The following is a 72,089-nucleotide window of genomic DNA, read 5'->3' on the forward strand; positions in this document are numbered from 1 at the left end:
AGAAATAGACATCATAAATTGTCAACAAATACATGTGATTTGTTCTCTAATTACAAATGTATTTGGACATAATCTAAAATGTAGCTCCCATGTGGATTGTCACCTTAAATCACATTGATTCTAAATTTTGTGGCTTAAAAGTGATTTGATTGGTGCTTTCAAATTAAATGCAAAATATCTCAAATTTTCAAAAAGCTATACATATTATGTTTAAGTTTAAATAAATGATACAATGTTAATAAAAATTCAAATAATGTAAATAATTTATCATTGTATCAATGATTAGCTCACCCATTAATTGCTACTTATAAATAATAATTAAAGGTGCTTTAGAATATTAATGAAGGAGTCCAACCTACAAAATAATGCATATACATAATGGAAGTTTATAAATTTTCCATAAATGTTAATTCACTTAATTACAAAACAATGTGCACAAAATAATTCTTCAAAGACAACAAACCATATGAGAAATAAATTATACAAACCCCCAAATCAAAACAAGAGAAAACCAATCATTTTTTAATTTAAATATATTATTTTAATGATTTTTAATTTTAGTAAATAATTTAAATATTTTTAAAAATTTAGAAAATTAATTAGATGATGATGTGTCATCCACATATATGTCATATCTTTAAAATTAAAAAAATAATTTTTTTTGTAAAGTTTTAGATGATTTGAAAAAAAATATAAATTTTAAAATTAAAAAAAATAAAAAGCTGAAATAACTTTTGGGACAAAAAAAGATGGGTATGCATAATTTAAATATAACATTCCAGTTCGTGTGGTGTTAGGGTTACGGTTGCTTTGAATCAATAATTGATTAATCAATATTGCCAACTCAATGTGCATTTTTTAAAAAACCCTACCAACATTGAAACTTCCTTCCTTCTTTTGATTAATTATTAATTAATATTTTTGGGAGGTGAGTAGCAGATTTGTTTTTTTATCACTATTTTTAAGAATAAATTGATTTACGTCTCTTTGAATATTTTTATGTTGGGTTAGCTACATTACAAAATCTAAATAATAATAATAATAATTCATTGTGACGGTGGAGTGTGGATAAAATAAGCATTATAGAAGGGCACGTAAAATATTTAGAAGTATTAAATCCTAAAAACTTTTCTACTTTGCTTCTAATCTTTTGTTTTACTTTGTGGTAGTGTTTCTGAGCTAATTATCGCCCGCTTTTTTTTTTTCTCTTACTAATTTTTTTCTTTCTTTCTTCTTTTTATTTATTCTACGTGTCTTCTTTCTTTTTCAGTTTACAATTTGTCGTTTACTAAAACTCCACCGGTAGTTTTTTCTTGGAAAGTGGGTGACTCTTTGTTAGCTTCTTAATCTGTTTCTTTTTTGAGAATATTTCAGAATAATAAATGATCTCATGAGTCTATTTGGACCTGTATTGTCTTAAGTTTTATATGTTTTTTTTATTTGTTTTTCCATTATTTAATAAATCTTTGATTTTAGAAGTTTTTGTTTGCTCTTGTAGCATGATTTTTAGTCTTGCTTATGCATGTAATCTTAGTTTTACAATTAATTTTAGGGATGGTTTTGTTGTCGTCCTATATAGTTTAGTAAATGCTCGATTCTTTTGTCGATTTTTGCTCACCGTTTTTGGACCATCTAGGACTGAATAATTTCCTGATCGTGTTAAGTGCTTGCAATCACTCCAGATATGTCGTGTTTGAGTTGTGACAAAGCCAATTATCAACATGTCATAATATTCTATTGATGCTGAGGCTAAAACCTTTATTATGTTAATGGAGCTTGTCATTCCTCATCTACGACGAATATTTATTATTTTTTTCTCCTAGATTGTACATTATCATTCATTAAATGAATTAATGAATTCACCTTTTAAAAAATATATTTAGAAGTTTTTATTGCTATAACTAAAATAGAAAATTATTATTATTTTCATATTATAGGATTAATAATTTAAATCAAGTAAAGCAGATAAAAATGTTAATAAAAGATTATTATCTAAGCACACTATTAATTTAAAATAAAAATTCTAAGTTAAAATGATGGTTGAGATAAAAAAATAAGTTAAGTGACTTCGAACCAATATCAAATGTAGAATAATTAAATTAATCAATTTGATAATATCCAAACTAATTACCCTTTTAATTATAATACATAGATTGTGTAAATACTTGAACTCACAATAAAATATTTTCTTAATAAAATATGGGCACAAGGATTTATTGTTAATAAAATTGAAATTGAAATTATTTTAAAAATGTAAAAATGTGTAAATATTAAAGTTTTTTATCATTATCTTTGAGTGGCCGGTCCATAATCGAGTCTAGTCATATCCCACAATATGGTACAATAAAACTTTTGTATTTGCATAATTAGCATCTACCCAATAATATTTCAGTTTATAATCCAAATAGTTTATAGTTTTAACTATAAAAACTTATATAAACTTAATTTGGAGCAAGACTTATGCTAATTATATCCCTTTTATAATATGTAAATTAAGTCAATAATAATAAGAAATTTATAATATATAACATTTATAAATAAAGTCTTATAAATTGTCCAATGACTTTCATAACACTTCTTATAACATTTTTTTTATGAATAAGCATATTGTTTTTATGATATATAGCATGGATATATAAATGAGTCATGTCCATACTACATAGACATAAATTTTATAAATAAATATATCATAACACTTTTATAATATGCAATAGCTTCAAAAAAAAAATAGGATTTAAATAATATAATATTTTTTGTTATAATTTTATAAAGTACATAAATTATTTTTATAATATAATTTTTTAGGATTATAATATAATTTTTTTTGTCATAACAATTCCAAACACTCATTGATGCTCATACTTATAATATAATTTTTATAATTTTTACTTGAGTAAAAATACTTTTTTAAGAGTAGACATGGGTGTAATTATGTGCGTAGTTACTCCAATTCTCACCCCCTAAGAATTGAAAAGAGTAATTGAAATGCTTCAATTACACCCGATTCAGTATGACCTACTAATTACAATAGTTTCCCAAACATGTCATCATTGTGTAATTACAAATAATTACACACAAATCCAATTACTAGGACTATGTTTAGTTATGCTTTTTAGAAACACTCTTAACATAAAAAAAAAAACACTTTTGAAACAAAAAGAATGCTAAACAAGCAAGGTTTGAAAGAAATTTTTGATTTTTCAAAAGCACTTATTTTTTATGAAAAGTTAAAATTTTTAATTTTTCTCTCTTAAAAGCACTTTTGATAGCTACATTACACTCTAACATGATACTTTCCCTCTCTACTTAATTACTTAAAAATATTTAAAATTTATTTTTCATATATTAAAACATTAACAACAAATTATAATAAATTATTTTCTATATTCTTATTAAAATATCATAATATTAACTAATTTAAATATTATTTAAATGCTTACTTGTTACTTTATTAACATCATGTCTAAAATAAATATTTTATCTCTCAAAAGTATTTTTGACAGCAATATTAAAAACTTAAATATTAAATTAAACTTAATTTTAAAAATAAGTGGATTAAGTCTGCTTTACTAGCACGTCTCTGTCTGCTCTCTCTGGCAGGTTTAGGGTTTTGTTTTTTAGGTCTTTTGTTTGCTTGACGGCAGTGATAATTCGACAATTTTTCTTTATTCTTTTACCAAATTAATACACACAGTTGAATTTCGATCAACATTATGGAATCAGAATTCGCTGGTCTCACTATCAATGAAGAAGAGGAAGCAATTCTTCAAGTGCAAATCGAACTGAATCTAGAAAAGGAAGTGGATGGCTAGCATTATACACTTTCCAGCAATGAAGAGTGCCATGGCGAATTTATGGCACCTAGTAAGAGGGGATCAAGTCCGAGATCTGGGGGAAAAAAGGTATCTATTTCAATTTTATCACGTTATGGATATGGAGAGGGTTATAAAAGGGTCACCATGGACATTTAATAATCATTTATTGTTGTTACATAAACTGCAATGGGGGGAGGACCCATCCAAAGTTTCATGAATTTATACCCAGAAATTTATGCCCCTTTCTGGGTATAAATTCATGCTGTTCCTGTGGGGTTTTTTTTTTTTGAAAATCTGGCAATACAATTGAGAAACTTTATAGGTGCTTACATGGAATATGATGGCTCTAATCTAGGGAAGGAAAACAGGAATTCTATGAGAGTTAGAGTCCAAATTAATGTACGACATCCTTTGAAAAGGAAGAAACAGATTATGTTTTACGGGAGCTGTTCATTTGTGAGATTCAAATACGAGAGATTATCATTGTTTTGCTTTTACTGTGGTCGATTAAGTCAGTGATTCTTTTTGTGAAGCAAAAATGGCTCTCGGGGTTGAATTTGGTGAGATGGGATGGGATTTATCATTACGAACACAATCTCGTAGAGCTCTAACGATGACTAGTGTTTGGCTCCGAGAAGAAGGAGAGGGAGAATGGGGTGACAACAGGGTGGGAAGACAAATTCTAAGACATAAACGAAAGCTAGATCCAATACTGGGTGTTAATTTGGAAGGAAGATTATCTACTGCATGGAAAGGAGGGGGAAATTCAAGTGCTGGTCAATTCCATACTTTAATGGAACATGATCTTGAAGATAACGTGTTAATAGGGGAGGAAGAAAAAAAGAGAGGTAGGGAGAGGTTGAAGATTTATCGGCTAAGGAAGAGTTTAATACCTTGGCGGTAAGAAATAGAAGAGGTGGGGAAATTAATCACTTAATATCGGCGAATGTCTGTGGCTTGAGGAATCCATGGACAATTCGTAGACTTCGGCACTCGCTGAAGTTATATAATCCCCAAATGGTCTTCTTTATGGAGACAAAACTCAGTAGGTGTCAAATGGAACGAGCTCAAAGAAGCTGTGGTTTTTTTAATGGTATTGAAGTTGATTCAAATGGATCTAGAGGTGGATTAGGTTTGGCTTGGAGGGGGGACAGTAACGTTAGGCTGCAAAGTTTCTCAAAAAGACATATTGATGTGATAATAGAAGATGAAGGCGAAAGAATCAAATAGAGGTTTACGGGTTTTTATGGAAATCCTTATTCAGAAGGTAGAGATGAAGCATGGAACCTTTTGCGGCAATTAAGCAATGATGGAGAGATCTCATGGGTGGTGTGTGGAGATTTTAATGAAATAATGTATGGTTTTGAAAAGAAATGAGGTATGCCACGAGAGGAGGGGAGAATGAAAGCTTTTCGTACAGTGTTGGAGGATTGCAATTTGATGGATTTGGGATTCACTGGAAATTGGTTTACTTGGGAGAGAGGAAACTTACCAGAAACGAATATCCAAGAATGTTTGGATCGGGGAGTAGCAAATACAAATTGGTTTTCTTTGTTCCCTAATTTTCAAGTCCAGCATCTTCCTCACTCTTTCTCAGACCATTGTCTACTACTCATTACCACGAAAAGAGATGTTATGCAGTGCACTCAAAATCATTTCAAATTTGAAGCATGGTGGGTTTTAAAAGAATCTTTTTTTACTGAAGTTAGAAATATCTGGGAGATGTCTGAAGGTGATTTATTAAATAAACTAGATAGAGTTAAAGCAGGTCTCAAGAGATGGGCTGACCAGATTCGGAATAGCAGAAACAGAAAGGAGGAGGAGTTAAATGCCAAACTGGCTAAACTAATGGAATCCGAGAGAAACGATGAAATATTGGAGGAGTTCATCGATACAAAAATTCATCTTAATCTGGAGATTGAAAAAGACGAGCGATATTGAAAACAAAGGGCACGAGTGAATTGGTTGAAATTGGGGGATAAGAATACAGCTTTCTTCTACAAACAGGCAACACAGAGAAGGCAGATGTATTTTATTCAGAAAATACAGTATGAGGATGGGAGGGAAAGGGACGATTTAGAAAGCATGGAATGGATAGCCAGATTATATTTTCAACAATTATCCTCAGCAGGTAGAAGGGGTAATTATGATTATATTTTATCAGGAATTGATCGTTGCATTTTCGGCGAGGATAATTTTAAGCTTAAAACGAGATACATAGAAGAGGTGATCCGCAAAGCTTTAGCAGAAATGGGCCTTACAAAAGCCCCAGGAGAAGATAGTTTTCCAGCATTATTTTACCAAAAATGTTGGCCAATTATTGGTGCAGATATTACATCTTTTTGCCTTAGCCAACTGAATGGAGGTATGAACGTTAGCTTTATCAACAAAACTAATATTGTGCTAATACTGAAAATATCAAACCCCTCGAATATTTCTCAATTTAGGCCAATCAATTTGTGCAATGTGCTTTATAAAGTAATGGCTAAAGCTATTGCTAACCGTCTACGAACTGTGATGGATAAATGTATTAATTTGGCGCAAAGTGTTTTTGTACCCGAGAGATTAATTTCTGATAATGTGTTGCTAGCCTATGAGCTTCTCCATACTTTAAAGTATAAGAGGGCGAGAAAGAAGGGGTTTATGGCGGTGAAACTTAATATGAGCAAAGCGTATGATAGGGTTGAGTGGTCCTTTTTGGAAGAGGTAATGAAAAAACTGGGATTTGATTCAGATTGGGTTGCTTCGCTAATGAAATGTGTCAAAACAGTATCATACTCGGTGGGATTAAATGGTTATATCGGTGAAAATTTTTTCCCATCAAGAGGACTACGCCAAGGAGACCCTCTAAGCCCTTATCTATTTTTGTTTTGTGGGGAGGGTTTATCAAGTCTTATGAAGCTGGCAATGCAAAGAAATCTTATTAGAGGAGTCAAGGCAAGTAAGAGTGGTCCGCAGATTTCTCATCTACTGTTTGTTGACGACTGCATTTTATTTGGGAAGCTACTAAAAGAGGCGCAGGATCATTAAAGCAAATTTTACATGAATATGAAAAGTGCTCAGGGCAAAATATCAATTATTCAAAATCAACTATTTTTTCAGCACGAATACACAGGAGGAGATCAAAAGAGTAGTAACTAGAGTGCTCGGAGTACGCAGTTCAACTGATCCGAAAGGGTATCTAGGTCTACCTAATTTAGTGGGTAGAAATAAAAAAGCGTCTTTTCAAAATTTGAAAGATAGACTACATTAACGGATTGATAATTAAAGCATAAAGCATCTTTCTCAAGGTGGCAAAGAAGTTTTTATCAAAGCAGTTCTACAGTCTATTCCTACTTACTCAATGGCATGTTTCTTGCTTCCTAAGTCGTTATGTGCCGATTTGGAGGGCATAATTACGAAATTTTGGTGGAGGAAAAATAAAGATAGAAAGGGTATACACTGGTGTGCATGGAAGGATTTGTGTTCGTTAAAAGAAGATGGAGGTCTCGGCTTCAGAAAACTTGATAAGTTTAATATCGCATTACTAGCTAAACAGGGTTGGCGTCTTGTTAATTATCCTAATTCTTTGTTAGCCCACGTTTTGAAAGCTAAATATTATGCGCAGTCAAGTTTTTTAAAAGCTCGTTTAGGGAACTCACCTTCACTTACCTGGAAGAGCATCTAGTCAGCTAAATGATTGCTAGAAAATGGCTTATGTTGGAGAGTTGGCAAGGTGGATAGTATCTTGGTTTGGTCAGATCTCTAAGTACCGGGTAGCAATGAAGATAGAATACAAAATATAAACAACAACGAAAATATAGTGTTAGTTTCAGACTTAATTGATGGTGAAAATAGAAGATGGAAGACTGAATTAATTGCTAATACCTTCCAAGAGAATATTGCTAGAAGGATTATGAGGATCCCCTTGGCAAAGTCAGCCCTCGACGATTTTCAAGTTTGGAGGGGAGAACCATTAGGTAACTTCTCAGTGAGAAGTGCCTATCTACTCTTAATCTTAGTAATCATATACAGGCCGATACTAAAGCTTTTTTACAGGAAACTGTGGATCATGAACATGCCATCGAAAATAAAAATTACAGTGTGGAAGATTTCTTGGGATTTTATTCCCAATTTTTCGAATCTCAAGCTGAAAAGAGTTACTGTTGAAGATCTATGTCTGAGGTGTCAGCAAAATGGGGAGAACATCAGCCACATTTTCCAACAGTGCCCTACATTGATAGAAGTATGGAGATGTTTAAATTCTGTATGGATGCTCAATAATGATTTTCAAAATGTATGGGAGTGGCTTACTTGGGTGTTTAGTCAAGGTACAAATGAGCAGTGTCGGCTCTTCTGCTACGGGTTGTGGTTAATCTGGACAAACCGAAACAAGTTAATATATGAAAGGAAAATCACAACAAGCAGAGACATATCAAAGCAAATCTTCAGTTTTATCTCAGAGTTAAAGGGAGTAGAGGAAAAAGAGCTTATCTTGGAAGAAGGCAGGAGACCCGAATATCATGACTAGAGGATATCCGTGGCTATTTACTTTGATGCAGATTTTGATCAACAATCTTTCTGTTCGGTGTCAGGGCTAGTAGTACGAGATGTGGTGGCCAACATTTTGGCATCCAAGTCTGTGCTTCATTCCGATGTGGCGTCTCCGTTTGCAGCAGAAGCACATGCAGGTTTTCAAGCAAGGGATCGACATGGGTTTACAGGTTCTTGAAGTAGTAGGAGATTCAAGATCAGTGATTATAAAATGTCAAAGTGCAAAACAAGACAAATCAATGATCGGGGCTTTCATAAGAGATATTCAGAGTACAAAAAACCATTTTCAAGATCTTCGATTTCGTTTTATTCCAAAGATAGGAAACTATTTTGCCCATTTCATAGCCAAGGAAGCATTAAAGAGGGGTGAAGGTCAATACCTGGAAAGAGACATCCCAAGTTCCGTGCTGATCGCAATGGAGAAGGAGCGTTTGAGAATCGCAAAGTGAAAGGCTTGCAGCGTCTATGTATGAGTTCAAGGATTTTTCAAAAGAAAATGCTGAAGAGTTGCCTCTCTGATAGTGTAGTAGAAAAGTAAAAGATTGGAAATGATTTGCGACAGAGTAACAGCTAGGTCGGTAATGTGAAAAGTCTCTATTGGTTACAAGAATCGATAGAAAGTAATGGTTACCAGTTGTTTCTGACGACTAGTTTTTGAGTTAAGTGTCCTTTTTTGCTTTTATTTACTTTATTATTAAGTCCGATTTTGGACCGTTCTAATTAAGGCCTGGTTCTTTTATTTTCTTTTTAGGATTGTAGTGTTGGTGTCAACCCAACTCAACAAACAGATTTTTGTATTCTGTTTTTATTTTTTTAATCCAGTCGAGCCATTCAAAAAAAATATTAAATTAAATTTTTAAAATGTGATATTCTAAACACTAACTTAGCAAATATATTTAAGAGGGGATTTATAATTTTTTTTTCGAATCTAAAAGGTAAGTATACCTTCCAAACATGCTAATAACTTTTTGATCGAATGACAAAAATATTATATTATTAATACGAGAGTTGGATTAGATTCTAAATAATACTATTTCTTTCCCCAATTATAAAAAAATAAAGATAATTGTGTTTTATATTAAACTTGAGGTAAAATGTTTATTTTACTACAAATTTAAATTGAATTAAAATCGAATCAAATATAAAAAAATACTAGAACTGAACCGAAACGATCCAATCGAAAAGGACCCAAGAAGAATGCCACGTAGAGAGAAGACAATCTGGCATGATTGCCCCCATTGACATCCCTTTATATATTGCCAAGCTTCTATTCCCCTTCCCCCTTCATCTTCACCTTCAAAGGCCTGCAAATTTGCTTTCATTACTCTCTCTTTCTCTCTCGCTATATTGTTCTTCAGACACAGCATCAATTACTCTCCGTTTCATGTTTCCAACAAAACCAAACCAAAGCCTGTCCTTGTTTCGAAAACACCAACACTGACCCTCTGTTTCTTCTCACCAATTTTTCAGCTTTTTGAACCCTTCTTTACAGAACCAAAACAAAAAAAAAAGAAAAAAACATGTTTAGAGTGGAGAAAACACTGATGAGAGAAGAAAGATACAGGCATAAGAGAGATAACCCATCTTTCTCTTCTTCTTTACTCGATCAAATCTGTCGTTCGATCGATGATAATGATGGTATTAGCGACACCAAAAATCAAGGCTTGAAATTCAATAGCAAAAAACAAGAGATTTGGGATCCCCAACGAGATTGTTTGATCGAGAAATGGATGGAAAACAAGGTTTCCGAGAAGAAAATCGCAGGGAAAAAACAGGGTCTCAAAGATTTCAAAAAGAAATCACATCATCATCATCATCATGTGAGTTTGTTTAGCTCAAGTTCTAGCTCATCGGATTCCAGTTCCGGTGGGTTTTTTTCATCATCCGACACTGAATCTTTGTATGGTTCAAAGACAAAAGCTCCATGTTTCGTTCCTCCACCATCACTACCAAAGCCTAAACCTGTCAGGACCAGCGTGTCGGCTCCTCCGGAGAAACTTGATGAAAGGTCGAAATCGAGAGCCATGAAAATCTATGGTAATTTAAAGAAGGTGAAACAACCCATTTCACCTGGTGCCCGTCTCGCCAGTTTCATCAACTCTCTGTTTACAAATTCAAAGAAAACCAAGAATCCAGATGATGATGATGGTGGTGGTGATGACGAATACGATGAGAGAAAATTGAAGTCAAGCCAGGTTTGTTCGTCAACTTCATCTTTTTCGAGATCATGTCTAAGCAAGAACACGCGAGAAAAATCCCGCAATGGGGTGAAAAGAACAGTCAGGTTTTGTCCGGTGAGCGTCATCGTCGACGAAGATAGCAGACCGTGTGGACAAAAACGTGTATACGAACAACAAAAGTCGAGGTTGCTGCCGGTTTCGGTTCCAACGGCGTGGAAAATCGGGAAATCGTCGTCGGAGGTGAAGTTTCAAGTAATGGAGAAGAGTAAGCGAGTGGAAGAAATGGCTAGGGAGATTATAAGAGAATATCATCAAAATCAGAAGAAAAACAGTCATTATGATGATGATGATGATGATGATGCAGGTAGTGAGTCGAGTTCGGATTTGTTCGAGTTGGATCACCTTGTTCTCATGGGAAATGATAGGTATAAAGAAGAGTTACCAGTGTATGAAACTACTCATGTTGAAACAAATCGAGCCATTGCTAATGGCTTCATAATGTAATTAACTTTCAAACAAGATATATAGTGAAGACCAACATTTTCAGCTTTAATTTCCTTCTCAATTACTCAAATCTTTATGGCAAACTTTGGTGTAAATAGGATTAACCCATTTGATTTGGCATTTAAGTGAAATGAAATATGGCAATGCTAGTAAGTTAAGCTAAAATGTGAAAATGGAACTCGAAGGGGGGAAAAAGTAAAAAGGGAACCATGGAAGTTTGGGTTTTTTTTTCTTCTGAAAAGTAAGAACTGAGGAATGGTTTCATTTTTTGATCATGATCTGAACTGAAGAGATACTGACACAATGGGAACTTTCTTTAATATTATAACACAGTGGGAATTGACTGAACAAGTAAAAAGAAAGATTGTAAATCTTAATGGCAAGCAAAATGAGAGGGAGAGAGAGAGGGGAGCTTTTGGTTTCTTTTTCATTATGAGGAATTGCAGTTGGACCCTCTTACTTGAAACATTGCATCCATTCTCCCCGCACCCTTCTCTATTACCAAGGCAAAAAGGGTACTCTTTTGGCTTACTTATCTACAAACTATCCCTCCCACTCAAGCATCTACCTCTTGTATGTGAGTCTTTTAATAATATATATAACCCCATTTTTTGTGACACCTTATACAATGTTCAAAAGAATCAAAATCTTCCCTTTGGATTGCGAGGAATAAACCCTTTAATATAAGCAAAAAGTATTCATGTTTTCTTTTTGAAGAAAAAGAGGGTTAAACTCTAAGTAACATCTTGATTTACATTACGTTCATAAGCAACGCCTGTCTTATTGAATTGAATTATGGAGCACTATTAGAAATTATTTGAATACCATTGATTAGAGAAAAGCTCAGCAGGTGCATTGTTTGATTACGCATGAAGGTTGAAGTGTAGATTTGAGAAGTGGACCATAAAAAGTTGCTTCGTTTTATAAGTCACATTGCTTGTGTAATGTAGTTGTCAATGTTTTGTTAGGCTTGAGTAAATGACATGTACATGGTAGTTTATCTAGTAGTATTGTATTTATTTGACCACAGCATTATGCTTGTGCCATGATGTCTTATATATAATGTATGAATATAAAGCTTGGGACTATGGATGTATGTCTTTAGATACTTGGAAACCTAGGCTTGAGGTCATAGTATATGCATGGTATGGTGGTGAGATCTTGTATGCTATGATCAAATATGCATTTAGTTGAATAATTTTTCCCATTTGATAGTTAGGTAAGTGTTAGAGGCCTTAAAGGTAGGTTAAAGACTTTCCAAGTCATTGGTATTAGTTTCTTGCAAGTAAAGAAACCATAGAATCCTTAACTTAGGATGTACTACACTTAGGTATCAATACCCAAATTAGGCCGGGGTACCGATACCTACAAACATTGAACCTAAAATAATGAATCAAGGGAGACATGTATCGATACATTGTACCCAAGTATAGATACCTCACAAGCCAATCGTCAAAATTGAAAAAAAGAAAATAAAAAAAAGGAGCCTAATACCGATACCCATGCTTTTGGTATTGATATCTCAAGCTAGAATGTATTGATACCTTCCCTAAGGGTATCAGTACCATAGACTTACCATCTAAGGTTAAGGAAGTTTTATGTAATTGAGCTTGAGTTTGTAGTTATTGCTTATAGGTCGAAGGTTTATTAGATAGCAAAATCACTCTAATTGGAAAAAATTCATTGTTTTACCAATAAGGTTACTAAAGATATCTCCCTTCATCGGTTATAACATTGCCTAATTGAAACTGTAGTCAATTTCGGTTAGGAGCATTATAGAACTTTATCATAGAAATGTCATCAACCTCCATTTGATCCTCTTTGTATCTCCCTTAATACTATTCAATAACATATCATTGGATGATGTCCTACCTTCTTTCAGTCAATCAATAGCCATGCCCCTTCACTAGGGAGATCTTCCTCTAGTAAGAGACTTTCTTTGTCATCCTAACACACTCCTTTTTGGATTTAGCGGTTGCCCAACCTTGTCATTCCCATCAATAACAGAAGAGAGTATTTTTGTCACTTTTAATTGAATCCACACAATATAATTAAACTATAAAAAATAGAAATGTAACTCCAACAATATTGATGCACAAAAGAATAAAAAAAGTGAGAATTGGGAATTAAAGATAAAAGAGAAAAAAAGTTTACAACCTTAGATTGCAATTTGATCAAAAGATTTTTCCTTGCACACCTACCCTGTAAAGCACACGAAAGGATAAATATATATTTAATTCAAATGGGAGATAGAAAGCAACCAAAAAGAAAAAGAAATAAAAATAAGAAGTCGGAATTGGGAATTAAAGGAGTTGAAATAATGGATCAAATCAAAAAGAGAAAAAAGATTATGGCCTTAAATTGGAATTTGACCAAAAGATTCTTCCTTAGACACCTGGGTTGGGATCATATCCAATACTTTTTCAATCTCTTACTTCTCAATACACTAATTGTCATCATCATTTTTAAATGATGATTAAAATTGTATTGGATGAAAATGAACGTAAAAATAATGGATGGGAGTCAAACCCTACACACTTACCCTGTAAATCACTGAAAGGATAAAATTTATATTTTTACTATTTAGATAACATTAAAATATATAACGTAAAAATAATGGATGGGAGTCTAGACCTACTTCTTGACTCATTTTACTATTTAGATAACATTAAAATATATTTTACTTAAATTTAAAAATTATCTGCCAACAAAAGAAAAAATTCCACACGTTAGATGACAAGAAATGTCGTCTAAATTATATTTAAAATCCAAATAAATAGATAAATGGAAACATATAAATCATTTTAACTTTACTTTTGAAGTTCTAATTAGATCAACTCAACCTAAAATGAAAAAAAAAAAACAATCCAATTACACACCAGTTAAAAAGGCGAGGTTATTATCTAAGCTTGAAGTCCAGTTTCATGTTTAAGAAGGTTTGGATAAAATTATTAAACCTAAAAATAGAGTTAAATAAAAAAATTAAATTTATTTAAAATATAAGACAATTTGATCTTTAATAATCACCTTTTTTAATATTATAATGTATTATTTTATTTCATTGTATATATTATATAATTTATATTATATAAAAATTAAATATATAATAATATCTAATACTATAATTAATATAAAAATATCTGAAGTTTCCTATTTTAAAATTCCAATAAAAGAACAAGTATGAAATTATTACATATTAAAATTTTAAATTACATAAATTAATTATCTTTTTAAAATATGAGAGGAACTATAATATGATACGATTAGACATTTACAAAAATAAGTAGTCTTTTGACAAGTATAAATTATGTTACTACTATAGAATGATCTAACTTAAAATGATCTAGCCTAAAACGACCTAAATCCATAATAATTCAAACCTAAAATGATCTAAAATAATATAAACAAATAACTAAAAGTGACCTAAACTCAATTAACAAACTCAAATGAATTAACTAAAAATTACTTAATCTTAAAACAAGCTACACTCAAATCACTTAAATTTAAGCTCAAACTAATATAATCTAAAACTAAATTCAGTCTAACTAATTGACATATCTAACCTCAAATCTATTTCAAGATTTGCCAAAAGATATGTATGTATATATATATATATTTTTTGAAAGGGTAATGCGTATTATTTTTCTATTCAAAGTGTGAAGAGGAAATATAAATAATTTTAAGTATTATTTTATATAAAAAATAGATATGATAAAAAATTTATAATAAGATTAATATTAAAAAACATGTAACATTAATTCAATATAAATGCACTCTTTTATTATGGTATTCTTTATTGGGAAAATTGGGGTTGTTTTCATGCAAAATTTAAAGTGTTGAATGGGACCCAAGGAAGTAAGATAGAAGGGAATCTTACAAAAATAGTTATGGACATGATTGAATATGACAACCAATAAAATTTGTTTTGATAATTATGCCATGCTTTTAAACAAAAAAAATACTTAAGAAAGATATCATCATATCAATGTATATGTAGCTTTTAAAACAAAGCATATAGTACTATACTAAGTATCAAAATCATGCTTCACAATGACAATGCACGTTCAATTTCTTATAACAAATATTAAGGTAACTAAAGGATTTTTAAATTAATAATAAAAGATGCCCTAACCGTTACACCAAATTCTTCTTGCCCACCTAAAATAAATAAATAAATAAAAAGACTATTATTTGATATTAAAGATGGTAACACATGTTTTTAAAAAAATTAATTAGATTACAGATTGGATTGTCAAGATGGTACAAAGTGATTTGGAGGATATTAATATACTAACGAAAGCCCCTTCCAACTTAATCGAAAATCTTGCTAATGATAAGTTTAAAGGTTTGTTCGAACGAATCAGTGTAGTTTAATTTCTTAAGCTTTGTTTTTAATTACCAAAAAAAAATAGAGGTTTTTTAATTTTATACGTGGATTTAAGAAATTGTCAGGTTGATATTTTTAAAAAACAAAAACTAAATAAATAAGACACTTGGGGGTTAAGTTCATTGGTGGAGTTGAAAAAATTCTATGTATCAAATAATAGTTTTAGATAAAAACCATGATACGATCTTTTTTACATCATTTTCATTTATATAAGGATTAGGATTTGGTACATTCACAGAAAACTTTTTTTAACTCCACAAAGCATAGTTAAAAAAAGTTCATGGGTCCCTTTTTTTTATATATATTATTAATTATATTATATCTTATAGGACATTTGTCATAATACAATCCTGCTTGTGAAGTTTAAAAACTTCATTCATAGTGTACCAAACATTTTCTCTATATGAATATAAAAGAGTAATTATTTGACTGCCTGTGGAGTTTTTTAGACTTCACAAGTAGGTTAAGGGTGTGATATGTGTCACGCTTATTTATATATATATATAAATTTTATTTTTTACGACACCTTATAATACACTTGTCAAACATTTAACCTACTTGTGAAGTTTAAAATAATCTAACATGAAATCATGATGATTAATAAACATTTAATATAAAAATAGTAGAATAAAAAATACCAAGTATATTAATTTTCGTTACTTTGTTAAAGAATGATTTGTAAGTAACTTTTTAAACAAATTGATGTCAAATTAACTTATGATACTAACTCGTTAACCCCATTGTATATCTTGAGTGGAAATTTTATGTAACAAATATATTTATAAATAATTAATGTAAAAAACAAATGAGACTTTAGTTAAAATGTTGAAAATCATGGTGTTTTAGTTTCAAATCTCATTATGGGTATGTTTCTTTAAGCTTTATATTAAAAGACATAAAATACCCTCGTAGTAATATTTCTTAATTTATAAAAGGAATGGGTGACACCAACTCAATCAAACACTTAAATAATACTAGAAATCATATCACACACATATGCGTGTGGAAACCACAAATTAAGAATACAAATATGTATTTTAAAATAACATATAATAAATAATGAAATGTATGAAATATATACGATATTAAATTTTAAAAAATAGATTAAAGTTTATCATTGTGTTATCATCAATCCTGAGTTAGTGTTGAGTTAACTTATGATACCAACTCAATCAAATATACATTATTAATATATACAATTGATGGAAGCAATAAAGTGTGCATAACAATATTAAAATGTATAAAAATATTAAAATAGAGCTTTAATTGAGTGGTAAATTAAAAGTTTTACTAACCCAATTGGTTTGGGTTTAAATCCTACTATATGTATATTTTAAAGTATCATCGAATCATGTAACTTATTTTAATTATTGAAGGATATTTCTATAATTTCTCTAATAAAATTAGTGGCCCGATTAAAAGTGACACCAACTTAATTAGAAACTTAAACAATACCATATATATTTATTCATTCAAGGCTAGTGAAGCCTTCTTGATGGACTACATTTCTTGACTAAATTTGAATATTCAAATCATTCTAAAAAAAGAATCCAATCATAAATAAAAGAGAGAGACGTTTATACTAACATATAGTTGTTTAAATTTTATTTTTGGCAACCTCCAAAGACTTAGTAAGATGAAATTGAATAATATCATAGATTAGAGATAATGACTCTTTAACCAACTTAAACCTATTCTCATGTTAAACAAAATCATGCTCTTAAGCATATTACAACCATAAAATACATTAATTAATGTAATAGACCTAATAATGGCCTATATTAAGCAAATAAAAACACACCATTCGTACTACGTGACAAGCATGCAAAGAGTTTTCTTTTTCTTTTCTTTTTTAGTGTAAAAAAAGAGAGAAATTTAAATAAAAATGGGGCCTTACTCTCCCACTCATATGATGAAGAATCTCTCTCACTTAGTCAAAATCTAACATGATCATATGATTAGGAACTAATAAACAAGGCGGCAGTGGATTTGTAACTTATTCCAAAGAATTATTATCATGTCCTTAATAGTTTTTTTTTTCTTTTTCATGCTGTACTTTACAACAAAAGCTTTTTGATCCAATAGTTAATCTGTGGAGATTAAGATTTGAATTAAGTTATTTACAATTATGTGAGCTTAGGGTTTTATATATTATTGTGGGGTTATAGCTTCATTTTGTTGGAGAATTGTGTACGCTAAGTGGGGAAGAAGTTGCTGGCAATGATAATGGGGTCTTAAGAGAGATTTAAAGGAATATATAAAAAAATATTATAAGCTAAACCTAGCCATAGTTGAGCTCTTTTTATTTTTGGTACATAACATAACCTAAAACCAAGTTTTGGTTTCTTTTGAGTTAGTTTTCTTAATGCAATCTTGGGTGTGTCTAGTTTTTCTAAAGGTTCATTCATCATCATGTTCTCTCTTCTCGTTAAACTTGACCCACGTACATTTGTATTACTTTTTCGTATTATAATTAGGGGTTTAGGGTTAAAGCTAAAGTTAAAAAAATTTGAAAGGTTAAAGTTAAAAATCTTGTGTTAAATGAATTTAAATTGAATTATTAGATATTGAGTGGCGTCAAAACCACGATTGTCTCATTTAATTAAGACGATTAAGGTTCTACTAATTCCTTGCTTAGTGATGTTTAAATGGTTGGCTCAATTAATAATCAAGTTGAATTATCTTAGTCGACTTTATTAAAAAGCGAATCGAAAATTCAATTAATTTTTAATTAACTTAAATTTCTAGATTTTTTGTTATATTTTAATTTTATTTATTTATTATTATTTTTCTTTGGCCAATAGTCCATTACCAGATACCATATTACCATATGTTACTTGGGTACATTCTATTACGCAAATATTAAATATATTTATTATATTTTGATTATTGAACCGAATTAATTAATAATTAAAATTTAAAAAATAATTAATAATCGAAATTTCAATAACCAATCAATTAAATAAGTTAATCTAAACATAAACAGCAAATACATATACTTGTTTTCTTTTGATTAAATACGTCCAAATCAACCATCCTCAATGAAATTACATTACATTGGGGACGACTTTGACACATCGGTTTAGATAAGTTAAAAGTTAAATTTAATTAGATAAAATGATGAGAGGCCTCATTATGACCTTTTTAAGGCTTAAATTAACTAGCTCTCATCAACCCACCAAATTTTGACTGATTCATGTATTTTGGAGTTAAAAAACAAACAAACCCACTCTTTTCTTGAAAGAATAATCATAGAATATGGTAATTAATAGCTTCAAGTTTCAAGTTTGTCTCCTAGAAAAAGTTAGACAATGGGGGAAATTGGGTGTTTTCCTTTTTGGTCTTTGGAATAGGAGACAAATAGTTACCTTCATGAATCATGATAATGATATAGGGTTAACTCAAACAAATATCCCCACATTATAATTTAATTCTTAAATTGATTTTTAAAATATTAAAATATTTAAATTGAATCTTTAAATTGAAGTATTGTTTTAATGTGGTCTTTTATTAGTCTAAATACAAATTTAATATTAAATATTAGTTTGATTTAACGTGTTTAAAAACTATTTATTAATTTGTACATGTTTAAAATAGGAACCATGCATCATCTAAGCTTTTTTTTTTAACACCATTAAACTAATAAAAAATTGGATTTCAATAAAATATTTTGAATTTTAAAAGGTAAAATTTAAAATTTAACCAATAATTTAGGGATATTGGATGCGGTTAACTCTTTTTATTCAACTTAATAAACAATTTAGAAAGCCTAAATAGTGAACATAATCAATTTAATTACATAATTTAGATTCAATCATAGTATAAGAGATTTAAACTCAACTTCACGCATTCTTATAAGAGTCTTATTCTTATAAAACTATAATAAAAGAATAGTTTAGTACTAACGGCTAAAACTGTAATATAAAAAGATTTAAGATAAATCGTGAATAAGAAATTACTCTCAATAAATGAATTACCTTAAAATAAGGATAAAAGGAGATTGAGATAAATAGTTAGCTCAAAAGGATCAAATCCGATCTTCACAATCAATATCAATTTTTGAAATACAACCCATATTTGTGTTAACAAAAGAAAGTAATATATATATCAGCAAATCATCCATCAATGTAAGACCAGTAATCCTTCATCATCCTCCAAAAACTGACAGATTATTCTTATAAAAGAATAAAAAGCATTTCCATCTCAGCTTTACATAAGAATATGACAAGAAATCCTCGTTTCCTTATTGTTTTTATCTTCAAAATGCAGAGATAAATGGTTAGAAAGATCGACCATTCTTTTGGATCTTTCCTTTTTTGTTAATGACCAAAGATTCATGATTTGCTATCCCCATATGAATTTCCATAAGATATCCTTTATCAGCTTCTTTTTTTTTTCAAGGTACAAAGTGTGAGGGAAGGCCACAGTTGGAGGTCAGAGTGGACCGACTCTCACTCGGCTAAGGTTACACCATATAAGGCCATATATGAAATTGAGGTCCACAGCACCTTTTGAGAGGCCAACTTCTTTTACTTTTGATCCAGTCTTGCCTCTTCATCTCGTTGATGTCTTTCGGGTGATGGATTGGGTTTAGAGACAACATGCGAGATAGGTGAACTGGAGTTGGAGGCTCGAAATTCATGGATGACAAATGTGAAGTAAGGAGTGTTGGAGCTTGGATACTCTCAAATGCTTAAGTCGGGAAATGGTATAGTAGGAGTAAGGAAGCAAGATAGAGTGGGTGATCATCGGTTGGCCGATTGGTTTGCCTGGTTACCTCTTTATTGGTGATGCAACCTTAACAGTTTAAGATGCTTTCATACAAGAATATTGATTTTAGATAATTTACTTGTGGTTCTTGACTCTCTGATCGACAATATCGAGTTATAGCTTTCCTCCTATAACATATTTATTGATTTAAATCAAGTTTAGAACTTTGAATAAATGATTTTTTATTTTATTTTAATTATGAAATAGTAAGTGGGTTATACAGAGTGCACAAAAGAAATGGGCATTGATGAATAGAAGTTTCTCATATACCCAAAATTTATGTCTCTCTTGGGCTTGGCCGCAATTCTGATTTCTTTGTTGTGGGAGTTTTTTTCCTTCTTTTATTCCTACTTTGTAACATCAAAAGCACACTTTCCTTTTCAAAATTATAAAATTTTAATTTTAATTTCGAAATTGTAATTCAATAAAATAATTTAAAATTTTTATACAATTTAAATATGATCTTCTAAAAAAATTTAACTTCAATTTTTTTTTATCTCAAATTCGTATAGTGTGAATAAAAAAAATTAGTACTTCATTTAAGGATGTAATATGACTTGATCCCCTCCCATAAAAAAATGAAGTATATTTTATTGTCAGCCATTGATCTTTTTGGAGAATACTCACGATAAAAGAGATTAGTCAGATGATAAACACTTTAATTTCGAGAAAAAAAAAAAAGACTAGATGTATGGGAAAAGGAAGAATAAGGTTGGGAAGTTTGAAGCAATGGAGAGATGGCAGGCTGAAGGAAGATTCTTTATCAGGTGGAATGGAATCTAAAACCAGGATAGGGGAGTGAAAGAAACACACCACTTCCATTTTGTCTCGTTGCTTCGCTTCCACCTGTACTGTCAAAATAATAAAATAACAGATTTAAATCTTAAAGCTCAAAATTGATTTTTTTTTTAAATATTTAACTCAAAATTCAAAAGTCAAAAATAGTGGTTTTAATTTTAAATTCCTTTTTAAACTATAAACGGAAGATTAAATAAATAGAAGGTTCCATCTCTATGTACAAAAAGAATTATAATTGTTTAATAAATTAAATCAAAGGTTTAATTATCCTCTAAGTACATGTATTCTTCATATATTTAAAATTTAGCCTCCCTATTTTAATTTTAAGAAATTTAATTTCTCTATTTTTAATTTAACAATACAAATCCAATCATTAGTATTTTTAAAAATCTTAGTTAATTAAATTCTTTTTCTTGTTACATGACGCTATCATGTCGGTATTTGTTTATTCTAAAATGACATAAATAATTTTAGCAAAAAGAATTTTAATGATAATAATAATTGGACCTAATTTTTAAATTTGAAAAATAGAAAGATTTAATTCCTAAAAAAAAGACTAAATTACAAATCTATTAAGAATATAAAAACTTGAAACATATCTTAACCTTAAGAGTATAAACCAATCAAACCAATAGTATAGTATAATTAGGGGTGTTCAAATGGTTAACCGATTCGAACTAATATTAACCGAATTTTTTAATCTTTTAACCGTTAATCAAATAAAAGAAAATTCAAGAAAAAATAACAGAGCTGAAATATTTCAAGAAAATTTTCAACCCGACTGAACTAGATCAATTAATCAACTGATTAACTGAATTATATCAATTCGGTCAATTATTTTAATTTTAACTGAAATTTTAACTTCTATTAATATAAAATTTTAATTCACTTGAGATTTCAGTTTTATCTTTGAATATCTTTTTATCTCTCCTCGTATTAAAAAAAATTTCTTGGAAGTCCTCGAATTTTTTAAATTTAAAAATAATCACCGTCCCAAATCGAACCTTAGGAAACTTCAACATTTAAATTTTCTATGTATGCTTGAAAAGTGTCCTCTTTCTGTTTACTAAGATCAATATTTTAAGTTAGTATTAATATATTAATGTATATATAAAGTTGAAAATTAATGTATCTAATATAAAATGGGTAGAGTTTGCTTTAAAATGGTCAAAATTTGCTATTAACCCTTGTATTTTATGAGTTAAATTTATTTGGTTAAATTCTACTATTAATTTTATACTATATATAAAGTTATAGATTTAGTCTACATTCTCTAATTAAATCATTGTTAATCATAATATTTTTAAAATTTAAAATTTTAATCTTGATTTAAGCGAAAATTACTAACCTTATTAATTATATTTTATTAATAATATGCAAAAATAGAAAACTAACCTAACATTTTTTACACAAAAAATGATGATGAGAATATTCACCTCTTCGAAAAGTGTTGCTCAAGATATCCATGCTCGATTTTTTCACAAAAAATTTATCCCCCGACTTGGAAAAAAAAAATAGGAGGGGTTCAGAGAATAGAAATTGTAAGTTTTATAAAACTAAAAAAAGGCAGCCTGAAGGAAGAAAAACAACGGTCTTTCTGTCTTTCTTGTCAGCTAGCTACAGGCAAACTCATCTTCCTTTCATTAATTAAATAGTACTCCTCCATCTACCCACGACAAAAGCTTACTCCATAGTCAGAACATTTTAATCTGAATCTTACTTTCAGAGTGTTCTTCTTTTTTGTTTTACCCTTGGGTGTTTCTTACAATGTCTTTTGGTATCTTGTCATTGCTTTAAGTTGTGTAGCGGAGCTTCTTGTTTTTTACTATTTCTGGGTATCCTGTGGAGACTTTCTTCTTCTTCTTTTTTTTCCTTGAAAACTTTTCAGGTAATGGACTAAAAGCCAAAAGGTCAATGGGTCTTCAGATCTTTTGATTCTCTCTCTATAAGTTTCCATTTCTGCTCTTAAATATAAATCTGATCCTCTGTTTAAATCTCCTACCAGGTGTTTAATGAAAAGCTAAAGACATGGCAGATAAGAAAGAAGAAGTGTTGATTAATGTTTCCAACGAAGAAACTCCCAAAGTGTCGAAAGAATCAGAGGTATTAACCCCTAAACACACTGCAAATAAACCACCAAAAGTCCCAAATGCAGGTAATGAGTCTCATCTTACTCGAAGAAGATCATTTACAAAACCCAAATCAAGATTTGGGGAACAATCTTATCTTATTGAATCTGATCAAATGGAAGAGACTAACTTAGCTACTCAAGAACAACTTGGTTCGCCATATAGACATTCCTTCAATAAGGCCTCCCCTAATATTAGGACAGATTCTAGTGTGTCAAAAACATTTTCAATGACCTCTAATGGAGAAAAAGAATATGAAGAGACCATTAAGAAAGTTAAACTACATAAAGAGAAGCTTAAAGGAGTGAAACCCAAGGTTGTGTTTGAGGTAGTTGTGTTTCTGATCCTACTGGGATGCTTAATAGCTAGTTTAGCTTTAGATAAACTGCAGAAGACACAAATTTGGGGTTTGCATATTTGGAAATGGTGTGTGCTTGTTATGGTTATATTTTGTGGTATGTTGGTTACTAATTGGTTCATGCATTTGGTTGTTTTCTTGATTGAGATCAACTTTTTGTTAAGGAAGAAAGTGTTGTATTTTGTTCATGGTTTGAAGAAGAGTGTTCAAGTGTTTATTTGGTTGAGTTTAGTTCTTCTTACTTGGACTCTATTGTTTCTCGGCATTGAGAGATCGAAGACTGCCACAAAAATCCTCGATAAAATAACATGGACATTAGTTAGTGTTCTTATCGGATCATTTTTGTGGTTGTTGAAGACTTTGTTGTTAAAGCTATTAGCTTCCAATTTCCATATGAACAAGTTCTTTGACAGAATACAAGAATCAGTGTTCCATCATTACATACTTAAGACCCTTTCTGGACCTCCGTTTATGGAGATCGATGGGTTTCAAAGATCACCTACTTGTTTGACTGTTAGCAAAAACAAGAAAGGTAAAGAAGCAAAAGCAAAAAATGTGATCGACATGGGAAAAGTCCATCAATTGAAACGAGAAAAGGTTTCATCTTGGCACATGAAGGTGTTGGTAGATGCTATCACGAATTCAGGGCTTTCAACGATCTCCAATACGTTAGACGAAAGTGTTTACAAAGAAGGTGGTGAACAAGCAGATAAAGAGATCACTAATGAGGAGGAGGCACAGTATGTTGCTCATCAAATTTTCTCGAACGTGGTCTGTCATGAGAGTAATCAAAATCGCCGGTGAGAATATCAGGCTTTTCTTTAGGCTTCTAGTAATTTTTGTTTTTTCCTTTTCCCTTATGATATGCTCTTTATGGTCAGTTACATTGATGAAGACGATCTCTTAAGGTTCATGATCAAGGAGGAGGTGGAACTCGTGTTTCCATTGTTTGAAGGATCAAGCACTGGAAAAATTGACAGAAAAAGTTTCACTAACTGGGTGGTAAGAGCACTTATATGAAACTATATAAACACATATATACATACACACGTGCATGCATATGTGAATTTGATGCAAACATAATATCTGTTGTAGGATTCTTGGTCAACATGCTTGCTTTTGTTATTTCATACAGATAAAAGTTTACCAGGACCGGAAAACGCTAGCACATGCTTTGAGCGACACCAAAACAGCCGTAAAGCAATTGAACAAACTTGTAACCGTTGTCTTGATTATCGTTACCGTTGTCATATGGTTACTTTTGATGGAAATTGCAACCACAAAAGTGCTTTTGCTCCTTTCTTCACAGCTTGTAGTTGCAGCCTTTATGTTTGGAAACACCTGCAAGACTATTTTTGAAGCTATTATATTCGTATTCGTGATGCATCCGTTTGATGTAGGTGATCGTTGTGTAGTTGATGGTGTTCAGGTAATTGTTTGAAGGGCTTGTTCCTGTATATATATATATACATGCATGTCTGGTAAATATTACTAAATGTGCTTATCACTTGGTAACTGACAGTTGCTGGTTGAGGAAATGAATATTTTAACGACCGTCTTCTTGAAGCTCGATAATGAAAAGGTGTACTACCCGAATTCAGTTTTGGCTACAAAGCCAATCAGCAACTACTACCGAAGTCCAGATATGGGTGATACTATAGAGTTCTCCATTGATTTTATGACCCCTGCAAAGACAATAGGCAGGCTGAAAGAAGAAATAAAGAAGTAAGATCGGATTTGTAGCATGTTTATAGAACATATTTCGTACATTACGAGTCGACTTTGGCTATAGAATTTATGTTCTTTGTGTCTTACCAGGCATTTGGAGGCCAATACCCTATGGCATCCTGGCCACCTAGTGGTGGTGAAGGAGATCGAGAATGTTAATAAATTAAAGATGGCTCTCTTTTGCACACACACAATGAACTTTCAGGACTTCAGAGAAAAGAACAAGCGTAGAACCGAGCTGGTTCTCGAGTTGAAGAGAATTTTCGAGGAGCTGGGTATAAGATACAATCTACTCCCCCAACATGTGAATTTCAACCAAGTCAATCAAGACAGGCCCAGCGCAACGTATGCAATCAACTAGTCAGTTTTGCTTGTTGCTCAAGAATCTTCTATAGGATAGGTAGGCTTGCCCATTTAATTGCCCTCTTAACATGGGTGAGCTGAAATGCAGTTGGTAGCTAGAAGTATACATCTATGGAATGGAAGAGTTAAGACCAATGCTATGTAGGGTTTTTGTTTCGCTTCAAGTATTGAGTAGGATGAATGAATGCGTTTTAACTTTTGACAAGTTTTGCTTTGATTTAGAGTGGAAAGTTTCTAGCACTACATCTGGCATGGATTCACATTCCTTAGATTCAAACTTAATTATGATATGAAACCGATTCGATCAACTATTATTCTACATGGTTTTATTATAATTGTCAAAAATCCGAATTTAAACAGTCTCAAACCCAAATTGACCTGAATCCGCAAGTTTAAAACAACCTAAACTAAAAACAACTCAATCTAATTCAAACCCAAATCCTAAATAAAGGATCTCAGCAAGACATTAATTCATACAGGGGCATCCAGTAATGGTCCTGCTAATGTATATTAGTGTTGAACATAAAAGGTAATATAAACTTGGTTGGGGGCATCAACATTATGGCTCTAAACCAGAACCGGAAACTCGATATTGGTTGGGGGAACAACTGCTTCATACTCTTTCTTTTCTTTGAACTCTTCTTCATCCTTTGGAGGGTGGATGGTGACAAGATCCGGCAATGGGGTCATAGGGCCCTGCTCGCCCTTAGGATCCCAATCAAGCATGATTTTAACTTTGATACCCAGCACATCCTGAAAATATTTCAAACAGAACACCAATGTCTTTCAGGTCCCTTCAAGTAGAAACCTATTAAAGGAAAACATGAACAAAAAACAAACAGATAACTTTCATGTTACAAATCTTAACATCAAATCTCTTAGTTGGATAATAATAGAAGAAAAAAGCCACTTAGAACTGCATTTTAACTGACATGTCTAAGAAGGACGTGTCTAACGGCAGAATCAATATATTCCTTGACAGGATAACCTGAGGATATCATGTAACCATCCTTGAACTTCATAGACTTAGCACGCTAGGCACGGAGCTTTCCACTCACAATGACCTAGGTGCATAATCATAATATAGATCAGTAATGAACAAAACAAAAGGCTTAATTCACGATTTGGCTTCTGAGATATACTCATTTTTCTATTTTAGTACCTAAACTTTTTCTGTCTCAATTTAATACCTAAAGTATTCTTCAGTTATATTTTTTAGTAAGTCTTTTTACAAACATTAAATTATGTAACCAGGTGACGTCTTTATGTAAAAATTAATATTTTTTATTAAATTATATACACATTAAATAATGTAAAAAATAAATATATAAAAATTCAGAAAAATATATAAAATCTAGAAAAAAATATAAATTATAAATAAAATTATACAAATAAAATTTACAAAAGAATTAAGATAATTTAAAATAAATTAGTTGAAATTAATAATATTATTATAAAATTATAAAAAATTGTAATTTTTATAAAATTATAAAATATATAATTCTAAAATTCTAAAATTTATTTAAATTTCAAGTTCTATTTTTGCAATTACTTAAATTTAAATACATTTTTTAATATTTATAACATTTCCCAGTTTGTATATATTATTTTGAATTTTAAAATTTAAAATTACATATTTTAAAATTTTATAAAAATAAATATTTTAAACATTTTAAAACTCTTATACATTGTATATGATTTTTTTAAATTTTTAATCAATATATTATTATAATGTTAAGAATTTTTAAAAAAAGATATAATATGTATTCTAACAGTATCATGTGGCCGGTCAATGCCTTGATCAACACAGGTCAAAATTAGTTAATGGCTAGTCAATTATTAGTCAAAGTAAAAAAGTGTTTTGGTTGACGCTTAACTGGGAAACTCTTCTATACTTATAATAACTAAAACATATATAAGCATTATATTTCAGATCTTACGAATTAAAGAAACCTAAATAGTAAGAATTACGTGATTAATTCCAAATACTGTGCAGTTTAATGAGGAGGACGGACCTTACGCTTCTTGCTAATCTGAGCAGCCATGCTTTTGGGGGAATCTTGAGAAATGGTAAATCAAGGTTACGACTTGCTTCTTCGTCGCTTTGGATTTGGAATGGTTATTGATCTTACAATCTGACAAAAATGATTAAATGTTAAAGTGACATTAGGGTTTTTTAATGTCAGTTACTGATTACTGTTGAGGTCGGTTTCAATTTGAATTTAAGAGTTATAAATAATAATTTTATATAAAATATTTTTTAGGTTAAATTTATAAATCAAGAAAAATAGCATACATATGACATTGTTGAATTTGATTTAAATAAAAATATATTTTATAGATAGAAAATTGAATCAAATCTAATAAAGCTTAAATAAATTTAATTAAAATACTATGATATGAATCGATTTTTGAAATTTTAGGTTTTCTTCGACCTTAAGCTCTATTTGGTAGAGTAAGAAAATAAAAATTGGAATGATAGAAAAATAGAAAGATGAAAATATATAATTTTTCTTTCTATAAAAATACTTGATAGGAAAGATTAAAAATTGAAAGAAAATAAAATACTTAAAAATATATAATTTTGAATTAACATACATATCTCTCATTTTCTCTTCCATCATGGTTCCAATTTGAAATGATAGGGTTTTATGCATCACTATAGAAAATGATTATCTTTCTTTTCTTTACGTTTTCTCACTTTTTTTTTAACAAACACGCTCAAATTTTATTTTCTTTTCGTTTTTTATTCTCTCCCATTTCCAATTTAACAATTAAATTGTACGAAAGTAAATTTACTTTTTCGAATAAGAAAAAATATTAAAAGTACTTTTGTAAAAGAAATTATTTAATAATTATATTAGGAGTGATGAAATACTTGCCAATAAATTTTCATTATAAAATATTATTATTTTCTTAAGAAAATGTATTTTTCTTATTAAATTGGTGTTGAGTTTAGCCAAACTTAGAAAGGAATTTTAATGATAGTATAGATACAATTATAGCTACTAGTTTAATGTTTAAAATGGCGTCAACTACGGTGTGAACTTTTTCCCTACAAACTGTGCAAGCTTGAAACTAGGCTAACTTCTGCTATACCTTATAAAAGTTGTTGATTTAAATTGTTAAATAACTATTAAATTCATCAAGTTCTATTATTTTCAAAATCTAACGTGTCAAATATACTATTATACATAGGATGTCATGCCAACTTGTTATTTATACATATTACTCACTAAAATTTAATTAATAGAAAAATTCAAAAACTAGACTTATAATTATTCAATTGGATAATATGAACTAAATCTACAACTATACACACAATACAGGACTAGTAACAAAACTTATTTAACTATTACTGTTAGAGTCAAGACTAAAATTTTAAAATTTGAAAAGTACAATGACTAATAGCATAATTTAACCTTGAAAATAAATTTGAACCATTAAAACCTGTCAACTCAGCATCTATTTATAACCTTGAATGTGAATGTTGGTTATGGTTGAAAAATGATATCCTCGTCTTCATACCCAAAAATGTATCCCACACAAGTACTAGACACAGTATTTTAAAAAAGAATATAAAAAATCGAAACTAACATAATGGTACATCTTGTGCCAAGGGAGATGAAAATATGGTCTACCTATGCAGATATCCCCTAAGAGAGGGGAAATTATCTATTACAATGGTTATTGAAAAACTGAACATACTAATCCTTATTTTCTTTTGTATACTTTCTAAAAATTTTCACCAGCAAAATGCAGGAGGATAAGTAAAAGCTAAAAGTCTGAATGATATAAACAAACTAGACTCGAATGTGTTATGGGAGTGCGGCAAAGTGGGCATTCAGGTTTCTCGTTGCACCATTCCATGATGCAGTTCCTACAGATAGATCACGATATATGAATGAATTTTTGCAGTCTCTTCTTCTAACATAGAATCTACATCTAAGATTCATTCGACAATGAGGGAAAAGAGAAGTACCAGCAGAATACATGACCGCATGGTGTAGCCGTCGGGTGTTGTCGATTACTTAGGCATAAGGTGCATTTGCTGACAACACCTGTTGACTGAATTGCAGCAAACGAAGATTTTGAGCATTATATGTTATCAGTTGGCAAAGTGCAAGCAACCAAGATATTGTTCATAGTACTTGAATAACCCAAAATAAATAAGCTTCTAATAATGAATAGGTAAATTAAATCAAAGCTAAGAAGTTGAAATATTTAAAGCAACTCACTCAGGGAAGAGCTTTTAGATTTTAGGGTTTATCAATGATACAGTCCTTTTCATATGAGATCAATGTTCCATAATGGTTTTAAACCTTCGATAAGTTGCATCTGCCAATGATTAGTAACACGAATATTTTATGGTTAATCTTGCCTAGCACTTATGATCTCTTAATCTAGAACTTTCCTACAATGAATATGGCAATAAGAAATAAAAATGGTAGGGGATGATAATAACGAAATACATAAACAGAATATTCAGCGATAAACTCGATAATTTACCTCTGAAGTTGATTCACCAACCCAGCTACCCTGGTCAGCCTCCATTGGTATCAAGTTGCCTTCTTCATTTAACAGAGGTAAACCTTGTCCTACATGCCCAAACAACAATGTGTCACACAATACATGCTAATCTCCCATGGCACAACTGCTTGAAATGAGGATGATGAAATGTCTTAAATATCGATTTCCCAGTGAACATAGTAGGTTTACTATTGGCTATCTCAAGAGCTTGGCATTCATTCTAGCAATAATCCAAAAGATTCAACTTATAGGCAAGGAAGCAAGATGAGGTTATCAGATTATAGGTTAAACATCAAGCACTTGGCCATTGACACGATATAAACTTTTCATCTTGAAAGCTGCAAGTTTACGAAAGCACTACAAGGAAACTTGTTGCAAATTAACCTGTTGGATTCTGATGAGACCCTAATGAGGTTTGATGAATTGAACTTGTAATTGAAGATAAGTTGCTGCGCCGCAGACCTTCAGCAGCAATGATGCATAGCTGAATTAAGAGGAAAATCCCCAGGATTTGGTACCTGTAGTTGAAGGCAGCCAAAAATTTTATTATCGATATTCAGCACACCCAAGCTTTTCCTCGCATGATGTTGAGCTCCAAACATGTAAAGAAAGATGTTGCATCAAAGCAAACAAGTAGAAAACCATATACCTGGGTCTTTGATTTGATGGCTTCCCAATGAACACATAGCGAATACCAGCTGCTCGTTTGGATATATGATAATAGAAACCTACCAAGGTTGTCAATGGAAAATTAACAATATTAGGATGACTGAAGCTCCATTTCAAAAATTTATTAGTAACTATAGATGAGTAAGCTCTAAATACCTTCAAAGTAGAAGAACATGAGGTTAGCACGTAGAACCCATTGCAAGAATTCACGAGCTATAGGCAGCACCTGCATGCAACAGCACCAAAATATATCCGTCTAAAGGACTACATCAACAATGAAAGAACAAAACTAAAAGAATTAAGTTGTGCTTGTAAGAAAGAGCCCCAGAGAATGAACAAAAGTAGTTTTCTATAAATGAAAAGAACTCTTCCAGAAAAAAAAAAAAAAAAAAGAACATGATATTCATACTGCTGGCCATCTCTGAACTGCACGTAACCACATTCCACGCAGTTTCTCTTTCAACCTCGACAGTGCAGATACTGATGCAGTAGACTCTGAGGGTAATGAAATTTCAACGCCTGTGGATGACTCTACTTGACTCCTCTCAGAACCACTGTTACTATAGAACTCATCAGACTGCAAATCAGCAAGGGTTATACCACGGGATGCAATTCTAGAGCTGCACAAAGGAAAATTCAGACATACCCTCAAATTCCGATAAACATAATGCGTCTCCTGTTATAAACAAAAAACGAAGTACCCAAATAGTAAAACAAACATGAAAAGGGATGAAGCTTCAATTTAAACCTAATTCTTTCGGCAATGTAAGGAACTGCAGTCTGATACACAATAAAGAGAGCACGTCTCGCAGGTGTTGGGGAAAGGCCATGAGGTCCAGCAACCTTAAAATAAAAAACACCATATCAAGCTATTCAGAGAAAAAATTCAGATACATATTTTGAACAATAAATAATTCATTTCTTTTCTTCAAAATACATCAAACCTGAGTTATATCACAGTATTCTTCTCCTAATGTTTGCTGCCCAGAACCTGTTGTTAAAACATAGTAAAGCATTTGACCTAGGAGTTTTGTCTGCAAAATAAATTAAATTTTTCAAAAAAAAAAAAGAAAGTAAGAAAAATTTTAATTTAGTGAATTATTAGGGATTGGAGTCTAAAACTAACCTCGTTCTGATAAGCTACTGCAACTCTGGTACCTATAAAAAAAATTTACATTTCTTTTATATTTTCTAAGGTATAATAACAGTGCTGGAGAAAATATAGGGAAAATAATGAAGAATTGAGTACCAAAAAGATGGCGGAAGGCGTCGCGGCAGGCGTCGTAGACGAAGGAAGCGTATTGGTCGTCTTTCTCCGCCGCTCTCATTATCTCGGGTTGAGCTGCAAGAGGGAATCGCCGTGGCTCCATCGGGGGGGAGGGAATCGATTCCCCACTTGGACCTGGGTTGCCTGACCCGGGCGAGTCGTTTCTCCCCGATCCCATCTCCGTTTCAGTTCTCAGTGAAATCGAAGCTTTTTTTTTTTTTTTTCCTCTCAAGTCGAAGTGGTGGAGAGGAGTTCTGAGGCACAGAGACAAGAGATTGGAGGGAAACATAACGACGTCGTATTCTCAGCAGTGAATAAAAATTAAAAATAAATGACGCCGTTGCCGGGGATCGAACCCGGGTCGTCCGCGTGACAGGCGGAAATACTTACCACTATACTACAACGACCAGTTTTTGAAAGATTACTAAACATTATTTTAAAAACTAAACTTTTATGACAGATTTCTTTGCTTGTTAACACACTCAAGCCCAATAAAAGCTTATGAATTAAGCAAGGCCCATTACTCAGCATACTAGCTACTAAGCAAGTGAATATGAATAAAAAATTAAAACTCTTAAAATCTAATTTATTATATTTTTTCAAAGATATAAGTGTACTTATCACAATATAAAATATTTCAATGTTAATATAATTTTTTCATCTTACATTTCATTTTATTTAAATAAAATTTAAAGATGTAATTAATTACATCTATATCTATATCTATAATATATAACACAAGTTTGAAAAACTATTGAATCAACGAAAATAAGCTTTATTTCTTACTATATTACTAAATTGATATTTAAAAATAATTATACTATTTATTTTATATTTATTAATTAAAAAGTTAAGGCAAAGTAGAATTAAGTGAAAATTGTACATTTAAAATAATTATAATTTAATAGAAATTATGATAATTACACATTTAAAAATAATTATAATTTAATTTACAATTATTAAAAATTTTAAAAAAATTAAACATTATTTTTTATTTTTAATCGATATTATATTTTGCTATACATTAATTATATATTATTTACAAAATACTATAGCTACTATTAATAAAATAAAATAAAAGTTGAATAGTGAAAAGTGTATTTTACAACATATCAATTTTTTTTTGTTTGTTCAAATGCTTTAATAATAGGTTTTTTATTAGTATTACATATTATCAAAATAATTAATATATTTTAATAATATTTATTAATTATTATTTTAAATAATGATTAAATGAAGTAAAATTATATTGTATGTTGAAAATAGTACATATATTTTAATTATGATTTGAATTTTTTTAATATCATATCAACCTTTTGATATGGTATTTGAAAATGTATTTTATTATATTTGAATTGTTAAATAAGTTAATATATTTTAATAATATTAAACAATTCAAATAATAAATTAATTATAATATTTAAAATACATTATAAATGTAACACCCCAAACCCGGCCTAAAAGTTTAGACCTAATTCGAAATGCTACATTGATCACCGAAGTGATTGTGAGAAGATTTCTACGAAAATAAGTCGTTCAAAATTCCATTTCTAACAATGTTTATCTCAAAACAAATCAAAACGTTTTATTGTTTAAAATTTCGTCTACAAGCTTAACAGAATAACATGTACGAATAAAAGTTTAAAACAGTAATTGTACCACAGTATTATAAAATCTTATAGTACGAAAACCAAATATAAAAACTGGAAATCACAAACTGATAATGCACTTTCAACGAGACTGTCCGAGACCTCCACGTACTGAGTCCATCAACATAATCCAGAACTGTACCTGAAAGAGGAAACAGAGGGGGGTGAGCTACTCGAGCTCAGTGTGAAAGCAAACCATCTAACTACCGAATCAGATACAGAAAGCCAAAAAGCAGTTCAGAAGCAGAACATACTTACAGAGCTATACAAAATAGCTGGTACGTTTGAAATAGATGTACCGACAGACAGCAGAATTCAAAACATAATAAAAACACACTTAGTCTCATAATCGCAAGTGCCATTCATTCACAGTATCCGTAACTCTCATTCAGTCTCAAGTTTCAATTCACTCAATCAGATACAATCAAAGTTTAACAATTTCACAGTGTCATAAATGCTTTTCAGTCAAACCGTACAACAGATAGTCGCACTCACAAAACAATCAATAATATGCATATGAATGCAGTTGAGTTAAAGAAAACTCCCTCATCCAGCCAACACACCTCTCTGTCCCCCATCACTCTTCGATAAAACTATTAAGCTCGTCCAACCAATCACTCCATATAGGGCCTCGAAAAGCCCATCTAACCCTACACTTCATATGATGTCATCCCGGATTGCTCGGCAATGATGGATATCAGCATTGTAACATTCCGAAATAGGGCCTAAACGGAACAGTGGTTGCGAAACCACAAATTTAGGGTAAAAAAAAATATATATATATATATATATATTATTATTTTGAGGTTCATGGTATGATTACATGATTGTGTGAAAATTTCGTGATAAAATTCTATGCATAAAGTGCTTAAATTGAGGTTAGGGACTAAATCGAATAATTTGCAAAACTTGCATTCTAGAAGTTTTTAGTATGAAATTATTTTGGAATATTAATTAGGAGATCTTAAATGGTAATTTGACCAATTTTAAGTTCATGGACAAAATTAGGACATGGAAGGAATTTTTGAAAGTTTAGTAAGGAGGGGCATTTTGGTCATTTGGTTATTAACATTAATAAAAAGGTGAAAAAGATGATAAAATTGTATCATCTTCTTCAAGTTACCAGCAGAACCTTACCTCTCTCCATAGCTGGGGTTTATTCAACTTTCAAGCTTCATAATCAAGAAGAGCAAAATTCGAAAGTAGATCGGGGAAAAGAAAAAGTAAAGGACTAAATTGTAAAGTTTAGTCACATTTTGTATCGAGGTAAGTTTACAGTAAATAAATGCAATATTCTTTTATTTTACATTATTATTGTCAATTTCAGCATTTATATATTTATGTTATGAAAATATTTAAAGTCGAATTTAAGGTGAAGTGACAGAGGAAAAGTGTTAGAAAGCCGGTTGAACCCTAGGAATGTTAGGATATTAGGGTTGACAGATGAGAACGAAATGAGCCATGTAAGTCCATATTAGAAATATGGCTTTGGAGACAGGATTGAGCCATGTAAGTCCATACTATATATGGCATTGGAGACAGGAATAATTCATGTAAGTCCATGTCAAAGACATGGCATTGGCGAGATATTGATAGAGCAGGAGCGACCCTAGTATCCTTAGTATTCCGAGTGGTTCAACGGGTCAGGATACGAGTTAAATTACAGTGAATTAACAGCAAAGGAAAAGTAGATTATACTTATGAAAAGGAAAGGTCGGGTAAGAAAGAAGGTAAGGGAATAAAGAAGAAGATAGAAATTGAGAAGTAAAGAAATTTATGATGTTAGATGATATTATGCATAATTATCCATTATGTTGAATGTTGTGATTTATTTGCTTGTAAGCTTACTAAGCCTAGTGCTTAATCTCTTTATTTTCTTCTTCTTATAGTACTTATCTAGCCACTCGGGATCGAAGGAAACGTCGGAGGCCGATCACACTATCAAAGAAATAACTCGGTATAATTAGGCGTTTTGTTTTGTGTATGGCATGTATAGAAACTTAGCCACTTTTGGTATAATATGAACAATGAATGATGTGTAAATACTTGCTAGTGATTAGCTAATAAAAATGGCCGATGATATGCATGTTTATTAATATGTATGATTGAATGGTGATTATCACATGAAAATTATGAAAATGTGAAAGTAACCTAAAAACAGATTCAAGTAACAGCAATGACGTAACTTTGAAAAATCACTAAAATTTTATAAACATAGTTTGAAGATGAATAATATATGAAATTAAATCTTATTATGTCTATTTTCTTATGGAATAAGAAAAATAGGTAAAGGTATTATATTTCATGATATATCTGAGTTTTAGTGAAACAGGTCGAGCAATTTCTAGAACCCTGTTTCAACTTTGGAAATTCACCATAAATTTTACAAAACAAATTAGAAGGTATACTTTATATGGTTATAATCCTTGTTGAGTCTAGTTTTAAGAGAAACAAACGACTTAGTGATATGAATTTTGTACAGGAAGAAACATGGTTCGTAGTAACAAGAGGTTAGCGCAATCGAGTTTTGAAACAGGGGAAACTTTAACTAATAAACTGTACTAATTGGCCAAGTCAAAATCTATGAAAAAATTAGTAGATAGATATATGAGTCTAGTTTCAAGAAAATTTACAGATCTTAATTTCGAGTTTGAACTCAAGATATGAATTTTAGGCGACTACTGACGCAGAATGGCAAGACATTCCAAAATGCTTAAATAAACAATTTAAACCTATTTAAGGGATAGAATAAGTTTAGTAATGCCTCGTGCTCGATTCTGGAAACAGTCTCAGGTAAGGAGTGTTACAAGCATTGTCCTCGACCCTCAAAGAATTGGGACTGCCTAAGACCCTCTGTGTATTGGGGCTAACAGTATGCTGATAAACTGCCAGTCATGTATATTACGCTGCAAAGCTAGTGTATAAGCTATATTATGTAATACGGTAAACCGCAGTACAAATATGCACTATAAACTGCCAAATCAGATGGTGGTACGTAGCGTAGCTAACGTACATACTGATCTGATCTGTCTGATGTCTGCTATACCGATAGGTTCTGAAAAAACTACAGGTCACGATCAATGATACGCAATGATGCTTGACGTATGTTACAGATAGTGCAAGTCAGGTAGTCCGCAAGATGCCCAAGCATCCCACGACCCTCAGGCATTGGGACCGCCCATAACCCTCTAAGTATTAGGGGCTAATAACCAATAGATCAGCTGCTAGTTCAGTTCAGTCAATCTTCCTTCTTTTTAAAATCCCACCCAAAATAGTTTCTGCATATGTATGTATGTATGCAGTCAGATGTACACAATTAGAACACAAGTCTCAGATAACTAATCAGTAGCAGACATTCACATCTAATCAATCAGTTACAAAATCATACATGTGCACACTCATAACTCGAATTCAATATCAAGCCTATCGCACAACCAATTGCAAATAACACACAAATCAAGCTCAGATCAAAGTCACAATTACCCTCAGTAAAGCTTAGTCGAGGGTTGGAACATACAGAGTTGCGATTACACTTAAATTTGACCTAAAGTCATTATTTGGTGAGATAGGGCCACACGTCTATGTGCTCTGGTCGTGTGGAGAAATCCACGCCGTGTGGGGGTCCAAACACCCGTGTGACGGGTAGTACACACTCGTGTGAATCAGGGACACGACCGTGTGAACAGACTGTGTAACTCACTGTCCAAAATCGCTAAAAAAGGTACAAGAAAGACACGGCCGTATGAGGGTCTTACACACTCGCGTGCCTACCAGACATAGCCGTGTCTTCCGAAACGCACACCTGTGTAGGATCCCTAAACCCCCAAATCAGCCACACGGCCGTGTGGCCAAGCCTTGTGACTTTAAATCTCAAATCCCTAATTCTCAAACTCACACGCTCGTGTGCTCAAGGGACATGGCCGTGTGAAAGTCGACAAAGTCCCTAAAATCGGCCACACAACCATGCACCCAATTTTGCTCGAAACCCTAGCTCCCAAATCCACATGACCGTGTGCCACGACACACGCCAATGTGACCGTCGGGGTGATCACGAAACCACCCTACAATAACCCCAAAATTGTCGTTTTAGCCACCAAAATCGTCCCTAACCTTTGCCCTATCAACATATATCAGAAAGTGACGATTTCCCATCACTTTCATCGACTAAATACCCAAACTAATGGGTTAGCATTCAGTCGAATAAACCGAATAGCAAATTTGCTGAAATAATAAACACATAAAGTAACGTAGTTACAGTTCGAATTCCACACCTGCAATGCGATCGGAGAAGACGACAGAGGCACAAAATTCCCAAATCCATAAATCAGCCATTTTGAGAAATAATCAGAAAGTAGAAGAGAGGGGATGAGAGGGGAACGTGAAAACAGAAAAGCCGAGAATAAAATAAAAGAGAAAAATAAAAACAACTTTAGTCATAAAACTAATAATTTAATAATTATAATTATTAGCTATAAAGAAAACAAAATAACATACCTACCAAAACGTTCACACTAAAACTCGAACCCAAAACTATGAGGTTCCCTAACACTCTCTCAACCACCAAACCAACAAGCCCATTCTAACACTAAACTACACATATCCACACACATGTGCAACCTTCCCACTGTCCCTACACTTTAAACTCAAAACTTCTAGGCCCAAAATTCGGGGTGGTACAATTTTAAAATTAATTAAAAATTTATATGCGTAAAATAATTTATAAAACATATCAGACTAGTCAATTAAGAAATTAAAATTTAAAAATATATAAATATTGGTTATTGTATACTAATACTAACTAAAATATGATATGATATAATGATAATCTTAATGTTGGATTAGAATTTACCAATGACAATGTTAATTGAATTTGTAATGCTTAATTCAACAAAAGCCTTTAAATTATTATTTTTTGTTGAAGTTATGCATCTAAATTAGTATTTGATTAATTTGTTTATTTAAATTTTGATTCTGTTACTTATTAGAACGTTAAAATAAAGTTTCAGTCAATGAAATTGTATCATGTCACCACCCATTAACCATTCAATCGAGGACATAATTAATTTAACCATCAAATTAGTTTCAAAAATATTATCGCGGACCTAAGTATAAATACCTAAATACACTCTCACCTTAGTTATGGCAATCTTTGCTACTTAAGCTACTGCAACTCTGGTATTTTTTTTTATTTTTTTTTACAATTCTTCATATTTTTACAAGGTATAATAACAGTACTGGAGAAAATAGAGAAGAATTGAGGACCGAAAAGGTGGTGGAAGGCATCGTAGACGAAGGAAGCGTATTGGTCACTTTCTCCGCCGCTCTCATTATTTCGGATTGAGCTGCAAGAGGGAATCGCCGTGGCTCCATCGTTGAATTCTGAGCAGTGAAGTTGCCGGGGACCAAACCCAAATTAACGGGTGACAGGCGGAAATAGTTACCACTATACTACAACAACAGCTCGGTGTCCTAATTGCTACAAAAGTATAATGTAAGAAACTTTGGTGTTTCAAGTGAATTAAGCAAGGCCCAATATTAACACACCGAGGCCTAAAGAAAACCCATGTCCATCAGACCTTATTCACTTAACTAAGTTGTCATCTAGGAACCAAGTTATCAGACCTAACAAGTAGCTATCAAGATCCAATAATCTTACCAAAAAATACCCTGAGCAATTGAAGTCACGAGGTCAACAGAGCAAGTCGAACAAACTAGTGCAGCAATATGGCTAGATAGACAACCAATGACGATACATCAAGCAGTCTAAATGCTAGGTATGAATACTTGGGAACAATCTCGTAAGGATGGAGGGAGTACCTAAAAATGGAATTTTTTTTATTAACTTTTAGGAATTTATAAATTAGTATAATAGTTAAATTGTATTTTTTTTCTCTTTCCCAAAAATTGATAAAAAATTATTCATTTTTAGTCTCTCTAAAACAATTTTTTGATTTTGCTCTCGAGTCTCTCATCCTACTTACGACACTATTTGTTACATTGCCTTTGAATCTTAACTATTCACCTTTTACAAAGTATTTCTCAAAGTATAAATTCCAACGCTTCAAAATTTACGTGTATCTTGCAAAGGAATGTATAGGCTCCAAATCCGATCTATCGTCTTTCGCCAATGATTTCCGAGCTTAAGCAGTTATAAAAAAATCATACCCTTACTGTTTTTTCTTTTTCTTTTTTTCAAGTTTGCATGTTCATTATGGGGTTGGTCCAATCTCATAACACACAAGTCAAAACAATGCTTTCAATTCCATCACTTCGCTAGACGGTTAGGTATTGCATTGTATTATGGTCAAAATATATGCACCCAATTTTCTTGTTTCTAAACCAACTATGTCTTTTCGGATTACCATATAATTGATAGTAATTTGCAGGTCAGTCAAAATTATTGAAGGGTTTTAGCTAACTCCAGCTATAGGGCAATTACAGTAAGTTATATTTAGTCAACTGAATGGTACATATCATGCAAAAAATTTCCATTCAGATGCATCAACTATAGATTTTAGTTATGGTATTTGGTGTTTTTCATATTATTATCCCTGTTATTGCGGTGTATGACTTTGCATTAATACTTTGGCTCATCTAAAAATATTCTAAGACATGTTTGTGTTCGATATGGATATGTTTAAATTTTTAAAATTTTCCTTATATTTAATAGATTCTTAGGCCTTTTAAATTTTATGAAAATTTTAATTAGGTCCTCAAAATTTTGCAAATTATCATTAAACCTATTAAAATTTTTAAAAATTTTAACTTGGCCTTTCAAAATTTTTAGAAATTCTTATTAAGCCCTCAATTTTTGAAAAATAATTAAACCCTTCAGGTTTTTTTGAAAATTCTTATTAAACCCTCTAAAAGTTTTAATTAAAAAATAAAAAAATTTGATTTTATATTAATTTTGAGTTTTGAGTTTTGGATTTATTTTGATAAAATGGAATTTTATTTTACTGAAATTTGGACATTATTTGGTGATTTTTTTGTAAGATAAATCTTAAAACTATACATGAACTTTGATTAAATGTACAATGTTATACATGAACTATGATTTCCGTGCAATTTTATACATGAAATTTTAATTTGATTCAATTTTCAAAATTACTAAGACAATTATTAATATATATATATATATATATATATATATATATATATCATTTACATTTATGTATTGCATACACAAATAAGTATATTTATATGAAAAGAAAGTGATGTATTTATTTCTTTAAATATGTATAATAAAATTACAATAAAAATTTCATGCGTATAATTACATCAAATCAATGTTCATGTATCAAATTACAATTGTATACATGCAAGTCGATTCATCAACTCGATTTGGTACAATTATACATATTTAAATAAATAAATACATCAATTTATTTTTAAATTAGATAAATATAATTATTTGTATATACAACATATAAACATAAAATTATATTACATCGATAATGGTTCTGTAATTTATCAAAATTAAATAATTAAAATTTGATGTATAAAATTAAATGTATCTATTTATGTATGAATATTGCTTATGTGCACAGTTAGGAAGAAAAAGAAAGGAACCATCCCAAATTTAAAGTTATAAGGTTAAAGTTTGTCGTTTGTGTTAAGATTGAAATTTTAAATTTCAAAAATGTAAGATTTAATTAATTATTTAATTGAAGAACATGGACTAAATTTACAACTTTAGGCATAGTACATGATTAATAACAAAAGTAACCAAACATATTTAATTACTACCATTTAGTTAGGACTGAAATTTCAAAATCTAAAAAAATGACAAGGACTAAATTTAACTAATTCAAAAAATACAGGGAGTAAAATTAAACAAACTAAAGTATAAAGATTAAATCCATAACTTATGCAAAGTAGAGGGACTTATAGCAGCATTTGACCAATTCTAAAACTAGGCCGTGACCCAATTCAACACCTAATTATTGTACGGCGGCGGCTCTCGCATCGATTCAGTGGGGCAATGACTATAGTAAAAGTTTCCGGTTCTGTCTATGGTTGCTGTCGGCCTATTTTTTGAGACCCTCATTGCACATGTTCGATTAAATTATATTTTTTGAGACCCTTAAGCTCTATGATGACACTCAAAACGTCATTACAGTTAGTCACCTCAACTTTTATAAATTTTATTTTGGTAATTAAAATAATATTATATTTTAGATACCATATTACCATTAGAGATGATTTTATTTTAGTTATTTATTTACTGTACATTTATTTTAATCACTAACTTTAAAAGGAAAAATAATTTTTTAATAAAACTCTGGTTTTCCTTCCACCAGAACAAAAATCTAGAATTGATTCTAACAAAGGAAAATAAATGAAAAGATAAAAGATAAAATAGTTTTTAATGTAAAACCAGGTTTTTCTTGTAAAACCCAAAACCTAGATTTTTTCTTTTATTAGGACAAAATTAAAATTAATTCTTAAAAAAATGAAAGATTTTTTTAAATATATCATATTCAAATTGTTCATGTGATAGATAGAAACATATTTAAAATTTGTTTCATATATTTTAAATAAGTTCCATGCCAGATTTGAGCTAACATTTAAGGCTCAAGTTAATGATTGGGTCGATGGAAAGACATGATTGATAAGATACTCATATTTTAAGAATTAAATTAAAATATTTTAAAGTATATAGACTAATTTAGAATTTAGATCATAGTTTAAGGACATTTGGTACAATAAACCCATCTTTATCTTATTATCATTTTTCTTATCTATCTTAAATCATGGTTTTTTTTCGCTCCGTCGATAGAAATATATTAATAATAGAAAGATGTTGAAATATATTTTAATTATTAATTTAATTATTTATATTATATATAAAATTTTCACCCAAATGTCACAAAATCTAATATTATATAATAAATTTTATTATAATCATTCAAATGTATTATTTACCAATCTAATATCTATGAATATTATTACAGTGGACCAACTTCTTGCATGAGCATTAATGACATGTAAGAAAATATTGTTTGATTATAATTAAAAGAAATTGACTTATATCCACCTTCAATTATTTTTGTAATGAAAACAATTAGATGATATCATCCCAAGGTTCTGTCTACGATTCTCACGAGAAAACTGACTTAAAAAATGGCCAACATAAAAAATATTATCTTCAAAACAAACATTGTCATGGTATTTTTTATTACTGACTCAAAACTCAAATATAATTTCGAACTACTGATCTACAATCCACGTAGATACGGAAGAATTTGAGCCGCACAAAATAAAGACATTAGGGGCTCGCGGGAAAAGCTCGTGAGCCAGGCTTGCATGTTTCTGGGTGTTTACAGGCAAAGGATGCGAAATCATGTGGGTAGTTCAATGAACACGTGTTAAGTCTAAAACATTATATGTGTTGGCATGCATGGAGCCTATCTAAAGACTTCATTCAATGAACAGTAACCGTATCTTATAAATATCTGATTTCCCTCATCGAGAGGACACACAGGAAAACACTCAACAAACATGAATTTTCATAAAGTATTATTAAGTATATTGTAAGTAAAAATTTTAAAAATATAATAAGTATAATTAAAAATGATGTTTTTATTGTTATTTTCAATATATTATAAAGAGATATGAGAATATCTTAAGTTTACTCTTGAGGTTATTTTATATGAAAAATAATAATAATCTTTTTATTAATTATTTATAGTATTTAATATTAAAACTATGTTAACTTCAAAGAATATTAAATTTATTCTTAGATATGTTTTTAGAAAATAATTAAATGGATTTATCTCCTAAATTTCTTTATCAATTTATCAAAATTTTATAGCAGTAATAAGAGAATATAGAATGTTCTAATTTAACTAATTAAGTTACTCAATTGATAATTGTTTCTATTGTAACAATTAAGAAGATGTAAATTCAGTGTGCTTAAAAATATATTTTTTGCAATTTAGAAATAGATATCATATAAATAATAATAAGGCTTAATATACCATTTATTATCTATTTAGTTTCAATTTTAATTTGGTATCTAAGTTTAGCATCAATATTCAGTTTGGTATCCAAACCAAACATCATCATATAACCCAATAAATATTTGACATGTGCGCTTTAGTAAATAAATACGTATTTAATCGAGACAAAAGAAAAACTTAAGTACCAAATTGAATATTAAAGTCAAACTTAGGCAATGATGGATCCAATCTTTTACTCTAAGGGGGCGAAACTTATAAAACTGAACGACCTTTTTCCTAACGTAAACAAGTGTCAATTCTTCTCAGATACGTTTTTTTTTCTGATCAAACAAATCAGTTTAATGTTTTTTAAAAGCATGAACAATTTAACAATAAAAAAAATTGCACTATATAAAATTAAATATTTCTTTCCAATATGCAAAAAGAACAACTAATACTATACTAAAAATTTCATAAATATCGTTATAATAAAAAAACATAATTTATGTAAAAATATTTACGGAAGGACGATAATTTGTATTTTTTTACTCTGTGCTTTCAATATCGGCATCAAACTGCTTTTTTTTCCTCTCTGCAGTGTCGACACCTTACCAGAGAAAGATAATTCTTTAACAAGACATACAAATCAAACTACAAGAAAGACACTAACCTAATATGTATGGGTATGAGCCAAATCAATTAATTATGAAATTTGGCTTTAAAGTTCATATTGGGCCTCTAAGTTTAGTCTTTCAAAGCCCATCATAAATTAATATTTGATTATTATTATTAAAGTTCTATAATTAAAAATTTTAAAAATATTTTATTAATATAAAGTATAACTTTATGGCTTAAAGGGCGAATGTTTTACAATGTGGACATCAAATCTAAAAACATGATAATTTATATATAAAATTTAAAATTTGAAATCCATCTGAACTTAAATACTTGTATAGAACAGAAAAAATTTAAATACCAAATTAAATATTAAAGTCAAACTTATAATATTAACCTACATGCAAAATAATTGAAGAGAAAAGGACAAAGGACAGGCAGGAGGTTGATCCCCAAAAGTTGATAAATTTATATTTTAATCCTTTTATATTTTAAAATTATTTGTACGTTTAAGCGAGGTGCATGCATGGGTAAATCTAACAATCTCCTCACCAAAAGGTAATCAACAGTAGAGGCTGAATTATAGGTACCGTTTCCTGTTGTGATCAATCATTAACATACCCTACGCTTTGTGGGTTTATATTAATACAATATTGACCTTAAAAATAAAGAACGTGATGTAATTGGCTATCACATCATCATCATATTTAAAGTTTTTACCTAAATCTGTACCGTTTTAAGGATTCCCATCTAACGGTCAAATTCCATCCACCAACACACGGCTTTTACCTAACATGACATTTTGGGTCACGTGTCACAACTATGTGTTCTCTTGGTATCAATTTGAAAATTAGACAAGTTTAATTTAATTTTTCAACATTGTCCTTGCTAGGTCATGGGAAGCACTTGTGAACTTCTTACCCACAAAATTTCAATATCATTCAACTTTTTTAAAATCTAAAATTTGAAATGACTTACAAATGAGGTAATGAGATCAACCCTTAATTATTTTTCTATTTTAGGCGACGTAAATATTTACATCATTTATTAATTTGGTATTCACAAAATTTAAATTTGAATTTACCCAAACAATATTAATATATATATATATATATATATATATATATATATATATGAGATAATAAGAGCATTCCTCAATTATTGTCCTTACTAGGCCTACAACATGGAAAGTAACATGTGAAACACTTAGTAACTTCATAATTCCACATCCTTCAATTTCACAAATTATTCAAATCCGACATTATATTATATTTTTCAAACTTTGAGAGTTTATTTTTCTTTTAAAAGTAAAAGATTCGTTAACATGAAAGAATTAAGACAAACTGAAGAAGAAATGAACAAATTATATATGGTTCTTGACTCCCTCAACTTAAATGGTGGTGCCAAAATATAAAAACTCGGAACATATTCATGAAAAAAATTGTGTAGGTGAAATGAAGTTGCCTTATTAACATTCTGTCGAATTCACTGTAAATGTACATGTTGAAACACCTCTTTCAAACAAAGTTTCAAAGCTAAAATAAAAATTAAAATTGAAAAAGTTGAAAAAGGATAAAAACTGAAGAGATAATAAAACCATTTAAAAATCTAAAATGACCCAAAATTCATATTCACTAATACTCATAGGAACAAATCAATGATGCATGCTTGAGAATTGAGATTGTTTTTGCATTAGACATTTTTTCACGTGCAATTTTCTTTTGGTCCCACAACCTTATTAGGAGGCAAATTTTCCAAGTAACTACAGCCTACACTGTTTTGGTTGCATGTGTTATTTTTTGGGTTAATTCCATGACAAGTCCTTTAATTGCAGATCAAAGTTTAAATCCATCTTTAAACTTTAAAATATTTTAACCAAAGATCAAAAGAAGAGAATGAGGTTAAAAACAAGAATGGTAGCATTAACCAGACACGTCGATAAGTTATTTATTTTTCAACATCGAAATTTACAGTAATTTTCTCATAACATGCAAACTTCCAACAAGCATAAAGAAGCATTATTTTTTTTCTTTTAATCTTAAGAAAAAAAGATATACAGTGAAATGGTTGCCTTTATTTTTCACTGTAGCAGTACTGATATTCGTATCATGGCCATTCATCAGTGTCAAGCAAAAAGGCCAATGATTCCAAATCAGTGGCATAATTGTCATCAAGACAATGACTAGTAGACCAATCTTTAAACATTGCCTCACCCAACGGGAAGTGCTGCTGCATAGGATTCTCCTCAAATTCTCCACCATCGTGTGATTTCAACCGTTCATTTATCTCAAAGCTCAACAAGTCAGAGCCGCCATCACTGTACAATGACTCAAGCATTTGAATTCCATTGTGAGCTTCAATTGTTGCAATACCACCACCCATTTCTTCATTATTATTTGTACAGTGATGTTGACCATGTCGATGAGTTGCAGGTGGTTGTAATGGGACCATCACCTTGCTGCTACACCTAATAGCTTTAGTTCGAATCACTTCGATTTTGGTTGAACTTTTCGAGGGTTCATTGAGTCTAGACTCGGTTGGTATTGTTTTAGCTTCAATGGATGCTTGAGCTTTAGCTCTCTTACCTAAAGTAGTGTTCCAGTAGTTCTTGATTTCATTGTCTGTTCGCCCGGGTAGCCTTCCAGCTATTAAAGACCATCTGCGAGTTCATACCTTTAAACAAGGTCTCGAGTTTACTAAGCTGAAAGGAGAGAGAAAGAGATTACAAACCTGTTGCCAAGAAGATTATGGAGTCTTATAATGAGTTCTTCTTCATCATGAGAGATGTTGCCTCTTTTAATATCTGGTCTAAGATAATTCAGCCATCTAAGTCTGCAACTTTTGCCACATCTCTTCAAACCTGCATTTTGGGGGACATAAACCATCAAAAGGCATGAACTGAAAAGCATAATTACAATAATTTCACTTTGGGGTTTTATATATATATACCAGCTCTCTTGGGGAGGTTTCTCCATTTGCCTTCACCATGAACATGAATATATGATGTAAGTATTTTATCTTCTAAAGCAGTCCAAGCTCCTTTGTTGAGTCCTTCCTTGGAGCAACATGGACTCCTTCCCATATTTCTCCTAAACTCTCTCTCTTTTTCTCACTCTCTCCCTCTATTTATAAACCCATAAAAATGGAGGATGACCCCATGCATCAACTTAAAAAGACTTCAAGTTGCAAAGCAAATTATTAATACATGTGTGTGTATATATATATATATATACATGGTTAGGCTTCAAAAATTGGACTAAAATCTACATATGAAGAAATAATGTGTATGTTTGTAGTCTCAATCAAAAAGAAATGTATGGTAATCTAATATTTTGTAGCAAGTTGAAATGAATAATTGTTTAGAAAAAGCCTTTAATTTAGGGGTTATGATGTCTGTGGAGCACTGTGAATGGCAAGTGGCAAAAGAAGATAACACATGCTCTATTTTGTGTATATTGATGTGTTTTTAAAATTTGGTTTAAAAAAAAGTGTAGAATGTGAAGTCTCATATACAATTTTGTCAGTTTCTGTTCTCAGCAGCCTAGTATTTGTCACTTTACTGGGCCTTTTACATTCAATTTCCATCGCAGAATCTTGTTCTACCTTTGTTTTCTTGCCCGAGAAAGTGAAAGGAATTTTCCACATTCAAAGGAATTTTCCCATTCAACATGAAGGAAAAGAAAAAGGAAAAAAAAAAGAGAGTTTTTACCTTATGTCTGCTTCTTTGCTTCAAACAGGTTTATTTGTAGGGTAAATTGCATCTAAGGTCATTAAACTATTAGTAAATTTATGTTTTGGTCGGTCAACTTCAAGAACTTATAAAATAGTCATTGAATTATTCGAAAAAAATTATTTAACTTACTTGGTTGTTAAAATCTCTACTATATGGCCTTCTCTGGATGCATTGCCTGCACCAATCGAAAGCTCTCGTTCCACTTCTCTTCCACAATTCAGTTTTTTTCATGAAACAACTTTGAATGTCACGAATCTTCAACTAAAATCTAAACAGCTTTCTTCTTCAATTTTCAACACTAACCATCAGATCAACTTGGATCTAAAATATATTCTTCTACTCGTTGATGAATATTGATCTACCGTACTAATTGTTGAATCGTTGTTGGAGCTCTCACTTAACAATCCAGTGACTTAAATGAAAACTTTCGAATGATTTAGTGACCATTTTATAATTTTTTAAAGTTGAGTGTTATTAAAACATAAACTTACTAATAGTTTAGTGGCATCATGTGTAATTACCATTTTTTTTCTATTTATTTAGATAAGCTGTTATATTTTCATTATACAAAAAACAACCCTTAAATTTTAATTGGCTTTCAAAGATGCCCTTAAATTTTGATTGGAGCCCGAATAAGCTCTTATCTTGTTCTCGTTCCTTATATATATAAAAATTGTGGATGTCCTACTACAACATCTCATAACATGTTTAAAATCATTTGTGAAGAAAAATTCTAGCCATAATGAATTGTTGGGAACTCTAATTTTATAAAAAAAAAATTATTTTAATTTTTCATCTCTTTTAACTCTTAAATTTACATTTTTTATCAAGTCATCTTAAAATAGATGAAAAAGTTGACATTTGTTAACTTTGTTAATGTGACATGCAAGTATATTATCACATGGATGCCACGTAAGCAATTCATTTTTTAAAATTTAAAATTAATTAATTACTAATATGACATACACATTAATTGTCACATAAATGCTATAACGAACATTAATTTTTCTATCCATTTTGAAATAAATTAACAAACAATCAAATAAATCATTATGCTAAAATTTTAACATCATTGTCAGACTTTTAGGTTCAACTTTTATGCAATACAACTATCTTAATTTTTTTATTAAATTAAATCTATGTTATATTGAAGCATAGTTATTGAGCTTGACTTCTCATCCAAAATAAGTTAACTTTCATCAATGTTAAAATATAACAATTTTGAATTTATATGTGTGGTTGAATTGCATGTTGTCCCCAACAATATCCCACGTTAATGTCTTAAATGAAATGAAGGTCTCAAGAGGATATTCAACGATGACGGTTTAAAAAAGCATGGACTCCTCCTCATAGTGCACTATTGTCAATCCCTCTCTTTAAAGTTTTATGATTTTTTTAAAAATCATATAATTATAATTTTAAAAATATCTTTTTTAATTTTAGAAAATAAATAATTAATTTTAAGATTTTTTATATTTTCGGATTTTTTGTTTGACAGAATTATTGATAGGAAAAATTTAAAAGTATCGAAATTAATGTTTTCGTTAAAGGGGTAATGAAAATTAACAAACAAATCACCAAAATGTAACAAATCAATAATGATAGCGACTTTTATATAACTTAACATAATTTTAATTAAATTTGTGTGTGGTTGAGAGGTTTGGTTGCCTTAAGAAACTAGGGAAGGTTGAATTCTTGAACCGATGGAGGGATCGATTTGATATATATAATTAAGACTCAAATAATTTGTAAACTATTAATTACAATATTACATAATCATGGAGTCATTTTACTATAGTACCATAATTGAACTCTCTCTTATTATATACCATCATGAAAGTCACTTATTAAGTGCTTGGCCAATGATCTTGTCATAAATGTATTTACTTTCATATGATATCCTTTAATCTTTTTGGAATAAATCTGTTCTCCCAATATGATTTTATTTTATCTCATGATAAATATTTCCTTCATAAAAAACCAATTACTAATAAATAGTAATTAAATCAATTATCTCTAAGACAAATTATCCGTGACCACACTACTTTTCATCCATGCATTCTGATTGCACCAAATTATTACTCCATGCCCCCGCAAGAGATTATCGACATCTTTAGTGGCTATCATTCCCTTAAACTCCTTGGGCTTTATGACTTCAATCTAGTGCTTTGTCATGGCTTCGAGAACACCTCCCCCCCACGGTTGCTTTGGATGTCGTGAGGTCTCCCTTAAGTTCCTCGAGTTCCTTCATTAAGGCTTGCCGCCATAGCCTCTAGCGTATCAGTCTGTTAGGCAAGTAGGCCTATGGTCTCGAAAAAGGCCCCTTGAACCTCCCCCTTGAGCTTGAGCTCCTCTCTTGTTGACTCGAGTACCTTGACACGCCCTTCAATGACTTCTATGCTGGTAACGAGTTAAACAAATTCAACTCAACCTTCACCATATGGATCTCCACAGTCACTAATAGGTTTCTAGAGCTCTCCCTTAAGCTCACCTTCTTTTCCTTGGTCGTCGCATGGGCTTCCTCCTCTTGGTGTCTTACCTTCGATTGGGACATCATCGCATTGGCATCATCGAGCAAACTAGTTCTCACATGCTTGTACTTTTTATGAGTAATCGTGTGGCCTTGAACAAGTTATCACATGGTTTTTATTTTTATATAATTATAATTATATAATTTATAATTTTATAAAATAAATTATAAATTTTAATATTTTTAGTTTTTTTAAAATTATTGTTAAGAAAAATTCTAAAAGTATCCAAATGCTAATTTAGCTATAGTTCAAGGCTTAATTAGTTACTAGCCCTTTGAGTTGATGTGTCATGTCATCATTTCGCTAAAGGATAATAAAAGTTAACAAATAAATTAATAATTAAAATATAATAACCCAATAATGTTAGTGGTTATTATGCAACTTTTGAAACTTAGGTTAACCAAACTTAATTTTAATAAAAGTTTAGCGGTCGTTAATGTAATTTACCCAAGTAAGAAATAACAAAAAGAAAAATTAAAATTGAGAGCATAAATGTTAGTTAAAAGCTCTTTTCATCTTTAGACAAAGATATATTAAAAGATGACAAAAAGAAAGGATATTATTTGAATTTTCAATTAATGTGATTGAAACATGTAGGAGAAGTTAATATTTAAATAAATAAGTAGCATGTTTGTAATAGATAAAAATAGAAAATTTATATTGGAAAAAGCTTTTAAATTTTTATAAATACAAATGCAAATGATAGGGAAATTTCAAAATTATTGGAAAGCTAATTTAATTTAGTTAATGGACGAGTGTATACAAATACATATACTAAAACATATTTTTTACTAAAATGTATTTGATGTTGTTTTTCAGGATGTAGGTTGGCCATCTCTTTTTGGGATTGTTTGTTGGAAGATATGGAAATAGAGGAATTTGTGTGTTCCAAGATTCTCCCTTCAACATAAGTAGTGTGATCCTCTCCTCTTGTTGGTGTGCGAGTTCTTTGGTGTGTGAGTTCTATTAAGCAGTGGCGGGTCAAATTAGGGGAAAGCAATATTAATCGAACTAGGAATCAAAGATGGATTCCACCGTCCACTGGTTTCTTTAAACTGAATACATATGGTGCTCGAAACCCGAAATTGGGTCTTGCTTGATCGGCAACAGTGACGCGTAATGAGTATGAAGGATGGATGTGGGGAATAGAAAGAAACATTGGGAGATGTAGTGTATTACAAACTGAGCTCTAGGCTATTTATGATGGACTCCAGTTAGCTTGGGAAGCTAAATGGGTAAATATTATTACTGAGTCTGATTGTGCTCTAGCTATTAAAAGTGTTCATGGTGATGGTAGAGGACATTCTAATAGAGATTTGATTCTGCGAATTCCAGAACTATGCAGTCATGAGTGGAGAGTGCTCTTTAAGCAAATTCCTAGAGAGGTGAACTCTATTGCGGAAACTTTAGCTGATTTGATGAAAGGTTTTCCAATTGGCACAAGAGTTTTTCATGTAGCCCCTCCTCCGGTTGATGGTAAGATACAAATGGACTGATGCTCTCTGCTATCCAACTCTGATTCTACTATTAGCTCGTAATTAATACTTTTATATCTTGTTAACAAAAAAAAAACATATTTTTTTACTAATAAGGATTTGGTTTTATGAGAAAAAAATTTACTTTTTTAATATTAACGATTTGTACTAGTGAATAGAATGGGGTTCGTCCATTCACTATCTAAAAAAAATAGATCTATTTTATATCTTTCTATTATGTATGGAATTTATAGTTTCAATTGACGTAAATCCAATTTTATTTAAGACTTTGAAATTTTGAGTTCTTACACTAGATTTGAAATGAGGAGAAGTGAGGGAAAAGTAATACAATAAAGGAAAGGAAAGGATTAATATTTTCTTTATTAATAAACTATGATTTTAAAATTTTAGGATTTTATATTTTAATATTTGATGAACTACAAACATTCGAATCAAATTTCAAAATTTAGTTTAGGCCAATACGAATCAACCTAGACTACTATTGATAGATTAAAAAAAAAAAAGTTCAAATAAATGTTTAAGGGCTTATTTGAGTTTTTTTTTTTTTTTTAAATACACAAGGGTTATTCTAAATAAAGGGACAAAGTTGAAGGACTAATTTAATATATTAACCTAATTTCGAAGAACATTCCTTGGATCTTTCCCACTTTTATGCACCCCATATACTTACCTAACCGTATTGCCGGAGTGACCCAACTAAAACAGATAGTTGGTTGGAGATTACAAAGGCAGGAAATTTATGATATTTTTGTGTTTTTTATTTAAAATTTTGATAAATTATTTATTATATATTAGATCAAAAGGAAAATTGGTCTTTTTTATTAAAAATTTCATCAATTTTTATTTTTAAAAACTGGCGTGATTAACAGAATAACTAAATAGTTAAATGTTTTGTGCCACGTATAACTCATTTTGAAGTATATGAACGGGTTTTTAACAGAGAAATAGATGAAATTTTTAATAAAAAAATTAATTTACTTTTTAATTTAACGTATAAAAACTAATTTACCTATTTTTAAATAAATAAAATAAAATATAATCTAACTTTTAGTAAAAAATATTCGATAATACACTCTATTTCAGCAAGCTTAAGAAAGGGAAAGGCAAATGCGTTGGCCGTCTCTGTTTTGTTTTGTGTCTTTTTGCTTTTGGACCACTTTGGCAAGTTTTCGTTATGTGACAAAAGCATGTTATCATGCTTTGGGGTGGGTCTTATTATTATTTTTTTAAAAATCGAAGTTACCTTTTAGAAAACAAAAGAATTTTTGTTATTTTACTATTTTCAGAATTTGTGTTTTTTATTTTTATCGTAGTTTTTAAATTTTAGTGTGTAATTTTATATTATCGATGAATTTGTTGAGGATGCATTATTAAAAATTAAATCAATTTTATAATATTTTATAATGTATTATCATCTGATTAATGGATATTGAAAAACGTTTATGTTTAATGCAATAACGCAATGTAATTCTATATGCTATCAATAAACCTAATGAAACCACATCCATATTTAATTTCATTTTTAAAACTATTGATTATATGTGATTCAATATTAATGCTTAAAATTACACAATAAAATTATAAATCTAAGATCCCATATTAGCGGACAGAAAATATCGTATTAACTTTGAATTAAAATTTTTGTAAATTAAATTAAATTGGGCGATCAAATCATCTGAACTGATAGACTAATCAACTCAGGATTTGATGGATTTAATCATTTACAGTCAGTAAATTACCGACCACAGAAAAGGACTGACATTTTCTATTTAGAAGACACTGGATGGAGTATCTAGAAACTAGAAGACACCAAACTTTTATTTAGAAATAAATAAAAAGAGTGAGGGAAAAGGGGAATATGGTGCCAAATACCTGTTTGGTATGCATGCCTATCAACAATAGTGTCCAAAGGACTGATCAGTTGACATTCACCGATGTGAGCGCAAAATGATAAAAGATTTCTCTTGCATGTGTGAACACATGGGGTAGTTTATTTAGGGCTGGCCAAATATCTCCAGCCACCTGGGATTCAATCTGTTTCCAATATATATGGGTGGTTTTTTTCATTTTTATTTTTTGAAAAACGAATTTCAGGTGTGATAGGTATTTAATTAGAACAAAAGAAAATTTGTTGTATTAATTAAATTTCAAGTGTTAGTTTGAGAAATATTAGATTACAAGACTAAACACTAAAGTCAAATTTAAATACTTGAGAAAAAATTTAAGAATTAAATTGAACATTTAAACCAGATATAGGTGTCACTAATTAAAAATTTCTAGTTTTGGTAGGAGGGAGTTTAGATTAAACAGTAGTGCCTTGCTCAAGATAATTACCTAAATACTCCTCTTTAAATTTTAGGGTAAACTTCATTAGTAGTCATCAAACTATGATTTTTTTTTAGGTCCCAAGAATTTTTTACCTAGATAATATAATAAAAATTAATTAAAAAAATGGGGTAGGTTGTAGATTAATTACGAGAATGGAACATTTTCTACAATGGAATTGGATGCCACCAATGTGTCAAGCGGTACTACCTTACAGAACACCTAATCATTTGACAATCATTTCAAGTGGGAATTTTTTTTTTTAAGTGTTGACGCCACTTTGCCAAGCAACACCAAAAAAATAGTCGTATTTTTTTAAATACATAACAAATACCATACGAGTAAAAATTATTATTTTTAAAGTGTTGCTGCCTGACACATTCGCGGAACCAATTGGGAACTTAAAAAAAAAAGTGGCTGATTAGTGACATCGGAGGGTAACACCTGATAGTGTGGCGGCACCAAAATTTATATTTATACCCCCTTCCCAACCTCTCCGCCCCCCCCTTCAAAAAAATATATATATTGTTGTTTATCAATTCCGAAACAAAACAAGAGAGAAAAAAATTGAGTTGTTAAAGTTGAAGGGTAGAAATCTTAAGTTTGAAATAGTGACAAAAGTCTTAAATTTGGATCCCTATAGCTATTAGAAATCAAGATTGAAGATCAAGAATATTAATTTTTCATTTTAAAAATCAAGTTGATAAAATTAGTTTGTAATTATTTTTATGTAATTTTATTTTATTTCTAGTTATGTGACTAAATATTGATAATTAATTTCTAGTATGAGATTTAAGTTATATTGTTAGATAAAAAAATTATTGTTTTAAAATGGTATGAATTATTTTAATAGCAATTAATATATTTTTTGTTTTAATTTATTTTACATATTTAATATTGAAGATGAATAATAAATTCTTCTCAAAACTCCAACACACAATACAAACAAAAAAAAAATTCCCCCAAAACTCCAACACAAACAATTATTTTTTCTCTCCTCTTACTTCAACCGTTCTTTTAGGGGCGGGGGAGGGGACCAGATGTAATATATATGGGTAAGAGGAAAAGGGAAAAAAAATAGAGAGTGTCGACTAGGCTATCATGACTAATTGGTCCCGTCGATAGCAAGGCATCAGGTCGATGTTAGCTAACGGTTGCGATAGCCTATCCAACAACTCTTACCTTATTTTTTCTTTTACAACTTTTTTTTTAATTAGACACGTGTTTTTTAAAAAACAAATTCTACTGGTGTCGCCAATGTATCAAGTAGCATCACAAGAAATTTATTTTTTACTCATTCGATATTTGTTCTATATTTAAAGAAAATACTCATATTTTCCTGAAAAATTGTATGCAGTCTTACATTATTTTTAAGTTATCAATCAAATTTAATATTAATAATTTAAAAACTTTTATAATATTTTATGTAAATTGAGCATAATTCATTTTAGTTTTTCGAAATGGATGTAGTCTTACCTTATGCTTTAATAATATAATTAAATAAGTGTATGAGTATTTTAATTATTTTACTTAGGTTATAATTTTAATATGGAGCCCCATTTATAATATTTGGAAATTGAAAACATATATTGTTATAATACTTCTGTATATTATTGGTAATTTAAATATTTATTATTTGATACTAAAAGAAAGTTAGAAATTTGTCACAAATTACCATTTATTTATATAGTTACCCAATTGAACCCTTAGTGATGAAAACAAAACTAATAGATTCTCTCCATTAAATAGAATCGATCGTATTGATTATTAACAGCAGTAGACATAATTGACAAAAAAACATGAGAAGTTATGCATGTTACTTGTCATGTAGAAATATGCCGACGTAGCATATTAGATCAATAAAAATTAAAAAATGTATGCACATAATGAACCTAAAGAAAGGAATACACATTTATCTGAATCTAGACATCTATTTATCCAGTTTCATTTTAAATATCACATACTTCATTTTGTTAGGCGAAGTATTGCTATTTTGTTAGGTGAAGTATTGCTATCTTTTGATCAAATATGATTCCCCATAAATAATTAAAAAACCCAGGAAGTAAATAAATTTGGTAACAACTTAAGTTTACATTTACACATAAATTATCAAAGCAGAATTTATATTAGTAACAACTAGTCAACGACAAAGAAAGCCCTCTGCCTGTCAATAGTTGTGGAGTTTTTAATATTTTATAATTTTAAAAATATTTTATTATTTTTAAAAATCACATTCAAAATAAATTTATATAAATTTATGTCCAGATTTAAACGCACGTGGATAAATTTTTTAAGATTCATTTTGCACTGACAATTTCATAATTATTTTTTATTTTCATATAATATTTATAATTTAAAATACATTTTATAATATTTTAATAACCATATATAAAATAAATCTAAACAAATTGATGTTTTGTTTGTTTAGATTTATTTTAAATGTGCATTTTTAAAATTAATTATAGGATGTCTTTAATTTTTTAATTGTTGCTTACTCGTATATATTCTATAGCAACCATTGTAATTGTTCTCCTATCCATTAAAATCTTGAGCCTCAATTTTTTTAATCCAAGTTCATTGTTGAACTTAGTAATTATTTTTACATTAAAGTCTAAATTAGACAATTGTTCCTACATCGAGGCATGTATTTTGTTTTAGTCCAAGTTAATTCTAGAACTTGGCAATTCTCGTATTGGGGTTGAACTTTAAGGTTTTCAATGAAATATCATAGATTAATTTAGACAAAAAAAAATGTTCAAGTCCTAATATAAAAAAAGTTGCTAAATTTAGAGATTAATTTGAAAAAAAATATTTAATCCTCATTATAAAAACAATTACTAAATTTAAGGATTAATTTGAAAAAAAAAATTAAGCATTTATATAAAAATAATTTATCAAATTTAGCCTATTAATATAACTTCCCAATTTACTTAACACTCCATCGTTGGAACTTGAAAGTTGCAAAAGGTTTCGTTTTTGTGGGTGGACCACTATTGCAGGTAATTTTGTCGGGTCATGGAGGGTGGGCGACATGTTTTAAAACAAGGTTTGCTTCCTTAGAAATTATTAAGGTTAAATTTGGCTATTACTTCATGTAGTTTCTGAAAGTTATTGATTTAGTCCCTATAATTTTCAAATTTAATCTTTGTACTTTTGAATTGGTCAATTCTAGTCTCAATACTTCTCAAAATTTTAAATTTTAGTCCTGACCAAAAAATTAGAGTATTTTACTAAAAAGGCCCATTTCCAACATTATTTACAGAAATTGGCCACTTAAAATATTATTTACTGGAATGGGCCAAAAAATACAAAATGCTTCCACATAGGCGCGTTTTAAGGGAAAATTGCAGAAAAAAGCTCCCTTGAGGAAGCGCTTTTGCCATATCAGCAAAAGCACACCCACGTCAGTGTGTTTTTGCTAACATGGAAAAAGCGCTTCATCGAGGGAGCTTTTTTCTACAATTTCCCCTTAAAACGCGCCTACGTGGAAGCGTCTTGTGTTTTTTGGCCCATTCTGGTAAATAATGTTGGAAATAAGTCTTCTTTAGTAAAATAGTCAAAAAATTCTGGTAAATCTATACTATTCATACAATTATAGATTTAGTCAATTTTCTCTAATTGGGTCATTCAAGTCTCTATACTTATTGAATTATGAAATTTCAGTTTTAATGCATATAACAGTCGTTAATTCATTGACTGGATTTTTAGTGAGTAATATGTGAAACTAATAAGTTGACTTAACATTATACATATGATAATATATTTGGCGTATCCGATTTTGGATAGTAGAACTTTACTTAATGAATTTAACAAATATTATTTGGTGAGGACTGAAATTTTAAAATTTAAAAAGTATAGGAACTAAAAATAACTTTTTCCAAGCACAGAGACTAATAATAGAATTTAACCAATTATTAAACCTCTGAGAACTTCCAAGATCCAAGGATTGCCCAACCAAAAGACACCTTTTAATATAGATATTCTTTTCTCTTTTTTTTTTTGGAATACAAATGTTTAGAAGTACCTATAATTCCTCCTCAACCCTTAAATAAAAGGATAAATGCACTTCAACGCACTTGAACTCACGTCTTCCTGCATAGGCAACAATATCTGATACCAACTAAGTTAGGACTAATCTATTATTCGAAATTTTTAAGATTAAAGCTACATTGTTTGTCCTGACATTTTATCAAAATATATATTTAAAATTTAGTAATTATTTTTATATATTTTAGTTAAGAGTTTTTTAGAAAATATTTTAACCATTTTATATATTTTAATTAGATATTCTTAAAGTTTATAAAATTTTATTGCAAGCATTTTATTTAAATTTTAAATATTAATATAATGTAAAAATGTAATATTCAAAGTGGATGAAGTTAGAGTTAGATTTTCATCGAGATAAAGGGACAATAATTTATTTGGTCATTTAATTTTATAAAAAGGTTATTTTAGTCTTTCAGTTAATTTTTATTTCTTTTAGTCCTTAAACTTACGATGTTTATCAAATCATCTAAAAATAGATGGAAAAATTAATGTCACCGATGTGATATACATGTGGATTCTTGTGTAGATGTCACGACAGTAATTAATTAAATTTTAAAAATGTAAAAATGTAAAAAATAAAATTATTAAAAATATAAAAGAATATTTTATTAGTTTTCTTAAAAAATAGTATTTGCTAGCATGATAGACACGTGGACTACCGCATCAGTAAAGTTAACAGACATTAATTTTTCCATCTATTTTAAAGTGATTTAACGAAGAATATAAGTTCAAAAATTAAAAGAGATGAAAATTAATCGAAGGGTTAAAATTATTTTTTTTGTAAAGTTCAACGGTCAATTATTATGTCTTTTGAATAAAATGGGGTGATGCCACTCTATCATGTTGCCATTTCTAAAAACCTTTGCAATATCGTCTATCCTCATGATTACGTGGACAAAACTTTTTTTTCTTTTAAATTAATCTTTAAATTTAGTAATTATTTTTATATTAGGCTTGAATATTTTTCTAATTTAATATTTGAACTTGGTAGTTTTTTTTATATGTTGGGATTTGATTTTTTTTAAATTTAAAAATATCAAAAATAAAAATTATTAAAAATATAAAAATATAAAAAAATTATTTAGTAATGCAATAGACACGTGGACTGTCGCGTCAGTAAAGTTAACAACCATTAATTTTTTCATCCATTTTAAAATAATTTAAAAATAATACAAGTTTAAAGGCTAAAATAGGTAAAAATTAATTGAATGGTTAAAATGACTTCTTTTTCTTATAAAGTTGGAGGGCTAATTATTATATCTTTGAATAAAACGGAGTGATACCACTCCATCCCATTACCACTTCAAACAACCTTTCGCTATATGGTTTATTCTCGTGATTATGTGGATTGAACTCTTATTTTCTTTTAAAATAATTTTTGAACTTAATAATTATTTTCATATTAGTCTTGATTTTTTTAAATTAATATTTGAACTCGTTAGTTTTCTTTATTTTAAGATTTAAATTTTTTTATTTAAGTTGATCTCGAATATATCTCCATAAAAAAGTTTAATATCTAATAGATGAATAATTATCAAATTTAAAAACAATTTAAATAAAAAAGAAGAGGCTCAACGTAAAAGCAACTTTTTTTAACATAAGTGGTAATATGAAAACAATTATAAGATTTAAGGAAACCTTAACAAGAAAAATCATTGCCAATGATGGCTATCCTCGTGATGACAGCCGAGAAAGTTGATTGTATGGTTTTCTTTTATAAGCTTGAACTTGCTTTGGCATAGAATCTATTTTAAAATTATTGAAAATAAATTTTCCTAATGAAGATGTGCAAAAGTTTTATTTGTCTACGTCATTCTATTAGATTTTTTCTTTTTACGTATGGTATTGCTACTCCTTTTCACAGCATTCGTTGATTTGAAACTTAATTTGAAAGCTAAATTTTGATTCGGACATTACTTCTAATAGTCAATAAATGGTAAGTGCATGGATTCTATTTCAATGGGAATTTGATGAATCGATCTACCTATATGTCTTGCTTTTACTGTCATATAGAGAATTACTCCATGTATTACTTGACGTAAAATGAATACTAAATTTAATTTTTGTCTTCTGTTGAATCTTTTTCAAGACTTGATTAATTTATTTTTAAAACATTATAAATCTTTTAACATTATATTGAAAATAATTTTCCTAACAAAAATGTGCAAAAGTTCTATTTGTTTATGTTTTTTTTTTATTTTTTTCTTCTTACGGATGGCATCGCTATCTCCTTTGACAACATCTATTAATTTGAAAGCTATATTTTGATCTGGACGTTTTTGAGATTCCCCCAATAACCTACAAATGGCAAGTACTTTTCCTTGTGCGAATTCTATTTTAATGGGAACTTGACAAGTCGATTCACCTACACGTCTTGCTTTTATTGTTATATCGAGAATTACTCCACATATTACTTAACATCAAAAGAATATTAAATTTATTTTTTTTATGTTTTGTTGAATCTTTTTCATGACTTGATTAATATATTTTAAAAATATTATAAACCTTTAACCTTATATTGAAAATAATTTTCCTTTCTAAATGAAAATACTCACTCCCTCTCCTTCATATAAACCAAACAGATTTTTTGGCTGTATTTCCCAGTAAACAGATTTCCTGTCCAAGCAAACGATGACCAAGGAAAATAGAAATTAAATATTTTTGGCGATGCTTTTTCTATTTACCTTTAACGGCTTAGTTGTCAAAACTAGAAAATACAAAAATATTTAATGTTATTGTCAGCAGCGTAGTTAGGCTGACAGGGATGACCATGTGTTTTAAAATAGAAAATTTTTATTTAGATTATTTAAAATTTTAAAATTTTAAATTAGTAAATATAAAATTATATTTTAATTCCTTAAAAATAATAAAATTTAGTTTAATCATTTAAAATTATAAAGATATAAATTATTCAAATATAAAAATTAAAACTTAATTTCGACCATGATTATTGTTTGATAATTGTATATTTCCTTTTATGATGGAGAATGAGTAATCTGGATAGGTTGTCCATGGGAGATCAGCAGATACTTCAACAACACTTATCTAGAATTAAAATTAGACTTCATAACTTTTACAATTGTTAACGATGGTACTTCTGAAGAACCAATTACGCTTGGTTGTCAGAAAAGGACATCAATGATGCTTTGAGAATACCATTTTTCAAATACAAATTATTTTCCTCCATTCATTATAACTCTTAATTAATTTGGTGTAAGAATTACTCAATTACCTAAATTATAAAGAATTTTTTATATATGTTACCTGCAAACTATTAGCAAGATGTTAGGTTACTAAAAGTGATTAATTTCAGGAGAGTTAGACAATAAATTGATTAAACTTCATAATGTTTTAATAAGTCTCTATCCATCAACTTAAATAAATGTGGGCTTAGAATTAAAAACAAAAACTTTCAAAGATCAAAAGGATGAACAATATTAAAAGCATCAAGGTCAACATTAATCATATTTACTCTTGATGATGGGTTGGATCACTTGTTTAAGTCTAAAGGTTTATTCGAAAAGTTTGAGAGTTTAAGTAAAAATTTAGGCTCGAAAAATAGATTTAGACAAAAAAATAAAATTCATTTTCTGAAACGCCCTAAAATCCGGCCTAGAAGTCTTAGACCGAATCTCGGAGGTTACATTGATCACCGAAGTGATCGGAAACAAAAACTTTAATTCAAACCAAGAAAACCTTTTTGTTCGTTGTGTTTGAAAAAATAGTAAACCGACGTTAAACATTCGAAAATAAAATTCACAGGTTCTAAAGTTCAGTCCAAATAACACCTTACGAAAGTCCAACATAAAAACTTGTACCACAGTTTATATAATTATTTTACAAACCGACTTAAAATTAACCGAATAAAACTTATGAGATTTTACTTAAACCGAATCAAGCCATATCTTTTTGAGACCTTCGGTACACAGAGTCCAGCTCTAAAACACTGAAAGTACCTGAAAGGAAAGACACTATAGAGATGAGCTATGCGAGCTCAGTATGAGTCCGAAACATGAACAGACGACAACAGACGGAGTGACACAATAAATACTTCAGACAAGCATGTGCATAAAAATATCATTTACGGAAATCTCAATCGGCATGTCAAATACATTATCGAACCACAGAAACGATGATTCAGTCATACACAATAATTAGAACATATCACATGACATTAACCATATTTCAATAACTAGAAGTTCATACAAACAGACAAAATGTTCTGACAAACAGACGTATATTCAAATGCGAACAGATGCACAAGTCAAAATCTCACCCCACCAACCAAACACCACTTCGTCCACCCAGCACACCACATAAGGGCTATGGTAGGCCCGTCCACCATGCATACCACATAGAACCATAATAGGCTCATCCACTTAACACACCACAACGTGGAACTATGCAACTTGAGTAACTGTATACAGCTGAGCTGATATACATATAGGATAGTGCAGTAAACCGCTATACAAAAGTATCGCAGTTAAAACTGCTAAGTCTGTCTTCCTTCTCTTCATAACCAGATCCCAAAATTTTCATACTATGCAACAATGCACACGTTACGCAGACATTATATAGAAACGAACATTAACAGTTCCAGTTGAACAAATTCAGATTTAATTACACTTGTATTCTAATAATCAGTTACGACAACAATAATAAGCTCATATTTATTCATCACATAAACGAGAAATAAAATTAAAGCCCATAACCTTACATATATACACAAACCAAACTAAATCGAGTCTCAAACACACTTACCGAGGCTTGAATAAGGGCCGAATTGCACAGAAACATAAAACAAACAATTTATGACTCAAAACAAAAATTCTACAAAATAGGGCCACATGGTCGTGTGCCCCGGTCGTGTGGGGGTCTACAAGCCATTATGGAGGCCACACACGCCTGTGTGAGCAGCCCATGTAACTCACTGTCCAAAAATGCCAACAATAAAGAGCAGAGGAGACACGACCATCTGGAGATCTCACACGCCTATGTGGAACACAAGCCCTTGTGGCCAATCCGTGTGGCACCAAAATTCGCCCAAAAAACCCTAATTCCCAATTTCACACGGCTGTGTGAGCCACCCATGTGGAGCAAACGCCCATGTGGCCACCCGTGTGGTCACGAAACCATGCCGAAACAGCAACAAATTCATGCTTTTGATGTCGAAACGATCCCCAACCCTTGGCAACCTAGAATTATGCCAAAACATATAGAATTTCGTGAAATTAAAAAACAATATGATACTTCAAATAACCAATTTCATAAACACAAAAGACATTATCGAATTCCACTGCAATTCGGTACCGAAGTTAAACCGTTTCAGAATACACCTTAGAACGCGATATCAAGCAGCACCTCTGATAAAACGAAACGTACAAGGACAATCTCCTTGACAGACAACACGTAACGTGCATAAAACGGAAGAAACAAGAAAGAAACGAAATTGGAATTCAGTAATAATAGAATAAGGAACGATGAGGAAGAAAAAAATAAAAGATGATGAATGTAAACTTTATTTTTCTCTTTGAAAATACCTTCCTCTTTTTAAAGTAAAATAAAATGACATAAAAACAAATAAATATAAAAAACACTCATAGGGATTCAAACACGAGACCTAGAGATACACTAACACACAATTAACCACCAAACTAGTAGGTCTATTCTGACATTAAAACGCGAAATTAAACTCAAATGTTCAACCCACTCACTGACCTTAACCACAAACTTCAAGAAATCTAACCCCAAATTTCGTGATGTTACATTTTCTAAATGGGTTGGGCCTGCGGCCCAAGTCGAATTTGACAAATTTTTCCTATTGTTGTTTGTTGTTGTTTTGTTGTTGGTATGTTGTTGTTTTGTTACTATTTTACTATTATATTGCTACTATTTTTTATTATTGTTTGGATATTGTATAACTTTTTTTTTATTGTTAATTTTACTTCTATTTTAAAGGTATTTGCTTGCTAAGATGCAATCAGTATTATTATTAGTTAAAAGTAAAAACTTTTTTAATGTATTTTCAATTTGTTGTGGAGCATTTATTTTAATGTTTTTAATGTATTTAATGTATTATATTTTAAAATTTTTTATATAAAAATAATACAAACAGATCGAGTTAAGCCAGATTCAAATTTAATATTTCTTATCTAAAGGACAAAATTGTACGCAATGATAAAGTCTAGCGATACGACTTGTTGATGAGTTTATTATACAATTATAGCTCGTAACAAGCAAAGCAGCATACAATTCATTTAAGATATAGCCAATGAATAATAAATTCGCCATATTTTTGGAAACTGCAGAATTTCTTATTTCACCATCATGGCCAGTCGTTAGTGTCAATCAAAAAGGCCAAAGAGTCCCAACCTGTGGCGGCAGTGTCATTAAGGTAAGGGTACGTGGTCCAATCCTCAAACATTGCCTTATCAAAGGGTAGCAGCTGCATATGGTTCTCCTCGAATTTTCCATCGCTTGCTTTCCGCAGTCCATTGATTTCAAAGCTCAACAAATTGGAGCCGCCATCACTGTTCAACGAATCAAGCACTTGAGTTCCATTATGAGCTTCAACTGTTGCAATATCACCACCCATTTCTTGACTATTATTTGTTGAGTGAAGTTTACCATCTCGAAGCTCATCAATATCTTGACTTGTAGGTGGCTGTGTTGGGACCATGACCTTGCTGCTACACCCAGTGGCTTTAGTCTGAATAGCTGATTTTTTCGATAATTTATTCAATCTAGACTCGATTGGTATCGTTTTATGTGTAAAATTACTTGGACGAGGATATTTAATGGATGCTTGAGCTTTGGTTCTCTTGCTCAAAGTAGTATTCCAATAGTTCTTGATTTCATTGTCTGTTCGCCCCGGTAGCCTTCCGGCTATTAAAGACCATCTACCAACCATCAAATAACGAGTGGTAAAAAGCTTTATACCCATTAAACAGATCTTGGGTTTATTAAAAGTCGGAGTCGGGATGAAAAAATAATGAAGGAGAGAGAGATTAGAAACCTGTTCCCAAGAAGATTATGGAGTCTGATAATGAGTTCTTCTTCATCATGGGAGATGTTGCCTCTTTTGATGTCTGGTCTAAGATAATTCACCCATCTAAGTCTGCAACTTCTGCAACATCTTTTCAAACCTGCATTTTTTGGGGTAAACCATCAGAAGCCATGAAGTAAAAAGCTTAATTACAATAATTTCACTTTGGGGTCTTATATATATATATATATATACCAGCTCTCTTGGGGAGGTTTCTCCATTTGCCTTCCCCATGAACATTAATATATGATGCAAGTATTTTATCTTCCCAATCAGTCCAAGCTCCTTTTCTAAGTCCTTCTTTGGAGCAGCATGAACTCTTCCCCATACTTCTAATTTCTCACACTCTCTCCCACTCTCTCCCTTTGTTTATACAAATCCATAAAAATGGAAGCGGACTATTCCCCGTTTTATAGCCCCAACAAGATAAAAGAACGAGAAACTATTCCCCGTTTTATAGCCCCAACAAGATAAAAGAACGAGAAACTAACACCTCAAGTTGCAGTCAAACTAACACCTAATAATTGTGTGGTTCGCCATATCATCGCTGTGAACCTCATTAGGCAAGTTTATTTGTTCTTGTTATCCTGGGATTAGATATGATGCTCAGAAATATCATTTTTAAGACAAACATTTATTTACGTACAACATAACTGTAACGCCCCCACGCCTGAAACCGTCACCGGAGTCAAGCTTGAGGTGCTACTAAACTTATCTTACCTTTTAAACAACTCTAAATCACTTATTTTAATTTTCGGAATAAACTATTTTCTGCGTCATGGTTGCTTAAAAATTCATTTCTCGAGTTTCAAAACTCGAAATTAAGATCCGTAAATTTTTCCTGAAACTAGACTCATATATCTATCTATTAATTTTTTTTTAGAATTTTTCACTTAGCCAATTAGTACAGTTTATTAGTTAAAGTTATCCCTGTTTCAGAATTTGACTACACTGGCCTCTACTTACTACGAACCACTTTTCTCTCTGTAAAAAATTCATATGACTATACCGTTTGTTTCCATTAAACTAGATTCATTAAGGATTCTAAACATATAAAGTACACCACCTAATTATTTTTGTAAAATTTATGGTGAATTTCTAAAGTTGGAACAGGGGATCCAGAAATTGCTCTGGCCCTATTTCACTAAAACCCAGATATCTTATAAAATACAAAACCTTTACCTGTTTTGATTATTCCATATGAAAATAGACACAATGAGCTTTAATTTCATATATTATTCACCATCAACCCATGTCTCTACAATTTCTTGTGATTTTTCAAATTCACGTTATTTCTGATACTTGAATCTGTTTTTAAGTTACTTTCACATTTTTCATAGTTTTCATGTGATAGTTACTACTTAATCATACATACTATTAAACATGTATATCATCAGCCATTCTATTAGTTAATCACTAGAAAGTATTTACACATCATTCATTGATCATATCATATTAAAAGAAACCAAGTTCCTATACATGCCATACACAAAAGCGAAGCGTTTAACGCACCAATGTGGTTTCTTCGATAGTGTGATCGGTCTCGGCGTTTCCTTCGATCCCGAGTGGCTTGATAAAACTATAAGAAAAAGAAAATAAAGAGAGTAAGCACTAGGCTTAGTAAGCTTACAAGCAAATAAATTACAACATTCAACATGTTAAATAAATATACATAATGTCACCTAGCCTCATAAACTTCCTTTACTTCTTATTTTCTACCTTTTTCTTTACTCACTTACCTTCTTTCTTACCTGACCTTCACTATTCATAAATATAATCTACCTTCCCTTTTTTGCTGATAATTCATTGTAATTTAACGTGTACAATGACCCGTTGAACCACTCGGAATACTAAGGATACTAGGGTCGTTCATGTCTATCAATATCCTGCCAATGCCATGTCTTCGACATGGACTTACATGAATTATTCCTGTCTCCAATGCCATATATATATATATATATATTATGGACTTACATGGCTCATTCCTGTCTCCAAAGCCATATATCTGATATGGACTTACATGGCTCATTTCTGTCCTGTCCTGTCCTGTCCTGTCAACCCCAATATCCTAACATTCCTAAGGTTCAAATTTTTAAATTGCACTTTCACCCCAAAATTTACAGTTTTTTACAATTTAATCCCTACTCAATTCACCCATCAATTGAACTAATTTTTTCTAAATTAACACTTTTATTTTATCATTATAAACTGTTTCACAGCCTTTGATATTCTGAATTTCAACACCAACATCTAATTCACAATTTTGCTCACAATTAGGTCCTAAATACCATTTTCTATCAAAATGACTTAATAAAACAACCTTAATATGAAATTAGAACTTCAATTTCATAATAATTCATCATAAACTACCCTTACTCAGCCAGGGTAACTTCCAATTTCACCCACCAAATCAAAAACTAATGAATTAGATGATTGGACCTAATTGTAAAAGTCACAAAAACATAAAAATTACTAAGAAATAGTAAAATTGAACTTACATGGTGCAAAAATATGAAAAACCAGCATAGGAGACCTGCTACAGCGTTTACGGCTGAGAAAGATGAAGAAATGTCTAGATTTTCAATTACATCATTTTTTAACTATTAACTTTTATGCTAATTCCAATTTTGTCCCTTGTTCACATTGTTTTCTTGCTTATTTCAAACCCAAACCGTCCAGCCATTAACCTTTGGGTCTAATTGTTCTTTAAATCCATATTTTTAAATACTTAAGCTATTTACTCACAATTTAACAAATTTTGAGCTATTTTCAGTTTAGTCCTTTTTAATTAATTAGCTATCCAAACATCAAAATTTTCTAATGAAACTTTAATACTAACTCAATGACACTTCATAAATATTTATAAAAATATTTATAGCTCGATTTTTAAATTTGAGGTCTCGATACCTCGTGTTTGACCCGTCTGACCTAATAAATTATTTTAATTCACTAATTTCACCATTTCACAAATTCTTCTAAATTCTTACTTGACTCATAAATATTAAGTTACTATCTTGTTCAATCTTATTTGTCCGATTTAGTGATCTCAAATCACCATTTTTGACACCACTTGAAAATTAGGTCGTTACATTCTACCTCGGTTTGTGGTTTCGCAACCACTGTTCCGTTTAGGCCCTATTTCGGGATGTTACATTTCTCCCCCCTTTAGGGATTTTCATCCCGAAAATCTTACTGTGAAGAGATTTTGGTACTATTTTCGCATAGCCTCTTGGGTTCCCATGTAGCCTCGTCTACCCCATGTCTATTCCATAGTATTTTCACAAGTGCAATACTTTTGTTCCTTGATTGCTTTACCTCTCGAGCTAGAATCTTTACGGTTCTTCACCGTAAGTCATGTCCGGTTGAATCTCAACCTTTGTCTAAGAAATCACATGTGATGATCTGAATGATAACGACGTAGCATAGACACATGAAATACATTTTGAATCTTCTAAACTCAATCGGAAAGCTAACCGATATGCTAATGGTCGACTCTCTCAATCACTTCAAACGGTCCAATAAAAGCGTGGACTTAGTTTGCCTTTCTTGCCAAATCGAGAACTTTCTTCCACGGGATACTTTCAAAAAACTTTGTCACCAACTTGATATTCGATCTCTTTTCTTTTTAAATCGCATCGACTTACGCATTCTAAACGCTTTTAAACAATTTCGATAACTTTCACTTTTTCTTCTTTTCTTTAACTAGATCAACCCGGTAAATCCGCTTTCTTTAAGCTCATCCAATATAAAGGTGTGCGACATTTACGTCCATACAAAGCTTCATAAGGTGCCATCTTCAAACTCGATGATAACTATTATTGTAGGCAAACTCTACTAATGGTAAATATTTTTCCCAAGCGCCTTGAAATTCCAAAGACACAACATCTAAGCATATCTTCAAGTACTGAATAACTCTCTCTGATGACCATCGGTTTGAGGGTGGAAAGTCAGATACTAAAACTCAACTTTGTGCCCAAAGCCTTCGTAATTTCTTCCAAAACCGTGAAGTAAATCTTGGATCTCTGTCGAAATGATCAATAATGGTACCCGTGTAGTTTGACTATCTCGAAATATACAACTCGGCCAACTTGTCAAGTGAATAATCCATCTGAATGGGATAAAATGAGCCGACTTCGTTAACTTATCAATCACAACCTATCTGCATCTTTCTTTCTCGGTAAACGGCAATCCATCACAAAATCCATAGTAACTCGATCCTATTTCCACTCAGGGACTAGCACAGGCTGCAATAAACCTGAAGGTACCTGATGTTCGGCCTTTACCTGCTGACAGATCAAGCATCTAAAAACAAACTCTGAAATGTCCCTTTTCATTCTTACCCACTAGTACATTTTTTTTTAAATCATTATACATCTTTGTACTACCTGGATGAATAGACAAAGAACTACTATGTGCTTCCCGTAAAATCTTTCGAATAAATTCATCATTCTTCGGTATGCATACCTTGTCTCGGAACATCAAACAACCGTCAGAACTGATTTGAAAATCTGACTCTACATCCGACTGGCACTGATCTCTTTTGGCTAACAACTCACTGTCATTTTTTTGAGCTTCACAAATTTCTTCAAGAAACATCGGTTTAGCTCTCAACTCAGCTAAGATAAAACCATCATCTGATAAGGCTAGACTAGTGTTCAAAGCTCTTAATGCAAATAAAGATTTCCTACTCCAAGCATCAGTAACAACGTTTGCCTTACCTGGGTGATAATCGATCACTAGCTCATAATCTTTAATCAACTCTAACCATCTTCTTTGCCTCAAATTCAAATCTTTTTGAGTAATCAATTATTTCAAACTTTTGTGATCGGTGAATATGTGGCACTTCTCACCGTACAAATGATGTCTCCAAATCTTCAACAAAAAACAATGGCGCCTAGCTCTAAATCATGTGTCGGATAGTTCTTCTCATGTGGCTTTAGTTGTCTAGAGGCATAAGCAATTACCTTCCTTCCTGCATAAGTACACAACCAAGTCCATTCATGGACGATCATCATAAATCACAAACTCCTTACACGGTTCTAGTTGCACTAAAAGCAGGAGCTTTAGTCAACAATGCTTTTAACTTGTCAAAACTCTGTTGACACTTCTCAGTCCATTCAAACTTGACATCCTTTTGCAGCAATCTTGTCAGCGGGGTAGCTATCATGGAAAATCCTCTACAAATCGCCTATAATATCCGGCAAGACCAAGAAAACTTCTAACTTCTGATACATTTCTAGGAGGCTTCCAATCAACAATGGCTGAAATCTTGCTCGGATCAACCTTAATACCTTCACCTGAAACAATATGTCCAAGAAAACTAACTTCTCGTAACCAGAACTCACTTTTGCTGAACTTGGCATACAACTGATTATCTTTCAGAATCTGTAAAACTGTTCTCAAATGCTCTGCATGCTCAGTCTCATCATGAGAATAAATCAAGATATCATCAATGAACAACACTACAACTTATCCAAGTACGGTCTGAAAATTCAGTTCATTAAGTCCATGAAAATGGCAGGAGCATTAGTCAAGCCAAATGGCATCACAAGGAACTCATAATGACCATACCTAGTCCGGAAAGCAATCTTCAAGACATCGACTCTTTAACTCTGGCCCGATAATATCTGGATCTCAAATCTATCTTGAAAAACACAAGAGCTCCTTCAATTGATCAAACAGATAATCAATTCTAGGCAATGGATACTTCTTCTTTATTGTTACCTTGTTAAGTTGCCGATAATTTATGCACAATCTCATCGATCCATCATATTACCTTGTTTCAATTCCGAGAATTCCTTTCTCTTACGGTCAATAAACCTCGATGATGTACTTTTATGAAATTCCTCCGAAAGAAATCCCAAGTGACCCTCTCCTTTGGTACAACGATACAAGTGTCTTCCACCAGTAGTAGGTGAGTCTCTAAGAAGTGATACTACACATTTCATACATTCCTCGGTGTACAAGATAATTCATCAAAGACTCGATAGTATTTTCCAACCAAAATTCGCTCTTTCGCATCATCATCTTTTGTTGCTCGGAACTCTTCCGCCCTTGTTTCTGATTCTATCAACTGGTGGTTTTCTCTTATCACTTGTACCTATGATTGGGGAGCTTGAGCTACATGGGTAGCCCGAGAATCATGAGGGGTGGAGGTCTAGCTGCGGATTCGCATGCGAGCGAACTCGGCAAACAAATCATTCAAAGCTTGGAAGAGAGCTTCGAGTCACTCCTCCCGATTAATCATTCTTGGCCTATTCTCGATGGTGCTACCCCTTGCAGGAACAAGCGCATTACTTTCTACATCATCATCACTAGCTCACTCGGGATCCATTACAATAAAACAAAATATTTAAAAATCATCAGGAGTCGTCACACTATCAAAATACAAGTATGGCATGTATAGCTAGACTTTTTCTCACACTAACTGTTCCGAGAACCGACTAAACCTGCTCTGATACCAATAAATGTAACGCCCCCACGCCTGAAACCGTCACCGGAGTCAAGCTTGAGGTGTTACTAAACTTATCTTACCTTTTAAACAACTCTAAATCACTTATTTTAATTTTCGGAATAAACTATTTTCTGCGTCATGGTTGCTTAAAAATTCATTTCTTGAGTTTCAAAACTCGAAATTAAGATCCGTAAATTTTTCCTGAAACTAGACTCATAT

At 30.9% G+C, this 72,089-nt stretch overlaps 6 protein-coding genes, 1 long non-coding RNA gene and 1 other non-coding gene across 9 annotated transcripts; 2 read left to right on the forward strand and 6 right to left on the reverse strand.

Annotated features, from left to right (window-relative positions):
- Positions 1-8,378: 8,378 nt before the first annotated feature.
- On the reverse strand, positions 8,379-8,974 carry LOC108488448 (uncharacterized). The gene is made up of 2 exons (XR_001871763.2): positions 8,729-8,974; positions 8,379-8,521 (listed from the first exon to the last, which is right to left on the reverse strand). It is a non-coding gene; the product is annotated as an uncharacterized LOC108488448 (long non-coding RNA).
- Positions 8,975-9,892: 918 nt separating this feature from the next.
- Positions 9,893-11,032, forward strand: LOC108484436 (protein BIG GRAIN 1-like A). The gene has a single exon (XM_017788224.2). It carries the CDS (start codon positions 9,893-9,895, stop codon positions 11,030-11,032), a length of 1,140 nt encoding a protein of 379 aa, XP_017643713.2.
- Positions 11,033-22,448: 11,416 nt separating this feature from the next.
- Positions 22,449-25,770, forward strand: LOC108452856 (mechanosensitive ion channel protein 10-like). The gene is made up of 6 exons (XM_017750659.2): positions 22,449-22,875; positions 22,993-24,274; positions 24,356-24,476; positions 24,610-24,903; positions 24,997-25,199; positions 25,293-25,770. The coding sequence occupies exons 2-6, from the start codon at positions 23,016-23,018 to the stop codon at positions 25,561-25,563; spliced, it is 2,148 nt and encodes a 715-aa protein (XP_017606148.1). The 5' UTR covers positions 22,449-22,875; positions 22,993-23,015; the 3' UTR covers positions 25,564-25,770.
- Positions 25,771-25,864: 94 nt separating this feature from the next.
- On the reverse strand, positions 25,865-27,760 carry LOC108452929 (40S ribosomal protein S3-2-like). 2 transcript variants are annotated; one of them, XM_053030460.1, is made up of 3 exons: positions 27,581-27,760; positions 26,498-26,629; positions 25,865-26,318 (listed from the first exon to the last, which is right to left on the reverse strand). In XM_053030460.1, exons 2-3 carry the CDS (start codon positions 26,585-26,587, stop codon positions 26,133-26,135), a joined length of 276 nt encoding a protein of 91 aa, XP_052886420.1. In that variant the 5' UTR covers positions 26,588-26,629; positions 27,581-27,760; the 3' UTR covers positions 25,865-26,132. The 2 variants fall into 2 exon arrangements, 1 of the variants encoding a protein (XP_052886420.1); XR_001866491.2 differs by lacking the exon at positions 26,498-26,629.
- Positions 27,761-28,999: 1,239 nt separating this feature from the next.
- Positions 29,000-32,356, reverse strand: LOC108470845 (peroxisome biogenesis factor 10). The gene is made up of 11 exons (XM_017772339.2): positions 32,014-32,356; positions 31,891-31,922; positions 31,709-31,798; positions 31,513-31,607; positions 31,174-31,384; positions 30,921-30,990; positions 30,745-30,823; positions 30,480-30,613; positions 30,075-30,163; positions 29,548-29,633; positions 29,000-29,445 (listed from the first exon to the last, which is right to left on the reverse strand). Exons 1-11 carry the CDS (start codon positions 32,318-32,320, stop codon positions 29,343-29,345), a joined length of 1,296 nt encoding a protein of 431 aa, XP_017627828.2. The 5' UTR covers positions 32,321-32,356; the 3' UTR covers positions 29,000-29,342.
- Positions 32,357-32,366: 10 nt separating this feature from the next.
- TRNAD-GUC (transfer RNA aspartic acid (anticodon GUC)) lies at positions 32,367-32,438 on the reverse strand. The gene has a single exon. It is a non-coding gene; the product is annotated as a tRNA-Asp (tRNA).
- Positions 32,439-46,156: 13,718 nt separating this feature from the next.
- On the reverse strand, positions 46,157-47,675 carry LOC108481798 (transcription factor MYB123-like). Its single transcript, XM_017784880.2, has 3 exons — positions 47,189-47,675; positions 46,970-47,099; positions 46,157-46,898 (listed from the first exon to the last, which is right to left on the reverse strand). The coding sequence occupies exons 1-3, from the start codon at positions 47,319-47,321 to the stop codon at positions 46,346-46,348; spliced, it is 816 nt and encodes a 271-aa protein (XP_017640369.1). The 5' UTR covers positions 47,322-47,675; the 3' UTR covers positions 46,157-46,345.
- A 16,861-nt stretch (positions 47,676-64,536) lies between these two features.
- Positions 64,537-66,005, reverse strand: LOC108483878 (transcription factor MYB123-like). Its single transcript, XM_017787433.2, has 3 exons — positions 65,612-66,005; positions 65,387-65,516; positions 64,537-65,270 (listed from the first exon to the last, which is right to left on the reverse strand). The coding sequence occupies exons 1-3, from the start codon at positions 65,742-65,744 to the stop codon at positions 64,697-64,699; spliced, it is 837 nt and encodes a 278-aa protein (XP_017642922.1). The 5' UTR covers positions 65,745-66,005; the 3' UTR covers positions 64,537-64,696.
- Between the last annotated feature and the right edge of the window lie 6,084 nt (positions 66,006-72,089).

The sequence above is a fragment of the Gossypium arboreum genome, chromosome 7, assembly GCF_025698485.1.
Source record: "Gossypium arboreum isolate Shixiya-1 chromosome 7, ASM2569848v2, whole genome shotgun sequence".
In the NCBI taxonomy this organism is placed as follows: Eukaryota; Viridiplantae; Streptophyta; class Magnoliopsida; order Malvales; family Malvaceae; genus Gossypium; species Gossypium arboreum.

Excerpts from the sequence above, each read along its gene's own strand:
- LOC108483878 (XM_017787433.2), bottom strand. The coding sequence starts at position 65,744 with ATGGGGAAGAGTTCATGCTGCTCCAAAGAAGGACTTAGAAAAGGAGCT. Across the intron at positions 65,517-65,611 it reads AAACCTCCCCAAGAGAGCTG|GTTTGAAAAGATGTTGCAGA; the intron begins GTATATATATAT and ends CAAAAAATGCAG. Across the intron at positions 65,271-65,386 it reads CATAATCTTCTTGGGAACAG|ATGGTCTTTAATAGCCGGAA; the intron begins GTTTCTAATCTC and ends GATGGTTGGTAG.
- LOC108470845 (XM_017772339.2), bottom strand. The coding sequence starts at position 32,320 with ATGTTTCCCTCCAATCTCTTGTCTCTGTGCCTCAGAACTCCTCTCCAC. Across the intron at positions 29,634-30,074 it reads TTGGTGAATCAACTTCAGAG|TCAACAGGTGTTGTCAGCAA; the intron begins GTAAATTATCGA and ends GCTGCAATTCAG. Across the intron at positions 29,446-29,547 it reads TGCGGTCATGTATTCTGCTG|GAACTGCATCATGGAATGGT; the intron begins GTACTTCTCTTT and ends ATCTATCTGTAG.
- LOC108484436 (XM_017788224.2), top strand. The coding sequence starts at position 9,893 with ATGAGAGAAGAAAGATACAGGCATAAGAGAGATAACCCATCTTTCTCT.
- LOC108452856 (XM_017750659.2), top strand. The coding sequence starts at position 23,016 with ATGGCAGATAAGAAAGAAGAAGTGTTGATTAATGTTTCCAACGAAGAA. Across the intron at positions 24,477-24,609 it reads AAAGTTTCACTAACTGGGTG|ATAAAAGTTTACCAGGACCG; the intron begins GTAAGAGCACTT and ends TATTTCATACAG. Across the intron at positions 24,904-24,996 it reads GTGTAGTTGATGGTGTTCAG|TTGCTGGTTGAGGAAATGAA; the intron begins GTAATTGTTTGA and ends GGTAACTGACAG.
- LOC108481798 (XM_017784880.2), bottom strand. The coding sequence starts at position 47,321 with ATGGGAAGGAGTCCATGTTGCTCCAAGGAAGGACTCAACAAAGGAGCT. Across the intron at positions 47,100-47,188 it reads AAACCTCCCCAAGAGAGCTG|GTTTGAAGAGATGTGGCAAA; the intron begins GTATATATATAT and ends CCCAAAATGCAG. Across the intron at positions 46,899-46,969 it reads CATAATCTTCTTGGCAACAG|ATGGTCTTTAATAGCTGGAA; the intron begins GTTTGTAATCTC and ends ATGAACTCGCAG.
- LOC108452929 (XM_053030460.1), bottom strand. The coding sequence starts at position 26,587 with ATGAAGTTCAAGGATGGTTACATGATATCCTCAGGTTATCCTGTCAAG. Across the intron at positions 26,319-26,497 it reads GACACGTCCTTCTTAGACAT|GATGTGCTGGGTATCAAAGT; the intron begins GTCAGTTAAAAT and ends AAATATTTTCAG.